Source organism: Eucalyptus grandis, chromosome 5 (genome assembly GCF_016545825.1).
Source record: "Eucalyptus grandis isolate ANBG69807.140 chromosome 5, ASM1654582v1, whole genome shotgun sequence".
NCBI classification, from domain to species: Eukaryota; Viridiplantae; Streptophyta; class Magnoliopsida; order Myrtales; family Myrtaceae; genus Eucalyptus; species Eucalyptus grandis.
In genome coordinates this window covers 8,685,766-8,757,854 of record NC_052616.1, presented here as the reverse complement: position 1 = coordinate 8,757,854, position 72,089 = coordinate 8,685,766, and the positions used below count along the sequence as shown (strand labels likewise).

At 40.3% G+C, this 72,089-nt stretch overlaps 1 protein-coding gene, 1 long non-coding RNA gene and 1 pseudogene across 2 annotated transcripts; 1 reads left to right on the top strand and 2 right to left on the bottom strand.

Moving 5' to 3' along the window:
• Positions 1 to 36,222: 36,222 nt before the first annotated feature.
• LOC104444044 lies at positions 36,223 to 38,218 on the top strand. Its single transcript, XM_039313282.1, has 6 exons — positions 36,223 to 36,330; positions 36,663 to 36,897; positions 37,043 to 37,117; positions 37,219 to 37,293; positions 37,667 to 37,764; positions 37,972 to 38,218. Exons 1-5 carry the CDS (start codon positions 36,223 to 36,225, stop codon positions 37,690 to 37,692), a joined length of 519 nt encoding a protein of 172 aa, XP_039169216.1. The 3' UTR covers positions 37,693 to 37,764; positions 37,972 to 38,218.
• A 4,306-nt stretch (positions 38,219 to 42,524) lies between these two features.
• On the bottom strand, positions 42,525 to 43,714 carry LOC120286077. Its single transcript, XR_005550835.1, has 3 exons — positions 43,593 to 43,714; positions 43,431 to 43,516; positions 42,525 to 42,599 (listed from the first exon to the last, which is right to left on the bottom strand). It is a non-coding gene; the product is annotated as an uncharacterized LOC120286077 (long non-coding RNA).
• A 113-nt stretch (positions 43,715 to 43,827) lies between these two features.
• LOC104443872 lies at positions 43,828 to 45,010 on the bottom strand (annotated as a pseudogene).
• Positions 45,011 to 72,089: the final 27,079 nt, after the last annotated feature.

Below are 72,089 nucleotides of genomic sequence, written 5' to 3'. Positions count from 1 at the left end.
GGGCTTAGCGTGCGCCCCAACCAATTGGGAAGCTCCATGTGGCACCGCGTTAGCGAGTGGTCCCCACTGCTCTTTCCGCACAAAAGATATGAATTTTTCTCTTTCTTGTTTAAAAATTCTAGATTGGAGCCAATTTTCTTTTTTCCAGAAATTACTAGTCCACTATGTTACAATTTTCCAAACAAAAGTGAAATATATCATTTTTGCAATATTTTTAGAACCATACATCGCTTTATCACTAATTTGCATTCCTTGCTCTCGCATTTTCTTTGTCTCTTCAATTTTAAACCTCATCGATCAATTACAATTTCTCTATGTAGAGAATTCAAATAACTCTTAGTGAAGATCTTTTTCTTGGAATCATGAACAAATAATCCATGGCGAAAATTTTCGGTGGGAAGTATTCTCAAGAAGGTAAAAGAAATATGTCATCCAAACAATAAAAAATAATATTACTCAAAATGGAAATCCATCTGTGATCATATCTTATATGATTCGAAGAAAGGGTCTTTCGAAACCAAAAGCATCATTTCAGTGGAACCAACAATTTTTTACTTTTAAAAAATGAAAACTACATAACATAGTGAATCACAACTTGCTGGGAATCCCCACTCTTGGCTAATAATTGCGCCATTGTGTCTCGGATGGGAGCTATCTCGGCTTGCACAAAAATATTCAGTTCATCTTTAATTCTTAGCTTTTTAGTCAAGATTATTCAATTAAAGATTTTAGTCATTAACGATTGGATATCATGAACTAACTATAGAGGAAGCATGACTTCAGTTAATCCTCCTAGCTCAATCCCAGACACTTTCAATGGGTTACTTTCCCCATTAAAATGTCGATCGGTGTTTGCGTGAACTGTCTCCCACTCGCTCTTCGTTGCTTTATCCCCAAGAAAGGGTAATCCTCCGCACTCCTTTTAGGGAGTCTATTTCCTTAGCCCCCCACGTCTTCATGAATTTCTGTACGATACTACACGACAAATTTCGAGTTAGCTGACAAGTGTAGATGATGTAACTGCCCATCGGGAAGAGGTGCAATGCCGGTAGTAGTTTTACTGCTTCAGCTAAAATTTGATCACGGACGCCATAGTTAATTGATACTTTCAAGGAATTTTCCTGATTAGCGGAAAAGAAAGGATAAACTTTCGAACTTCTGTTGTTAATGGCATTTAAAGGATAGCAGGAATCTTGCAAAATTCTTTGAATCAACTGCTTATTAATTAGTGGTTTAGTCAGCGCTTGACTGATTCAGAAATCAATTACAAATTGTGGCTAATTTTTTGCTTGGGGAGAATAAGGAAATTGTAGAATCAACTGCATTGATTATTGGAGATGTTCAAGCCGAGCAGATCTCACGTACTTTCAGCTCATGATGCAACTGCACACTTGAACTCATATTACGAGTTCTTTGAGTTTTCTTCAAACGGACCAAGATCCTGCAGCAGGACATAATCATCTATTGGTTTTTATTGATTCAACAAGATCATGTTAATGTGGGCTTCGAGTCACACATGCAAACAAAAAATAGGAAAGTTCTTTATGGAGGGTCAAGTGCCGCAACTCATTGAATTAGATCTTGCTAAGATGCTCATCTCAAGTGTTGAACTAATAGTTTGGTGCTCAAGTTAGTGGTCGGAGATGGTACAGATGGTGGCAGCTACCAAATCCCGCAAAGTGATTTTCTTGTTAAGCTTGTTGCAATGGCACTAAATATAATCGACTCTAAGTGTAGGAAAGAAAACTTACTATAGACTTGGACTTGGTTCAATCTCTACTGATGCTTGCTTAGAAATTGTTCCAAAAAAGTGGTGCCTGAGATAACCATCGTCAACATGAGGCTGTGGCTTTATCGGCAAAGCACATTGGTGGTTCTGAAACCATAACATATTATATGCACCGACCAAAATTTGAAGTTTGTTGGTGCTAATATTAGTAGTTACAGTAAACTCAAAACAGCCAAATGCCTTTTCTAGCAGTATGAGCTATGAAAATCGGCAAAAAGTTGAAGATGGGCCCGAAGCTTAGGCAGACTTGAGCATACCTATGGCTCAAGGCGTGCTCCAATCTGAGTGTGGAACTAATAGCCAGATCCCGCAGGAATTGCCTGGCGAAATATGCAATATGGGAACTTCAATAGACAAACATTGGCCTCCTCTTCCATTAGGCACTCACAAGATGGCTTATAAACATACGCATTCATCATCTACTTAAAACGAGACAACATGGAGTTTATGGTCCCGCAAAACGGTCATATATTGACTTCCACATACTTGGTGGTATATATCCAAATACAAGAAAGAAAAATTAACTTTAAATAATACTTCTTTCACGAGCACCAAACAATTCTTCACAGGATACGCGGCAATACTTAAACTTACAAGAAGTCAACATTAGTTCCATAATATAAGTGGGGACCGGCTTTATAAGGTCGATAACATTGCCAAAATACAACATGTCACGCCCCAAACCCTGAGCCCGCACACATCCCTCGGCAGTCGATCAAATTGCGATGTTCCCAGGATGCGTCGTCGACCCTTTCTTTTTATCTTTAAATTAAGCACACGCAGAAGCGAATTAAACAAATACCCAAACAACCCACAAACACAAGGATAGTAAAACTCACAATAAAAGTTGCCGAAAACAACTTATTCGTTTAATCGATGTTGCCCCTAGGAAGTTTAATAGTACAAGCCTTTCTACGGCCACTTCCCATCGATCCTCTCAAAATCCTCAGGGATCAAGGTCACCCTTAACTTCGCTAACGGCAGGGCCAGTCAAAAGGTGTCACATCTCGCGCCCACTACATCTGCACTCAGCAGATCTCCACGCTACGGCCTTGAAAAAGGTAGCCCATGATGAGGTGAGATAAAATCCCAGTGAGTCAAAACCCTAAACCCTGATTAGGACATAAATTTGCCTCAAAGGCGGTCCTAAACACACTATATAGAATTTACTTCGCATCGACGCGTACCTGCACGTTAGCTCAACATATATACCATCATCAGTGCAACAAGCAAGGTTTAATAATTGGAACACATCATTTCAATCACATAGGTCCCGATTATAAGGCTAAACCGTTATAACACGTCCCATACCGTGCCATACAATTTTATCTCATAATCAGGCACATCTATCACAACCATTCATGCGTGTTCCAATTATTACGACCCATCAGCCACGGCTAACTTAACAGTCGGCGGTCATCCAACATAACCGGGCGTCATCTCGCCCCATTGAGCACGGCATCATCTAGAACCCCCGCCTAGACGGCATTCCACATAGGAGCATCGTTTCAAAATCCATCCTCGAACGGCATCATCCAAATCGCCCGCCTAGATGGCATTCCACACAGGAGCATTGTCCCGCATATTCATACGCATCAGGATGGGTTTCACTTAGTGACCATGCAAGCACGTCATCAATCAACCCATTTCTTATATTTTGTCACTTAGCCCAAAATACCAAAATTCCTTTTAAAATAATAAACCTTGTGTCACGACCAAATTTTCGGGTGTGAACCACCTAGGGTTTGGCTAATGGATTGTTAAGCCTAAACTTAACTCGGGCTCTCCCAAGCCCATACTAATTCGCGACTTAAGTTCAAATTTCTTAACATGCAAATGAATTTTATTTACGAGTCGCTACTAATTAGTTTACGGTAGGTCGATTAAACACCTAAGTAAAATAATTGGAGGATTATTTTACTCCTACGAGCCGAGACTTTGGGTACGGGGACTTGATTACACTAGACTTCTCTTATGCCCTTTCGGTATCATTGTTTTTTTTCAAAAAAAATGTTTTGCGAGCAGCTTGAATTGATTTTAAATCTATTTCCCTAATATGTGAGGTGACCATGCGAGTACACAAACTACTAATTTAACACACACACAAAAAAAAGCAAATAAAAAACAAATGCAAGGACTTACTTTGTAGCAACGAAAGCATCTGCGTTGTTAGATCAGAATTCACATCAACAACCCTAGATATGATTTCTAATTAACACGCAATTTTTTTTCATTTATTTAATGAGAGTCATGCAATGCATGCTACTAATTTGACATGAAATGATATGACATGGCAATATGATCTACCTATATGACATAAAATGCAATCTATACTAAAGAATGAAATTGATTTCTTCTAAAGACAATTTTTTTTTTTTTTTACATGAATTTCGAAATTAGAAAAATGTGATAATTATCTTGCTAAATTAAGATTCTATCCAACTTATATTAAGGATTAGGTCAGGCTAAACCTTAATTTAAACCAAGATATTATCTTAACTTAACAATTTCTAACCTAAGATGCAATTTATCTAAACTTATATTAAATTAGAAAATATTATCTAGAATTAAACTACGTGCAATTTTATCCTAATATGCAATGATGTGCAAAAAATGTCATAATTCTAATTTTTTTCCTTCTTTTGTTTTTTTTTTTGTTTTTTAAAATTCGAAATTAAAATTGGCAAATAATTAAACATGCAATTTAATTTAGTGAAACAAAAATCTAACATCCTAAATTTATGTTTTTCATTTTTTTTTTTTTTTAAAATTCGAAATAATAAATTTCCTATCCTAAATATGCAAAAATCCTAAAACAATAAACAAACCTAATTCAACTCACATTTTTGGATTTTTTTTTAATGGAAGCAAAATTAACTTAAACGACACGTCGGCAAATCAAAGCCAGATAAGATTGATATCCAAAGAAATTGATGAACCATATCTCGCGCATGAGATCGGGTTGGTGATTTTTAAATAAAATCGCGAATCGAGTCTTGAGCGTGAGATTGTATTGGTAATTTTTCAAGCGATTACGAGTTGGATTTCGGGCACGAAAATCGGACTATCAATCCCAAATTTCAGAGGCTATTTCGTGTTGGGCAATCTCAATCTTACATTAAGGAATAATTATACTAAAAAAAGTAAGTAAAATAAAATAAATAGAAATCTACCTAATGTGATTTTCTTTTTTTTTTTTTCTTTTTTTTTTCACCCACGACTTGGTAGCTCGTGGTGGTGGGTCACCCAAGGGCAGCTGGTCGCCGTTGTTCCGGTGTGGGGCGGCGGCAGGCAGACCAGCGGCGAGAGGACTAGTAGCGAGCAGGGGCACGGCCGGCGTGAGCGTCGCTCGGAGGGGGAGCTCGAGCGGCGTGCAGAGACAGCGGCCAGCGACGCGGGCTTGCTGGCGTCGAGTCGCTGGTCGGAGCGGCATGGGCGGAGGGCTGAAGATGCGAACAACGCAAGGACAGCAGCGGCGTCGTCGGGGCGGAAGGGCAAGCGCGGGTGTTAGCGCTCAGAGGTGCTCGGGCAGCAACGCGGCGGTGTCTGACGGAGCTGCGAGCGCTGCGGACAGGCGGCGGTAGCGCAACGTTGGTGGCTGGTCGCTCTAGCATGGTGGTACGAATCGGGTTGTAGCTCCGGTGCAGCAGATCAGGCAGTGGCGGAGCAGGGACGTTGTTGCTGGTGCAGTGGGTAGGGCCGGCAGGCGTCGCGGCTAGGGGCAGAGCAGAACTGTGACCGAGATAGAGCAGCGGCGTGCAGGCGTTGGGTCGACGCGGATCGGGACGGCGGCGGCTTCGTCGGGCTGCTGGTGTCGCGGCTGGCGCAGGCGGCAGGGATCGGCGCGGCTTCAGCAGACGACGGCGAAGGAGATCGGCAGAGGCGCGGAAAAACAGGGCACAGGCCGGCAGAAGGAAACTCGGCAGCAAGGGGCTCGGCAAGGGGCGGAACTTCGTCGGGTACTGCGGCTTCTGACATCAGATCGTAGCAACGGTGGCAGCGAGCTGCTGCAAGAGCTGCTCGGAGGTGCTGCAGCGGCGAATTGCGAACGCGAGCAACAGGCGAATGACGTACCGTCGTGGGGGTTCGGCAGGCGAAGCAGCGAGGGGCTCTGGCGAAGGCTGGCAGAGCGGCGAAAGGTGGGCGGCGCTCTGGTGCGGTGGTGTGGCGGTGGTGTTGCGGTGGTGCTGGCGCGGCAGCAGCGTCGAAGAAGGGGGAAACGAGCAGTAGCGAAGAAGAAGACTTGTTCCCTTTTTATTTTTCTTACTTTTTCTCTCTCACGTCACTTCTCTCTGCTGTAGGTGCTGTCCTTTTTCAGCAGAAGGAAAAGCTCCTGCTGAATTTGACCTCTCCCCAACGAAAGAGAAAAAAGGTTTTCTCTTCTTTCGTCTTGAATTTTGACCTAGAAATCGAGAAAAGCCCCCTCAACGTGATAAAAAATAAAACCTCTTTGTGTGTGGATGCATATTCAATGTGTGGCCCCTCAAAATCCCTACGCGAACAACATTTTTATAGGCCAAGAATTTTGGTTTTAATTTCCTTTTCAAATCAACATCCGTGAATATTTCTTTTCGCATGTAATATTACTTTTTATTTTCCACATCTCTTCTAGATTTCCTTTGTAAAAATTAATATTCCCTATTGATTTTTTCTAAATTACGATAGGATTTTTCAAATTTGAAATCTCGCAAAAAATGAGTCTATAATACGGGCTTGGGCCAATTTGCTTTCGTCGTGGGCTTAGTCTGACCTATCCATTTAAAGCTCAGAACCACCGAATCTAACCCTTCTGTCATCAATCCAATGCAAATGCAAATTAAAAATAAAAGCACCTAGCATTATATGTTATGTAATTTAATTTAATTTATTTATTTTTAGGGATTAAAAATTAATCCTTAATTTTTTTAATGCAATAAATAATTGGGCCGCCAAATTTAGGTGTCAACAATGGGTCCTTCTTTAAAGGTGAGCTCGTAGAGGTGGCCTTTAAAAACAAATTGAGACCTAAATTTTAACCATGCACATGCATTGAATAATTAATTTTTGTTGGAAATTGAATCCCATTTTAAAATGCAATTTATATTATGCATGGAAATGCTAATGCAAATGCATGATGCGAAAGGAAAGAACATACCTATAATTACTTACCAATTAGTGCGGTAGAGCATCTTGAGGTACATGATAAATCCCCATTTACTCCACAAGTACCAGTTTTCACTCAGGTTCTTTGAAGAGTCTAATAGGTAATAAATTGAGACATTGAGACTGAGAAGAACATTCACATCCAAAGTGAAATGTTCAACGAAAAGAATCGAGACATCCAGATCCAGACTGAGATGTTAAGATTTTTTAAAACTCGAAATACCTAGATCCACACTAAGATATAATGAGAAAGATCGAAAAGCATTCACATCCAGAGTGAAATGTTCAACGAAAAAAATTAAGACATCCAGAGTCAAACTGAGATGTCAAGATTTTGTACTCGAAATACCTAGATCCAGACTAAGGTATAACGAGAAAGGTCGAAAAAACATTCACATCCAGAGTAAAATATTTAGACGAAAATAATTAAGACATCCAGATCCAGACTAAGATGTCAAAATTTTTAAACTTGAAATACCTAGATCCAGACTAAGGTATAACGAGATAGATTGAAAAACATTCACATCCAGAGTGAAATGTTTAAATGAAAAATAATCAAGACATCCAGATTCAGATTGAGATGTCAAGATTTTTGAACTCAAAATACCTAGATCCAGACTAAGGTATAACGAGACGAATCGAAAAACAACATTCACATCCAGAGTGAAATGTTTAGACGAAAAGAATTAAGACATCCAGATCCGGACTAAGATGTCAAAAGAACCTACCTGGAATATCTTACCTTCAAAGAGGGTAGAGTAATTCAAGATAGTTGGTGTTACATGTCCAGGACCCGTACCTTTCTATGGTCACCCAGAATAGCAAAAAGACTTTGTAAGGAGGCTGCTTTCCTAGGACCCGTACCTTTCTACGATTGCCCAATATGGCAACAAGATTTTATAAGGAAACTACTTTCCTAGGACCCGTACCATTCTACGGTCGCCTTGACGAAAAAATGATTTTCAGGACCCGTCGCCTGAATGGGGAAATTGTTTTTCCAGGACTCGTACCATTCTACGGTCGCCTTGATGAAAAAAAATGATTTTCTAGGACCCGTCGCCTGAATGTGAAATTTGTTTTTTCTAGGACCTGTACCTTTCTACGGTCGCCTGTTAGAGCAATAAATGTCATCTAGGACTTGTACCATTCTACAGTCGCCTAAATTGAGGTTTTGCTTGGCTAGGACCGAACCTTTCTTCGGTCACTCAGTCTTGCAACAGAGATCATCTGACCAGGACCCAAATCTTTTTTTGGTCGCCTTAATCAGACTGAATCTAGAGAAAAATCTTTGGGGATAACTCAATCGAGTGTCGATGTAAAGTACTCTGGGCTACGAAGGTACACCGGGTCGTTAAAAGAAAACCAGGCTACAGAAGCACGCCGATTCGATAAAAAGGAACCTGGGCTACGAAAGCACGCTAGGTCAATATAAACGGACACCGGGCTACAAAAGCACGCCAGGTCAGGAACTCCGGGCTATGGAAGCATGCCGGTTCTATTAAAAGGGACATCGGGCTACGAAAGCACGCCGAGTCGATGAAAATGACTCTGAGCTACGAAAGCACACCAAGTAAGTGAAAATGGCTTTGGGCTATGAAAGCACGCCGAATCTCAAGGTTTCAAGGAGCAACTTGTATTACTCAATCTTCAAGGAAATATTACCTGTCAAACATGATTAGAGCAAAAACTGATATGCATTCATTAAAGAGGTAAACTATTTGAGCTACTTTAGAATGCACATTTCAAAGTTCAGTGGGTTTTCATCAATTCAATCAAGGTTTATGCATAACGACTTTACCATATTTGCATCACCTAAATTTCCACAAGAGAGAATTGTCGTTCAAGACAATGACATGGATTTCTTAAGAATACTAAATGAGAGACTTTCAGTTAGAAAGGACTTTCATTCACTCTCATTTAGAATGGCTATTTTATGAGAATCACTCCATCTCATCATATCGACAAGGGTTCGAGTATTCTCGCAAGCAGTACAACCTTACCAATCTGAGAGGTTTTTAATAGGGACCGTAATGTGGGCTTGGTCAATGGCTTAACAAAGGAACTCTTTAAGTCAAAGCTATTGAAAGAACAATTCCGCAATCATCTTCGGGTTTACAAGTCAAGATCCCTGCAAAATGAGAAAGAAATAATCTTGCTCGCACTTCTTCGAGCGATGCTTAAAAACATATGAACTCCTACGTTAATTCAAGTGCCCTAATCATAAAAGACTTTGCAAGGGATGTAACGTAGGCTGGGCTTTTGGGTTGAGAAACGAAAGGGTCAGTAGGCTCAAAATATGTGTAAAGGGTGAGAGTTGGTGATCATCTTGGCATTGCCACCAGTTTTCTTTTTCACCACCGGGGATTGTCTTCATAAGGCACCCCACTGATTGTAAAAACTCAGCATTTGAGTTCTTTGAGTATTGCTCGATTGGAGATTCAACCGATAATACTTATATTGACTCTCTTTTTCATCTATGGGCATTGGCTTTACTTTTACCAGGTACATCGCTTTTTCATGCCCCTAGTTCTCATTCACTTTCACTTCATTTTTATGGGCATTGGCATTGCTTTTACTAGGCATACTGTTTTTTCATGCCCCTTAATTCTATTTTGATTTCAATGCATACGTCAAGCAATTACACTTTGAATGACACTCGAACTTTCAAGGGTCTTCATCTGCTTTTTGCCTTGCCCTAGTGTAGGGGATGATCACCAACTGGGTTTAAAGAAATGAAATTACAGGCTCAAGTGGGCTATGCAAAAGATATAAGTGTATATGATAGAGAAAGAAATGCTCTTCATCATCCTAAGGCACTTAAATTACCACATGAATTCAATGCAAAAGTACTACTTGAAGATTAATGCAAGTGAAAGCAATAAAATTTATTTCCATTTTCTCACCTCATGATGCCACCTTACCTCTCATTTGCCTCGATGTGGGGTGGTTCTTGACAGGGATAATTTGAAAAGACTTTTCATAAGTGTATGGAGCTCAAAAGGGTTAAGCAATGGACCACTTGTAGTGTTTATGATATAGAAATAAATTGCCCCTCATTATTTTGGTCATCGTACCTTTTGCGAGAGAACTTTTTACCTTATGAATATGGAACTTTCTACACTCATCTTACAAGTGTATAAGTAGGAGACTGTGTATAGGATAAGGCTTGCATTTCATCATCCTGACACATCTCATTTAGCATGCTTAATCCATTCCACACCATTCATTAAATTGGTATGTGCTGACAATCTTTAATGGAATTGGTGAATTAGTCAGGTAAATCTGTCATGCAAAAATTCTTCTTTTGAAAGATTACAAGCATTTTATGAACTTGTCAATAACGTCATTCAAGATGTGTTAGGATATCAAGTGCAAATGGTTGTCCATGAATTGCTTCTTATTAACTGATATCGAAACTTCGATGTTTGATTTGAAGAACACTCCATTTTGCCCCTGCATAAAAGAACGTGCATGAATAGGATTCTATGTGATGAGAAATGAAACTTGATTAATTTTCGTTATACACCAAAGAACCAGCTTAGTCAGTCCGCTATCACCATTGGAATTTGACATGCTCCTAAGTTCGTCATCTGCAAGGAAAAATGGAGAGAATGACATTTCTAAAATTGATTAAATTCAAGAATGAGATACACCTTTTTTGGCATCAAGCATGGAGTTGAGAAGGGTTGAGCGCTCCTTTTGCTTCTTTGCAGTTAATATCTCACACAAGTAGTAATGAGAGTTGCCCCACATCCATTTTTCCTTTGGATGTATGTACGCAAATCAACGAGCCCACTATCACCGAAAATTGACGCGTTATTTTCAAACGCCTCTCTGTTATGCTCTGAGACATGAAGTAAATGAGTTAAAAATAAAAAAAGAAGAACAAACAAACAAAGGGTAACCTAATGCATGTTTTTTGGAAATGACTTAAAAATGATTTTTTTATTCTTTTTTTTTTTGGGAATTTTTTGGACGAGGAGGCATGAAGAAACCCAGTCCTCAGAATTTCTCCATGGATGATATTTCTTTTCATTGTCGGATATCATCACCGGGCTGGTTTGGTGTACCCCATCATGTCCTCAAAACAAAATTTGTAATTTTATTAATATTCATCAATCGAATTACATTTATCGGAATGTGATGTTCAAGCACAGAAGAAATTGAAATCAATCCCTAAAAAGCGATAAAAATTCCTACACAAGGGAAAGTGCATGCCCCTAATTAAATGAGGAAATCGAACAACTTAGGACCATGAATCATGTGTAGTTGAATTCTTCACCCTCCTTGATCTTGTGATGCGAACCCTTCAGGTTAGATATTCTTCCCTCTAGATATGTCACTAGTCTCTTCATGGTGGCATCGAATTCGGCTACCTTAGAAAAATGAGATGCTTCAAAAAGTTTTCTTGGCTCTCTCATTGGAGTCGTAATTTCTCATTGAAGATAGATCGCGGCACTTTTGCTTGACGAGATTAGCTCTTTTTGATCCGTCATTTTAGCTCTCGATCGTGAACGGATGGGTGAGCGGGATCACTCCATAATCACCTAATTCAAATGAACGGGAACATGTAAGCATGGGGTGTAAATAGAAAGTCAATCCATGACAATGATCTAATCGATTTTTCCATCTTTTTTCATGAAAAGTTCGTACAAGAAGGGCATTTCATAAAAATGGACTAGGAAAATAAAGATAGACACCCTAACAAGACCAAATTTCCTAGACATGAATTGAAAATAAATTCTCCAAAGTTTTTTTTTTGCAAATGATTCATTACATGGCAATTTCCTCAAGGAGAATCAATAGCAATCACATAGACATGCGCATGGTAAGTGGCTCGATTTCTAATCTATAAGACTTATGAAAGTGGAGCCACAAGGATGATCGGACTAGCCACGGGCATGTGGACTACGTCGGGTCCTCATGACTCCGGCTTGGTTAAAGAGACGATCCAGGTCGCGGGCATGTGGATTGAGGTGGGTACTCTTGACACCATAAAAAAACTTTGGGATTGAGATGGACGACTCATACCGCAAGCATGCGGTCGAAGTGGTATCCATCTCAATACCATCCTAGATGATCCTATGTGGCCCAAGTCCGGTGACAGGTTGTGTGTGCAATAGTGTAGTGTAAATGCAAGGCATACACAATAGTTTATATCAAGCAACACTTCATATGTGAAAGTAAACCATGCATTCATACACATCCCTGCAAAATAAAGGTTCGCAAAAACATTTAACACCTTAATGTTAAGGACGCACTTGGAATCCTTGCTGCCAAACAAAAACATTTTTCAAAAGAAAAGAAAAATTGGTCTAAGTCCACTAAGAGTTTTAACTCAAGTCCCCAGCGGAGTCGCTACGCTATTGCGACCAAATTTTCGGATATGAACCACCTATGGTTTGGCTAATGGATTATTAAGCCTAAACTTAACTCGGGCTCTCCCAAGCCCATACAAATTCGCGACTTAAGTTCAAATTTCTTAACATGCAAATGGATTTTATCTAAGAGTCGCAACTAATCAATTTACGATAGGTCGATTAGACACCTAAGTAAAATAATTGGAGAATTATTTTACTCTTACGAACTAGAGACTTTAGGTACGGGGACTTGGTTACACTAGACTTCTCTAATGCCCGTTCGGTACCATTTTTTTATTTAAAAAAAAATGTTTTGCGCAACTTGAATTGATTTTAAATCTATTTCCCTAACATGTGAAGTGACCATGCGAGTGCACAAACCACCAATTTAATACCAAAAAAAGTAAATAAAAAAAAATGTAGGGACTTACCTTGTAGCAACGAAGCATCTGCGTTAGATCGAAATTCACATCAACAACCCTAGATATGATTTCTAATTAACACACAATTTTTTTTTTGTTTTCATTTATTTAATGAGAGTCATGCAATGCATGCTACTAATTTAACATGAAATGATATGACATGGCAATATGATCTACCTATATGACATAAAATGCAATCTATACTAAAGAATGAAATTGATTTCTTCTAAAGACAATTTTTATTTTTTTATTTTTACATGAATTTCGAAATTAGAAAAATGTGATAATTATCTTGCTAAATTAAGATTCTATCCAACTTATATTAAGGATTAGGTCAGGCTAAACCCTAATTTAAACCAAGATATTATCTTAACTTAACAATCTCTAACCTAAGATGCAATTTATCCAAACTTATAATAAATTAGAAAATATTATCTAGAATTAAACTACGTGCAATTTTATCCTAATATGCAATGACGTGCAAAGAATGACCTAATTCTAATTTTTCCTTCTTTTTGTTTTTTTTTTTTTTTTAAAATTCGAAATTAAAATTGGCAAATAATTAAACATGCAATTTAATTTAGTGAAACGAAAATCTAACATCCTAAATTTATGTTTTTCGTATTTTTTTATTTTTAAAAATTCGAAATAATAAATTTCTTATCCTAAATATGCAAAAACCCTAAAACAAGAAATAAACCTAATTTAACTCACATTTTTTGGATTTTTTTAATGGAAGCGAAATTAACTTAAACGACACGTCGGCAAATCAGAGCTAGATAAGATTGATATCCAAAGAAATTGTGAACCATATCTCGCGCATGAGATCGGGTTGGTCAATTTTTAAATAAAATCACGAATTGAATCTCGAGTGTAAGATCGGATTGGCGATTTTTCAAGCGATTGCGAGTCAAATTTTGGGCACGAAAATCGGACTATCAATCCCAAATTTCAGAGGTAATTTCATGTTGGGCAATCTCAATCTTACATTAAGGAATAATTATACTAAAAAAAGTAAGTAAAATAAAATAAAATAATAAAGAAAACTACCTAATGTGATTTTCTTTTTTTCCTTTTTTTTTTTTTCACCCACGACTTGGCAGCTCGTGGTGGTGGGTCACCCAAGCGCAGCTGGTTGTCGGTGTTCCGGTGAGGGGCAGCGGCGGGCAGATCGGCGGCAAGCGGACTAGCAGCGAGCAGGGGCGCGGTCAGCGTGAGCGTCGCTCGGAGGGGGAGCTCGAGCGGCGTGCAGAGACGGCGGCTAGCGATCGCGGGCCTGCTAGCGTCGGGTCGCTGGTTGGAGTGGCACGGGCGGAGGGTTGCAGACGCAAACAACGCAGGGACAGCAGCAGCGTCATCGGGGCGGAAGGGCAAGCACGGTGTCAGCGCTCAGAGGTGCTCGGGCAGCAACGCGACGGTGTCTGGCGGAGATGCGAGCGCTGTGGACAGGCGGCGGTAGCGCGACGTTGGGTGGCTGGTCGCTCTAGTACGGTGGTACAAATCAGGTTGCAGCTCCGGTGCAGCAGATCGGGCAGTGGCGGAGCAGGGACGTCGTTCCTGGTGCAATGGGTAGGGCCGGCAGGCGTCGCGGCTAGGGGCAGAGCAGAATTGTGACCGAGACAGAGCAGCGGTGTGCAGGTGTTGGGTCGACGCGGATCGGCACGGCGGCGACTTCGTCGGGCTGCTGGTGTCCCGGCTGGCGCAGGCGGCAGGGATCGGCGCGGCTTCAGCAGACGATGGCGAAGGAGATCGGCAGAGGCGCGAAAAAAATAGGGCACGGGCCGGCAGAAGGAAACTCGGCAGCAGGGGGCTCGGCAAGGGGCGGAACTTCATCGAGTACTACGGCTTCTGGTGTCAGATCGCAGCAGCGGTGGCGGCGAGCTGCTGCAGGAGCCGCTCGGAGGTGCTGCAGCGGCGGATTACGGACGCGAGCGACAGGCGGATCACGTATCGTTGTGGGGTTCGGCAGGCAAAGCAGCAAGGGGCTCTGGCGAAGGCTGGCAAAGCGGTGAAAGGTGGGCAGCGCTCTGGTGCGGTGGTGCGGCGGTGGTGTTGCGGTGGTGCTGGCGCGGCAACAGCGTCGAAGAAGCTCGCATACGCGGGGGAAACGAGCAGCAGCGAAAAAGAAGACTTATTCCTTTTTTTTTTTTTTTTCTTACTTTTTCTCTCTCACGTCACTTCTCTCTGCCGTAGGTGCCGTCCCTTTTCAGCAGAAGGAAAAGCTCCTGCTGAATTTGACCTCTCCCCAACGAAAGAGAAAAAAGGTTTTCTCTTCTTTCCTCTTGAATTTTGACCTAGAAATCGAGAAAAGCCCCCTCGACATGATAAAAAATAAAACCTGCGACCATATATTCAATGTGTGGTCCCTCAAAATCCCTACGTGAACAACGTTTTTATAGACCAATGATTAGGATTTTAATTTCCTTTTCAAATCAACATCCGTGAAGATTTTTTTTTCCGCATGCAATATTACTTATTATTTTCCACATCTCTTCTAGATTTCCTTTGAAAAAATGAATATTCCCTACTGATTTTTCAAAATTGCAATAGAATTTTTCAAATTTGAAATCTCGCAAAGATGAGCCCGTATACGGCAGCCACCCTGCTCGTGTCGTGGGCTTAGTCGACTCCGTCCATTTAAAGCTCGTAACCACCGAATCGACCCACTGTCATCGTCTAATACAAATTTAATTTAATTTAATTAATTAATTTTTTAGGGGTTAAAAATTAATCCATAATTTTTAATGCAATAAATAACTCCTGGGTCACCAAAATTTAGGTTAACACCTTGCAATTTTTTTTTTTGTTCAAAGCTTTCCAAAATAAATTCGTACGGGGTCACGTATTTAAAATTAACCTGTTAAACTTTGCACGCATCTAGTATAAAATCTCATCGTTTTATTGAGCACATAATATTTAGCGTCCAAACCCGACACCTCATTTATTTTCTATTTTCTTTTCCAACCACCTCTTTTTGGAACAATCTTTAGTAACCTTTTTTTTTTTGTTCAAAACTTTTAGAAATAAATTCATAGGTGTTCACATACTCAAAATTAATCCGTCAAACTTTAAACGCACCTAGTTTAAAATTTCATTGTTTTATTGGGCAAATAAGTTTTGGTGTCCAACTTGACACCTAATTGTTTTTCTAATTAAAAGCTCATAAGGTCATCTTTGGCAATAATAATTAACAACCAACATAGAGCAATCAACCTCATGATATCACACATGAGTTCTTAGCATGCCAAATATCAACCAAATCACGACATATTCATTTCCCAGCAAGTAAGATACCAAAAACAATTACAAAACTACAATCGGTCTTAACCGCAGAAACTGGGCCACTTGCGTGCCTACAAGTTTAAATCCAGAAACCTAACCAAACAAGTTCGGAAAATTCTCAAATTTGAATATGTTCTAAAGGAGACGTAAAAAAATATTTTTTATGCGGACACCTTGACCCAAATTCTTCTAGAATGAGAGCAGTAAATCGCCCAAACCGTTACAAAAACTGTGTCCGTTTACAGAAATTACGTTTTCCAAAACCAGCTTAGTTCGAGATCTAAAACTTGTCCGTTTGATCTGAAATTTGATTATATTAAACTAAAAGATGTGAAAAACAATTTTTGTGAGGAAACTATTTCAAAAATAGAACCCTAAGAGTTGATAAAAATCCATCAAACACCAAAAGGTCACAAGTTCCAGCACAAACTGAGATTCTGTTTTGCAAATAATGAGGCTGTAACCTTATCCTTTTAAATCCCTAAAATCATGAGTAAAATATATGTCATTGCTGAAGATGTTTAGAGAATTTTTCAAGAAGGAAGAAACTTCAAAATTGGAGCACATTTTTCCCCACAAAAATAGCAAACGGCGAGGGTCCAGTAACTAGATCCGAGGGCAATTCACTAAATTAGACTAAACCACCATCATTAGTGCTAATCTAACCAATTAGATTAACAGATTAGCAAATCTGAGCTAGCCGAATTTCACTCTCCTTTTCTTGGAGCTTTTCTCTACCGAGTGTATAGCAATGGAAACCCCCATCCTCACCCCCTAAAACCCTAATCACCCACCATAAGATCATTCTCGTTCCCATATTACAAATGGTTCTCAACTGTTTCATTCAAGTGGTGTTAACCCAGAAGGCATTTCATTGAACCCAAGCGATGCCTTCATCCCACATCTCTCCATTTCGCCTCCCAGGGGTTCGCTTTTGGATTGGGGAATTTCTTCAGTCAACAAACCCTAGTGACAGGTCCCACCGAAATCCAGGCGTTCGTCTTTGAGAGAGCATCGCTCGCGTTCTTCTTCTCGCATTCCAGGGGGTCTTTTTCTAGATCCGGGGTAGTGATCGTGAGTTTCAAATAAACCCTACTGGAGTTCTTCTTTCAGATCGGGGGTAGTGAACCGGATCTTCAGAGGCCATGGCGGGGGAGGAAGAAGCAGTGGATCGGCTCACCCATATCTGCAATAAATTGGGTAAGCTCATGTATGAAAATGATATGAATATTCTGGATGAGGAAATATCGGCGGAAAAAATCAAAGAGTGTCGTTTCTCCCTTGTTGGGCAACTGTATAAGAAACCTAGCGTTAACTTTCAAGCGCTTACAACAGCAATGAAAAAGTCCTGGAAAATAGAGAATGTGGAGATTAAACCCTTAGAAAATGAGAAAATTAGCTTTAGTTTTTTTAATGAAGGGGACAAAAACAGAGTGCTTGCGGGAGGTCCTTGGTCTTTCTCAAACAATTTATTGCTGTTAAAAGCTTGGGAGCCGGATACCCCACCACATTGTTATGAATTTAAGACCTGTGCATTCTGGGTTAGAATCTTTGGTCTTCCTCTGGAATGGAACTCTGAAAATATGATAAAGAAAATAGCAAGCTCAATGGGGAAGGTGTTGGAGGTTAAAACAGATGCTAGAGGCCCTGCTTTTCAGAAAATAGGGAAAGCAAAAGTGGAGATACGGGTGGAGGCCGAGTTACGAGTTGGCCAATTAATGCGACATGGGGATAAGAAGTTTGGCTGGACTTTAAATACGAACGATTGCCCTTCTTTTGTTACTCATGTGGCAAAATTGGGCATTATGCTACTTACTGCAAAGACATACCTTATGATGAAGGAAAATTCAACACCGAGCTGGGGAGGGTGCTTTGGAGGCTGGTTGAAAGCGAAACTTCGATCATAGCCCATTCGGAAGGTGTTTTACAATGAAGTGACAATAAAGCAAATACGAAGAGGTGGTTCCTGAAACTCCTGAACAGCAAAGACAAACGGAAGTTATGGAAGTTGGCCAACCTATCACTCCAATCAATCAGCATTTCAAGCAGGCAGAACCTACCCAAATAAGAACACGCGAGGAGACCATGCACAACTCAGGGAAAAGAGTACTAATGCTCACAGGTCCGGAAGATTTCAACTATAAAAAGTCCCAGCCAGCAACTTCCTCAGATTATAACAAAAAGAAAATCAGCTCTCAACTCAAACCTCACTCCTTCAAAAAACAAAGAAAAGGCAGCACTCAAATTACATCACCTCTGGCAAAAAATTGGTTAGATGAGACTCAACTTCTGGATACTCCCATTCAGATGACTGAAGATGTGGCAACACGGGCTGTGGTGGCTAGCCCTAATAAGCCACCGGGTGACCCATGAATATATTAAGTTGGCTGTCAAGGGTTGGGCACACCCTTGACGGTTCGAGAGTTGAGAGCCTTAATGGCTCAATTCAAGCCCTCTTTGGTTTTTCTAATGGAAACAAAAAATAAGGCTGAGTTTGTGCAGAGAGTAAGGAGAAGACTTCAATTTCAGAACTGTGTAGTAGTTGATCCAGTGGGTACGGCGGGAGGTTTGGCTCTTATGTGGGATGATCGGATTTTAGTGGAGATTGACTCAATGACTGATAGCTTAGTGAATTTAAAGTGTGAAGAGGGGGTCCAGGGTAAGAAAATGAGAATTACTTTCGTCCATGCGCCATATACATACCCGAAGAGGTTACAACTTTGGGAAAGCTTGCGACATATAAGCTCAACCAATACTCTACCTTGGGTGTGCTTGGGAGATTTTAATGAAGTGCGTTTCTTTTGGGAAAAAGTGGGGAAGAGACCAGCGGCAAATTTCAGAATGACAGCCTTTCGTGAATGCTTGGATGCATGCTCTCTAATGGACATTGACAGTAAGGGTTGTGCATTTACTTGGGTAAATAACAGGGAGGGGGAAGAATATGTGAAAGAAAGACTTGATAGAGTGGTAAGTACTATTGAATGGCGGTTGATGTACCCTGAAGCTGAAGTGTTTGCTCTTCCTGCGGTAGGATCAGATCACAGCCCTCTTATCTTGTCTCTTCAAACAAGTCATAAAAGAAGGAAACGACTTTTTCGATTCGAGGCCTTTTGGCTAGAGAGTGAAGAATGCAGGGAAGTGGTGTTGAAAGCCTGGGAAACTACAAATCAGCACCAGAACACTTTAGTCGGGAAACTTTATGCTGTCCGAATGCGCTTTCTCAATGGAGCAAAAGGAACTTTGTGAATGGAAAGAAGAGAATCAGTTTTTTAAAGCAGGAACTAGAGGGGCTTACAAATAATGTTTCATATGTCTTCAACAAGGCATATTTTAAAAGATTACAAGGGGAAATTGATGAGCTTGGGAGACAAGAAGAAATGTATTGGGGGTTACGATCTAGAATTAATTGGCTGAGATGGGGAGACAAGAACACAAAATACTTTCATGCAACAACCATACAAAGAAGACAGAGGAACATGATTTCTATGTTACAAAATGCAGAAAATACATGGGTGGTGGAGCAGAATCAACTGAGAGAACATACCGTGAAATTCTTCAAAGAGTTGTATCAGTCCCAAGGCCCTAGAAATTTTGAGCCGGTGATAGATCAACTTCCTAAAATGGTAACGAGAAGATATGAACAGAGATTACTTGCTGAAGTTACCATAGAGGAAGTCACGTAAAAAGCATTTCAGCTTGGAGCTACTAAAGCACCCGGCTCGGATGGTCTAAATGGTTTATTCTATCATCATCACTGGGAAGATATTAAATGGGACATTTTTACAGAGGTGGAAATTTTTTTCAGAACTAGTTCCATTTCATCAGCCCTAAATCAAACACATATTTCTCTTATCCCGAAAGTTCCTAACCCTGAGAGATTGGACCAATATCGTCCAATTAGTTTGTGTAACTTTGGATACAAAATTCTCTCGAAAGTGCTGGCTAATAGACTCAAACCTCTCCTACCAGAAATTATAGCACCAGAACAAAGTGCCTTCGTGGGTGGGAGGCAAATTCAGGACAACATTCTCATAGTCCAGGAAGTTCTACATCAAATTAGAACAAGAAACCGAAAAAAGATGTTCCAGGCAGTTCTGAAATTAGATATGAAGAAGGCATATGATAGAGTGGAATGGGACTTTTTGGAGGCATGCTTACTAAGGATTGGTTTTGATGAGACATGGGTGAAATGGGTTATGCAATGTGTCACTACGGTCACATTTAGTATTAAATTCAACGGAGAACCTCTTCAGTTCTTTCAACCTTCAAGAGGACTCAGGCAAGGGGACCCCTTATCGCCTTATCTCTTTATTATTGTTGCAAACGTCTTATCCTCATTGATGAAGCAAGCTGTGGAGAATGGAAGTATTAAGGGCATTCAGCTTAATCGAAGATGCCCTATGCTTTCTCACTTATTATTTGCCGATGATTCCATTTTTTTCATGAAGGGTTCTATTCTAGAATGCCAAAATCTGGCCATGATTCTAAATCAGTATTGTCTAGGGGCTGGATAGGAGATTAACTTGAATAAATCTGGCATATTCTTCAGCAAGGGTTGCCCTCAATCTTTGAAAGAAAATATGGCAAGGGAATTGAGGGTTCCTATAATTGACAAAACTGGTAAATACCTAGGCATACCCTCGGACCGGGAGAGTCGAAAAAACAAATGTTCGCATGGATTATTGGGCGCATCGGTTCCAAATTAGAAAGCTGGAAGGAGAAACTGCTCTCAAAAAGCTGGAAAAGAAGTCTTGTTGAAAACGGTGGTTCAAGCGCTTCCTCGTATGCCATGTCTGTTTTTAAAATACCGATTTCCATTTGCGGGGCTATTGAACAGAAAATTGCTTCATTTTGGTGGAAGACTAATGAAAAAAAAAAAAACAGGCATTCATTGGAAGAAATGGGATATATTGAAAACAAGAAAAGATCGAGGCGGAATGGGTTTTAGAGATCTTATATCTTTTAATAAAGCGATGTTGGGGAAGCAGGCTTGGCGGCTGGTACAACAACCAAATTCTCTATGGGGCAGACTATTTAAGGGATTATATTATCCACACACAGACTTTTGGCATGCAGCATCGGGCCTACGACCTTCATGGGGATGGAGAAGCATCGTCTTAGGGAGGGATTCTATAGCTCCCAAAGTCCAGTGGAAGGTAGGGGATGGATCTATGATTAAAATTAGGGAAGATAAATGGTTGCTACGGGGTATTATTGAGGGTCCAAAGTGAATATCAATGAACCTTCCTTTGTCTACGAACTTATAAATAAAGAACAGGGGAGGTGGGACCTCAGGAAAATAGCAGCACACTTTGATGAACAACTAGTGGAAGAAATTCTGACCATCCCTATTAAGCCCCAAACAAAACTGATCAGCTGGTATGGATTGGGACACAGGCAGGCAACTACACAGTGAAAAGTGCATACAACTTCATCAAAGAGGGTACAGAACAGGGTCAAGTGAATCGGGCCACATCTTCGTTTCAACCTCCCCCCTCACTTTGGAAAGACATATGGAATTTGCACACCCCACCCAAGATAAGAATTTTTTTGTGGAATCTATGTCAAAATGCTCTCCCAACAAAAGATAACCTGTTTCGACGAAAAGTATTACCTGATCCAATGTGCCCATTATGCCATTATGAGAGAGAAACGGTTGAACATCTCTTCCTGCTGTGCTCGTGGACAAGACAAATATGGGATAATACAGAGCTGAAAATAAAAATATCAAGTCAGGGAATGACAAGGATAGAGGAATGGTTTAGCAACCTCAAACAAACACCAAAACCTACAAACCTGCACTTGGTGGCTGTTACGCTGTGGAATATGTGGAAGGCCCGTAATCAGGCTATCTTCAGGGGCAGACAACCAGAGGCGTCGGCTATCATCGACTCAGCACTAGCGATGTTGAAAAGCTATAACAAGTGGAATCCGAGGAAGGGTGGTCCAAGAGATTGTGTGGACGAAGGATCTGCAAATCAAGAAGCCCAAACAGGGGTTAGAGAGACAATCGAAGAACTGAGACAGGGGAATGGAGAACTAGGGGAAGTGTTGCAACCGGTCAATAAACACAGATTTGATGCGGGGAGAGGCAAAAGGCCATCACAGCTGAGTGATGAGTGGAGCCCGAGGAGGAGAGAGCCGAGAGAAGGAGAGGAAGAAAGCAGAGCAAGAAGATGAGACAAACAATCTTGGCACAGAACCCCGGAAATCCGAAATACCGGTGAAGATGGGAGGGCAGTGAGTGGATCTGGGATGCGGACGCCATTTGGTGAACTGAGAAATAGACCCTGAACAGAGGGGACCACCGAAGAGAGCAGCGTGGGTGAGTCAAACGAAGTGTCCCTTAGATTGAGAGGCGGCTTCGCGGGTTCGGGAAACGAGCAAGTAGAGGAGAGATGAGATCCGAGACTCCCGAAGCTGCTGGACAGAGAATTCAAGACATTAGAAGACCTGCTGAGACCCACGAAGCTGATGGACAGAAAACCCACGCAATCAACAAACCTGAAACTCAAGAAGTTGTAATGGGAGAACAGAGACCAAACGACACCAGCAGATCTGAAAGAATAGAAGCAGAGAGGGCGGATCCGGGACCGAAGACCGCACGGTGAGTGGCAAACTCCAACTACAGCAGAGGAACAGGGTGAAGAAGATACTCCAGGAAGGAGAGTAGGCAAGCCGAACCGAAAATCATGTCTTCGAACGGATGCTGAGCGGAGGCCGAGGAATCGTGAGCCGGATGAAGAAAGCTCCGCTCATTTACAGAGCCGAGCACGAAGAGGCCCGCTGCGAACCCAGATCCAACACCACCCAGAGACACGAGCAGATGAGGTATGGAGAACTCACGCAAAAAGTAGATCTGCAAACCCAGAGATTGCACTTCCTCAGACATGGATTCCACCGAAAGCAGGAGTGTTGAAGATAAATATAGATGGCACATATGTACCTGGTTCGGTGAAGAACTCCATTGCTTGCATTAGCCGTGATTCGGAGGGGAGGTTGTTGGGAGGAGTTGCGAAGGAAATAAGAGCCTCTTCCCTTTAATGGCGAAACCCTAGCTCGTGGGAAGCCCTCAATTTTCTCTTCCCTATACGACACGAAGTGCTACTGTTGGAGTCAGATAGTTCGCAACTAGTCAAAGCCATGAATAGTTCACAGCAGTTAAGTTGGGAAGTTCAGCCTATCATCAGCAAGTGCAAGGAAATATTGAAGGCCTTTTCAACAGTTCAAATAGCCCATTGTTCAAGACAGCCAATTTTGTTGAAGACTGGGTAGTTAAAACCCACAAAACAATTACTTATCTCTAAATTGGGTCTTATTCCCTCCACAAACTTTGTTGGACCTCTTATGTAATGATGCCCATTTACCGGGCCTCTTATCTTTGAGTACTTAATGGAATGTTTCCGTTTTCGACCAAAAAAAAAAAAAAAACCAATTAGATTAACACTAATCCATCTTAAGGCTAATATAACCAAACTAGATTAACATTAATCCAACTTAAGGCTAATATAACTTAACACTAATCTAATCAAGCTAATTAACACTAATCTAACCCCATAAGCGCAATTAACAACATAATCAATGATTAGGGAGTTAACTCACCGGATTAGGATGGCGGCGGGCTCACGGCGACGGCGATGCGAAGTCGGTGAAGACCCGAGACAACCATGTCTCCAACGGAGGCTCACGACGGAGGAAAAAGGCCCAACAAGCCTTCAGCCAAGGCTGAGATGCGGTTATGGTTCTGTGGTTGCTGCTGGTCTCGGTTTGGGGCTGAGCTTGCTGCAAAGTTGGTGGCCGGTGGTGCTGGAGTTGCAGCATGTGGTGGCGGGGCTGCTGCACACGGTGATGGGGGAGCTGCGGCTGTGTTGGCATTGGTGGGGGCTGAGGTTGAAGGGGAGGGCTGCTATTGGAGTTGGCGTGGAAGATGGTGGTGTTGTGCGATTGCTGGTGGGTGGGGATAGCGCTGATGTGGGCGGCTGGTGGGCGTGAAAGGTGGGATGGTTGCTGGGTTGGGTGATTGATGTGGTGGTGGCATCAATGGAGAAAGGAAACTAGAGGAGTTATAAAAGAACGTGGGGAGGGAGAAGTAACGTGAGGGGAGGGGGAATGAAAGAAGAAATGAAGAAAAGGAGATGGAGGGGAAATGGGCGGCTGCTGCAGGGGTTCATGCGTAGGAGAGGGAGGAGAGAGGGAAGAGAGAGAGAGAGGGAAACCAATAAGTCAAATGTTTGGCCAATTAGAAGTTTTGGAAAATATCAAAACGATGATGAATATGCCTCAAAGTCTTCAACCCATAGTCAAGTGTCCCTCCAATGATAAATTAGCTTCAATTTCTCATATATCATCCATTTTGGCAGCCAATTAAGTCCTTTAATCTGCCCATCCGAATTTCATTTAATTTCTTTTGTCCGAAATTGATTTTTCCGCAAAATTCCGGGCTCGACGAAAATTCTCTGAAAGATGAGACGATGTCTTAAAAAATGAATCATGACACACTCGAATATCTGATTGCCAAAATTGAATTCAATTTCGTGGTTAAAATCGATTGAACGCGATTTTTGTACAACCTAACTTATCGGGTAGCTTTTAAGAATTTTAGTGCGTTCGACCCATGGTCGATAATTTTTTATCCACATTTGTGCATCTCCGACTTGTAGGCGACTCTCGCTTGTCATAAAAATCGCAAGGTTTCAATTACATGTACCGAGTATAAAATCGACATAAAATTGGGTTAATGCCGTTCGACGCGAATTTTGCAACCATGTGGAATCACCCGCAATTCAATTGCATATTTCCGTTGAATTGACCTATATCTGATCACAATTCAATTATTAGCGATTATTATGGTCGAGCAGTCGATTTCCGATTGAATTATCTAGTCTGTCGCGTTTATTTCCCTTAACGGCTTCACCTAATAGATTAGTTATCTCGTGAGTGGCCAACTCAGAGAAAAAGGACCATAGGTACGTCGACGAAATGCCCATTTCATATATTCGAGACGGGTTCGAAATTCAAGATGTCACACAACAACAGACATTACTCGACAAACATTACTCAACCGCTGTTTGGACAGAGCTTTGGAATACTAAATACGATGCATGTATAGGCATAGACACGAGTAGCAAACCATTAATAGGTAAGTTTGATGCCTTTGGATTTCTCTGTCATCCCACGAATTCACTAGCAAATTTAGTATAACATTCCATAAGAGATATGGTTTCACAAAAAATGACGATTAAACCATGCCGTATCTGTTGAGGACTACTTAGAAGCTTCGAGTAACGAAACTTCATTATTAGAGAGTTCTCCCTAATAAGAAGTCTCATGTTCTTCACCTCCTGTTCTTCCGCTGAATGGAAACAAGACTAGATCAATCATGCTACGTATTGAAAGAAGTGTTTAATTAGAAAGGAATACAAATTATGTAAACAATCTCAAGAGAAATCAAGTCAAAAGAAATAGAGACATTAAGTTATAATATTGTTTGGATGCTAGAGAGAGAAAGGAATATAAAATAATTTATTATGATTTTAATGTCTTTTTTACGTAGCTAAAATTTGATCTAAGATAAGGGTATTTGGAGAAAAGAAGAAAGAATTGTTATATAATAAAAGAGTGTGTCCATGAGATGGTGGGGAGCGCTTAAACACTACTAGGTACCACTGAGATTTAAAATATCATTCAAATTTCACTTATTCACTTTTGTTAGATAGTTACCTTTTTCTATCAATTAATGTCTTTTTAACAGTTGATGATAGAAGATGTACGGTACATTCTTACACTATATAAATGTCTTTCAAAAAGACTCGACTTACAATGTTCGGGTTGTCAAGGGAAAAAGATGGACTAAGATAATATTTAGATGATTTCTGTATTTGAGGGATCATTTTCTTCCTAATTGCTCGAGTTATGTGTTTCTGCTATCATTGACGTATTCTTTTTCGCTTTTTTTTTTTTTTCTCAACACCCTTCTCGATGTGATCATTCTTCTTCTCACCATTCTAAGTTCAAAGGACCAAATCCTTTTAGCCCAAATTACCCTATCCATGAGCTAGCTCAAATTAAAGAGGACCCAGCTTAATATTTTAACTTGTTGAGCCTGAATTAAAAGATATTTTAGCCCAATCATGATATTGAAATTCTATAAAAGAGAAAGCTTGGAGTATATAAAACTTATTACTAGACCACGATTTAAGTAATTATCGAACGAAACTGCATTATTAGAGAGTCCTTCCTAATACGGAGTCTAGCGCTCTTCCTCTTCTTCTCCATTGCATGAGAAAAAGTTAGATGGAATTTCTTACAAAGTGAAATGCTAAGACATTTATTTATTGATTGCTGAGACATCCTCGAAAAATGCTAATTACTCAGTAATTTATTCTTTAGCTCTAGGCAACCTCCAAGATCCTCCTTGCTAATCTTCCTGCAGTCGAAAGGTTTGAATTAATTAAGGCGTGGAAAAAGATGGAGCAGTATTCATGTCCCATGCCCATGATGTAATTGACTAGATGTAAACAGTGAATTATTTGATAACTTTATGATAAAAGTGATGTGCCATGTACTTAAGCATAAAGAAAACTCAATATTAATGTATTATTAATTGATAATGATCATGATATAAACTACAACTTGAACAAATGAATTAGCGAACACAATACTATCATCAATATTTTATAGGTTTAATACCATGAAAAAATCCAAGCCGGTACATCTATGACAACTTTATCCAAAATTAATTTTTTGACCAAAAAAATTCCAAAATTTGTATACTTACGATACATTTACTAAAAACTAATTTTCGACAAAAAAATCCCTAAATTAGTACACATATGATCAATTTTAATTTTCGTTGAATTGAATTGATACCACAAAAGCCAATCTAATCCTAAAACTCCAAATTAATACATCTATGACAAATTTTTTGGGTCCAATTCTTTTAACCTGTTTTGACCCATTTTAGTATAGTACAAATTTAATGACCCAACCCATACTTAACCAAAAATCGACCTGATCCATTTATACCCGTCCACACAATTGGGAAGTCAAAGCTCTATGGTGCGATAGCAGCACGTCATTCATTTGTATATCCTTGCAACAAACATTTCTTTAAATGCAAACACTTCACATTCAATTTGGAAGCCATATGGACAGTCGAAGCTAGATTCTTTTAATAGACATTTCCCCAAACAGTTTGGATGCAACCAAACTAACCTCATCTCGCTCTCATTCTCTTCGTGCCTCAGCCGTGGTAAACAAAATCGTGGAAAATAAGTACACTACAAGCCCTGCGACTTTAGTGCAGAGCCTACTTTGATGTCAAAACTTTTCGTTAGATCACTTTATTGCCAAAATTGGAGAGAAACCGAATTTGCACATGAGAGTTGTGGGAAAGAGGAAATCCCATGTTGAATGTCTAGAGATAAATAAATAAACAATTGATAATTCCTACTTGGCACGATAATAATGAATTTAATGTCTTAGCGCACTTAAGCTTGTTGCGCTTGTTTCCCACCATTACTACTTGAGCTCCAGAAAGCGGAATCGCTCTCGCAGCAATTACTCGCAGCTCTTGAAAATCCCTAGATCTTCTTCTTGTTATTCTTCTCCTTTTTATCCATCCCCAAATGCAGAAACCACTACCATGGATGAGGCTCCGACGAAATGGAAGGTCACCTTCATGAAGCATCTCAAGCAAAAGCGCAAGGTCTATTGTGACGGCTTCCTCCCTCTCCACTCCACCAGTAAGGTGCGTTCCCCACTCTCTCCCTTACTACTGATCTCCTCTGCCATTGATGTCCAGCTCAACTCAATCGGGCGAATTTAGTCACCTCTGATTGGGCTTAGACATGATTCGATTTGATTGGCTAGTAGTCTGAGCCAGTGGCAATTGATATGCGAATGTTCTTTCTCCAAATTTAGCTCGATTGCATGAACTATATAGCGACGTCTGGATACAAAATTTAGGATTCATTCTTACATATAAAGTTCGACCCCATAAACGTGCACACTTTTGCCCCATTCAACATTTGTTGCTATAAGGCTAGCGGAATAAAGCCCAACAGAAACATCATTTTCAGTTTGTAACAAGTACCAAAACACTAAACAAAGAGAATACAACAGAGAAGGAATAAGGTCGTGAGAAGGTAGAAAGATACTGTTCTTCCTTTTATTTGGTTGCTTGTACATTGATTTTGTGACATCCCAAATTTTCAGTTATGTTTTCTATTGAATAAATTGGGCATTTCATCGACACGCCTATAGAGCTGTTCTCAGAGCTGATCACTCTCGAGATAACTAGACTATCCAGGGAAGCCATTAAGGAATTTTAATGCAATAGACTTGAGAATTCGACCAGGAATTGACTTCTCGACCGTTCTCATATTTAGAGACCATTACGGCACAGTATAAAATCGATTTGAAATCGGAGATAGGTCGATTCGACTGAGATGTATGGCTAATCGTGGGTGACACCACTAAATTAGAAAATCCTCGTCGAATGGCACTAGATTGATTTATTTATCGTTTTGATACCCCGTGTCCGTATTTGAATCATCGAGATTTTCACGATAACTGAGAGTCGCCAATATGTCGAGTGGGTTCATAGTGGCTCGAAAAAAAATCGATCATGGGTCATTTGCACTAAAAATCTCTGAAAACTATCCGGTTGCCTAGGTTATGCTAAAAACGAGTCCGAGTGAAATTAACCGCGAAATTGAGTCCGATTTCAGAAATTGAAAATTCTGTCATGTCACAATAAATTCTAAGAGCGTCGACTCGTCTCGGAAGATTTTTTGCGATCCGAGACTTTTTGGAAAAAAGTCGGCATATGACCGTTTTTGTTTAGAAAAAGCCAATGATCGCTTTTGATCACGAAATTGGGATGCCAGACGCATCCATTGGTGAGGAAAATACTAATTTGAGTATTGACTCGATAATGAAATTTATTGAGGCCAAATGAGATTAATTCAAGCAAGAACAAGAGTCCGATTGAAGAAGAAACCTTGGAAATTCATAGCTCCCCCACTCCCATCACTTATGGACCTCTTCAACCTTCTAGATGGATGCATGGTTGGCTGCCTTGTAGCCAAGGAGGTGTGTGTGGTGTAGGATAGTCAAAGAGACAAGAGATTGGAAGAAAATGACTTTGGTGGAGCCCTTGTCCCCCATCTCTCCCTCTCTCTCTCTTATCCACTGTCCAAGCCTTCTTCCTCCTCCATCCAAGCTGCTGTGTGAAGACCAGAGGTGCAGGAGAGAAGCCGGAGGAGCCGCACCACTGCCGGACAGCAAGTCGCACGCCGCCTCGCCGGTTCTGCCCCCACCTGTGTGCCATGCGCACCACCGCTCCCTCTCGCCCTCACTCGGTTCCAGCAGACTGTCCCGGCATTCCAGGAGCTGTCTGAGCATCTCAGACAGCCGTGAGTGGCTGCCAACCGTCGTTTGAGCTCCACCAAGCCCCGCCAAGGTCCGGTTTTGCTTCCTCAGGCCATCCCTGCCTCAACCGATCAACCCCCTTGCCGTTTCAGCCATTAACCAGCCAAAACAGAAGCAAAAGGAAGTGGGTTTTCAGCCACCTTCAAGGTTCGTTTTGAGGTGTTTCCGGGCCTCGAAGCTTAGGCCCGCTTTGAGAGAAACGTCCCCCGCGACGTTCCCGTCGGTTTGATCCGACCCGTTCGTTAACCAAGTGAGTTTTACTCACTAATCCCTTATTAGTATGCTAATGATGCTTAGGGGTTGATTATATTTAATTAAGTGCAATTAGGTGGATAGATTATATTAGAGTAATTAATTTAGAGACTTATTGATGTATGTTAGGCAAATGATTAGTGTAGTTAGCAAGGAAATAGGTCCTGGTATTTATTGAATGAATCTTGGAAATTTTCCGGATCCGTGTCAGCTTTCAATTAGGCATTACGTGCCTAAATTGGATTTATTGCATTTATTTAATCATTTCCGTAATAATTTAATTAATTATTTATTTTCTGAAAATTAGGTTGGGATAGTCGACGACCGAAATTTTATGCTGATTATCGTGGTGTAGTCTATTTATTTATTTGAGTTCTAAATCGTGCTGAATTGATTTAATTCGGATTTTAAGATTTTATTCCTAAATTAATCAATTTTGGTAATTGATTGGAAATTAACCGAGCGTCGGTTTACAGCGCCAAAAGTATGTTATGGCCTATTGAAAATGGTGGGACTTATGAAAAGTAAATTTGTTATATTTTGGCTATTTTATCAGATATGATAGAATGTGAGAAAGAATGCCATACTACGTCGGCTCGATGGCTAAGGATGTCATCTCGGAGAAAGACGTCATATTTTGTTGGTTCAGTGATTCGATATATCACCTTGGAGAAAGCACGTGGGCTCGGTGACTAAGTATGTTAACCTGGAGAATGCATGTGGGCTTGGTGATTAGGTAGGTCATCTTGGAGAATGCACGTGGGCTCGGTGACTAAGTACGTTAACCTGGAAAATGCACGTGGGCTCGATGACTAGATATACCATATTGAATAATGCACGTGGGTTCGATGAATAGATATACCATCTTAGAGAGTAGATAATATTGAATGTACTAACTAGGGAAGGGTCGTGGTGACATGTAATCGACTAAGTCGATTGATCGATAGTTCGATCTGATTGATGTGATGTGATATGATCGTGTATATTTGATATATATATTGACTTACAGGAAGGAACTAAGGCCAAGGTAAATCCTTTGACTCGTGTTGTGTTTAAGTAGCCTCTAAAGTGTATTGGCTTTCTAATCAAGTCTTAGGGGGTAGAACTCGCTGAGACATTATCTCACTGGTTATTGTATAACCATTTTCAGGTCCTTAGATGGCGTTGGTGAAGGATCAGAGGCCCGAAGAGTAGAAAGTGAAGCCTGAAGAAATGACAGTCTTGTTTGACTAGCTAGTCATAGGACAAGCCTCTTTTGCTGGAAATTGATTCCTTTCTGTAGACTTCGTTTTAGGAACTTGTGGCTTAGAACTTGACTTAACAAATCGACTTGTATATATTTGCACTATGATTTGCAATGTATATAAGTGTGAGTTGAAATTTGAAGTCCTACTTTCCTATCCCATTTGCTTGATTGTTTGGGGATTTTATATGCTTCCGCATGCATATTAAAATGAAAGGGTCGGCGATGTGTCTTGGGCTTCGTTATTTAATCGACCAAGGTGAGGGATGGATGCGTGCCCGAGGATTGGGGCGTGACAGATTTTGCTTGTCGTAATGACGAGTTAGCAAGATCGTTCTACCGGTCATTCCTCAACTCTTGAAGTTTTGAGCAGTAGAGGTAAACGAATTTACCAAAAAAGATCATTCTCTACAATGAACATTATGAAGAATTGACGTCTTCAGAGGGGTTGGGATCTTGACCCAATCATCTTCACTTAACCCTTAGGGGTTTCTATCCTTTGTTCCTGCTCGGTCGTCTCCAGCTCGGATGTTTTTGGGCTTCGTTTTCAGCTTTGCGCCTTTCCCCTCTCGGTTTCCCAGGCGTCCATGGAGGTCTGGTGGCTGATTCTGGTGGCTAGGCTGTGTCTGTTTTTTGCGCTCTTTCTGTCCTTGCCTCTTGAGGCTTTTGCGCGGCTCCCTTCCACTCTTTTGTTCGCATTTAGAGTGTAAGTTTTGGTGCCGTTTGTGTACATTTGTCCAAAGCTTATCAATATATTCTTACCTTTACCCAAAAAAAAAAAAAACATTATGAAGAATTGTCTACGCATGCAATTGAGGAAAGGATTGGTTGATGAACAATTTGTTTGGTTGCTTTCAATTTGAGAAAGACGTATTCGATCATATTGAAAAAATGAGACAACTAAGCAATGCATCGAAAACACGAAGAAAAGACAAGGATGATTAGAAACAGTAGGTGTCGCTTCTTTCAATATTTTTCGGAGTGTATTCTGCAATCTGTGCTCTTAAGTCACGCCCGAGAAGGTACATGTACGTTCTTGTGCGCATGCAAGTCGGCAAGATAGAAGTCTGTAGACGGATCTTTGCTTCTAGTCACACCGCGCTTGGTGCACACAAATCTTTGCATGATAGAAGTTGTGGCCGATCAATATGAATCATGTACTCTATCGGGTGATGGCGACAAGCAAATAAATCAATTGCACATGCCGATTTCAGTTTTGCGTTGGCCTGGTTGCTACTCACTAGCGCATTTCGTCAAACATCTGAGGACCACTGCCTCAGCGTCTTCGGAGAGGCGTCGGATCCGCTCTGCCTCCTCTCACACGCCCTTCGCCCTCGGCTTGTCCCCTCACCGGGCGCTCGGGAAGAACTTCGCAGTCTTCCAATGCCGCAAGTCGCAAAAGTCGCAAGTTCTCTCTCGACAGCGAGAGAAACAACAGATTTTTCCGTCGATTAAAGCCCACTAGGATGGTAGGGAGAATGAAAGTAACGAATGGGGCAAATTACAGAATGGATGAATTAGATAATGTAAGTGTGAGCTTCCAAACTGCCACGCCCAACAGCCGAAAAGAAAGAGTCCAATTTCCAATTCGTATTGTTATATTTCTAGAAATAGCCCCTGATTTTCAAATGATGATGGTACGTGGAACCGGGAAAAAACCATCAAAAAACTCTAAATTATGTTCACTCTTACATATTTACTTTAATTTTTTTTGACAAAATCCAAAACTTATACCTATATAACATATTTATCCTAAATTTATATTGGTGTAACACATTTACCCCCGGCTTTTTACTATGACACAAAAATTCAAAATTGATATATTTGTGACAAATTTACCATTTGTTAGTTTTTATTAAATTAGACTAATATTACGAGAAATTGCAAACTAGTAAAACTCTAAACCGGTTGTCATGTGTCACCAACTCAGCAATTTGATTGTAAATTTAATAAACACTAATGGGGAGTAAATTTTTCGTATGTGTAATAGTTTCCGGTTTTCTGTGATCCAAAAATTGGTTTAAGGTAAATTTATTACAAGTGTATACGTTTGGAGTTTTTGGTGGTGTAAACTCTATTTTATACGATTAAAAAATATCTATAATGAATAACAAAAATATATTTTCACATAAAGGAGTCCGTTAGATGAGTTAGTCGGATTGGTTTTTGATTAAGTTGAAAATGATCCAACGATTTTAATCCGTTTTGACCCATTTTAGTATAGTATAAATATACCAATCCAACCCATTTAAATCCGTCCACACAATTTGGGAAGTCAAAGCTCCATGCCGCGATAGTTGCACGTCCTTCATTTGAATATCCTTGCAGCAGACACTTCATTACATGCAAACACTTCACCTTCAATTTGGAAGCCACATACCGGCAATCGAAGCTAGATTTTTTTAGTAGGCATTTCAACCGGGAATAAGTATATCAGCGGTACCATGACTTTTGTATGGCGTATATTTTGATGTTGAAACTTACCAAATATGCGTGTGAGAGTCATGGGAAAGAAGAAATCTCGCATTGAATTTCTAGAGAAATATAAAAGAAAAATGAAAAAAAAAAAAAAAACAATTGATGATTCCTACTTGGCACATAACAATGAATTTAGGCTCTATTTATTAAAAATAATTTGTGTTCGTTGGAACAAAATTTTCTATTCTTTTGTTTCGGAGAACGAAAAAAGAATAAAAACGTGTTTGGTAAAACTTTTATTCCTAGGAATAAAAAATGGGTTAATATCCTAAAAAACCCCAAACCGGTACACTTGTGACAAATTTACCCCAAACTATTTTTTTGACCACCAAAAACTCCAAACTGGTATATTTTTGACAAATTTACCCCAAACTGGTACACTTGTGACAAATTTACCCTTCGTTAGTTTTCGTTAAATTTTAATTAAGTTAAATGATACATGACAATTGACTGGTATACTAATTTGAGATTTTATATTTCGTTTGTCAAAGTTTACAATTTTTGTGATTTTTTTGTGGTATTAATCCAATTTAGCGAAGGGTATAATTGTCACAAATTCACCAGTTTGGGGTTTTTTTATGATCGAATAAATTAGTTCGGGATAAATTTGTCATAAATGTACAAGTTTATGGTTTTTTATGGTCAGTCAGGGTAAATTTATCACAAGTATACCAGTTTGGGGTTTTTTATGGTAAAAAAAATAGTTTGGGGTAAATTTGTCACATGTGTACAAGTTTAGGGTTTTTCAGGGTAAAAATCTAGTTTTTTGTTCTTGGAAGTAGATTTGAAATAGAAATAAGAAGTAAAAAAAAAAGTAACTTCCTATTCCCGAGAACAATTTTTATAATCAATTTTTTCACCCTTCTTTTTTTTCTTCTCTTTCTTTTCTTCTTCTCTTCTTCTTCCTTTTGCTGGTCCACCGGTCTTCAACATGGGCCTCACGGCCACCCGCCGCCTAGGTAGCACCGACATGCGACACGACACGACACGACACGTGACACGCCATTTCTCAAAAGTAGAGAATTCCGACATGTTCCGACACGTTAAATATTAAATAAATATTTTTATATATACATGATTTACTTATTATATTTAAATTAATTTATTCAAATTCATAAATAAAAAAACAATAAAAAAGAGCCTATAATAAATCTATACTAATAACATTAATAAATTTATTCATAAAAAATTGAAAAGACTTTTTTTTTTTACTTTGACAAAAGTTATCGATGAAATAAATAACTAATGAAAGATTATAGTCAAAATAAATTTATATCTTTCTATGATGATCAAAATTTATCATTATTTAATATCTAGTGCTTTTATTTTTTGAAATAACTTTTTAACTTGTCTATTTATTTATTTTTTAGCCTTATCATGTATTAATAAAGTTATTCAATGTTTCATATTTCTTTTAGGATTTAAATGGGTCCCACCCATTTATTTCAGCACACGTTTTCTTCCCCTACCCCCACCCCCACCCCCACCCACCCTTGCGCCTGTCACTTCCCTGCAGAAGACCGACACGCGACACGCGACACGACACGACACGACACGTGACATGCCATTTCTCAAAAAGTAGAGAATTCCGACACGTTTCGACACGTTAAATATTAAATAAATATTTTTATATATACATGATTACTTATTATATTTAAATTAATTTATTCAAATTCATAAATAAAAAAACAATAAAAAAAGAGCCTATAATAAATCTATACTAATAACATTAATAAATTTATTCATAAAAAATTGAAAAGACTTTTTTTACTTTAACAAAAGTTATCGATGAAATAAATAACTAATGAAAGATTATAGCCAAAATAAATTTATATTTTTCTATGATGGTCAAAATTTATCATTATTTAATATCTAGTGCTTTTATTTTTGAAATAACTTTTTAATTTGTCTATTTATTTATTTTTTAGCCTTATCATGTATTAATAAAGTTATTCAATGTTTCATATTTCTTTTTAGGATTTAAATGGGTCCCACCCATTTATTTCAGCACACGTTTTCTTCCCCACCCCCACCCACCCCTGCGCCTGTCACTTCCCCTGCACCTGCCCCTGTCGCTTCTCCTGCACGAGGCTTGCAGGCTTTCTTTCCCTGCACGAGGCTTTCTTTCCCCAGAAGCCGTCGACGCCTCGTCTCTCTCCTTTCTCTTCTCCCTAAAAACAGCCCAAAGGGCAAAACCCTAGCAATCACCTTTGCTCGGTCTGACGTCTCCACCTCTCTCGCCGCCGCCTCGCCTCCGTTCTTCCCTTTGCCGTCGAAGCCTCGCGTCCAGCCCTCCATCGCGGTGTTGCGGTTTTTCATCTCGGCGTTGCAGTCAGCTGTCGCAGCCGATCAAGACGATCAAGAAGGCTTCTCGGCGTAGTCGACGGTCGCAGCCTTCTCCAGCGGTTGCAGTCGGTGGTCGCAGCCCTCCCTCGCGTGAGCGACGGCTCCCTCACCCTTGCCTCCACCCTCCGTCACCTTCTTCCTTCGCACCTGCAAATCCGCCATCCGGACACGCTCCGACGCGCGTGTCGGAAAGAGTTGACCACGTGTCGGAAACTCTGACAACATGTCCGAACGTGTCCGAGCGTGTCGGACACGTGTCCAACACGACACGGAGGCCTTTTGAACGTGTCCGTGCTACCTAGCCTGCCAGACGAGAACTAAAAACCTTAAAGTGCTTGGAGACCGTCTTAGCGGTCTTAAGCTCGTTTCCCGCTACAACATTTCAGCTCTCGAAAGCGGTATCACTTCACTCGCAGCTCTCCGAAATCCCTAGAAATTCTTCTTCTTCTTCATGCTGCAAATGCAGGAACCGCCATGGATGAGGCTCCGACGAAATGGAACGTCACCTTCACGAAGCACCTCAAGCAGAATCGCAAGCTCTACCGCGACGGCTTCCTCTCTCTCCACTCCTCCTCCGCCAAGGTACGTTTCCTCTCTCTCGCTCACTACTCATCTCTACCATTGATGTCCAGCTCAACTCGATCGGCGAATTTAGTTACCTTCGATTGGGCTCGGACACGATTTGGTTTTGATCGGCTAGCAGTCCGTGTCGAAACTGCAGTGGCAATCGATTCCCTGAATTCAGCTTGCTCGATCAGGCTAGATAGCAACGGCTCGATGCTGCTAAGGATTTCGATTTTGACCGTCCTCGCGGATTGTTCTGTTCTGCGGTTTTGGTCGTTGTGCTCCCCGCGATTGAGCTTGTTCTGAGTGGATTAGGCCATGCCGTGATTGATGATCGGATTTTTTGATAGGTAATGCTGTATGACGACGGCGACCAGCTGTTGGAATGCAAGATCTTGAAGAATGACGAAGTTGTTTGCTCCGGTGAGACGCTGACGTTCAATGCTTATTTGGTTGATGTTGGAGAGCCTGAAGGAGGGCAAAAGCCTCTTGATGATACTTATGCTCGCAGCCGAGAAAATAAAGTTCCTAAGCGAACAAATCTACTTCACAGAAACAAGTTCTTCAACGTATCTGATTGTGCTGGTACTGTCTGTTCTTACATATTTGTCTTTCTTAATGCTGGTGTTTCCATTGGTTTGAAAATCGATGACTTGTGCCCGTATGTTTGCAATGTTGTGCCCATCATCTACCTGTATTATCGTATAATCGACTTGGCTTTCTTTTCAAGGAGATGAGAAGACCATAGTGGAGAAGCATAAACAGCAGACGATCAGCCTAAGCCCATCGCAGAAGATTATTAGAGGTTGGCGATGAATTTCTACATAATCTAATTCTCTCTTAATTGCAAGTAAATGCTGGGTACAAAACTTAGCACGCTTGTTCTTTTGCTTTTTTGATTTTCAGAATTCAAGAAGAATGAAATGAACAAGTACGGCATATTGCAGGTGAGTCCGAACTCAAGGACATCAAGTACGACAGGTGAGTTTGGACTTTTACTGACTCCTCTATGCCCATGCCAGGCCGTGTCTTTCTCTTGATGTATCTCCTGGATTGTGAATCTGTTCTTGATTTTCTCTGGGTGTATAATTTCTGCATGTTGTTACACTACATGCGGCATCCATTCAAAAAATATTTACTCAAATTTGATGCTTTGTATATCAAATCTTCTCAGTCACAGTGGTATTATGTTCACATATTTAAAATGCTTCTCTTGAAGAACATTGGGGCTTCCTAGCATATTTCCAGGCTTTCCCTCAGAAAACTGGTCTCTATATTCTCTATGTAGTTACATTCATAAGTTTGTTATTGTTGTCTTAGCACTGCAGTTGACGTGATATTCTTTTTGATATAGATTGGCATGTCTTGTATACAACATAATTAACTCAAAAGTCGAAGAAATATCATGATGGCTTCTTGCATTGTACAAGCAGTGGATCTATCACTCGGCAGGTCAAGCTCTACAGTCTACATCTCTACTGATCATTAACCTTAGATAATACCAGCTATCTTGTTGCTGAATCATATTTCAGGTCTTCCTTCCTTAATTAGTTAGTTTTCTTCTTCATGGTGTATACCTTTCTCCACAGATTAGTGAAATTTTTTTTATCAGGATAAACATGGCTCAGATCATTGAAACCCTTTTGGGACCTTTATCAGGTTTTCTTGTATGATATGAGCTGGAAACTTTTAGATAGTAGGTTCCTGAACAAAGCTGAAGAAGTAAGCCCTGGGGAGATGATGGAATTTCCTGGTCATTTCGTTGAAGTTGGCAATCGAGAAGCAAACCATGAATCTTTGAGGGAACTAAATCTAAATGCAAGTGGAAACAGCTTCAGTTCTCTTCACAAATTATATATGCAAAAGCAGCAGCGTAATGTTACTACCGTTAAATCTGCCGTAAAAGGTACCCTGGAATAGAGTTCAATTTGATTTGTTAGCTGGTGTTCTATAAATAGCTGTTTTTCTCCTGTTGATTCTTTCTTTGGAGGTAATTTGCCTTACCTCCTCTCCTAAAGTCTTGAACTGTCAATTGATTGTCAACATTTTCTCCCTGATTGTTTATGTTCCCATCGATCCTATCATTCAGCTGCTCTGCAAATTTATGTAACTAAGGGATGCTCCATACTCACCAAACTGATATTTTAACACAATGTTATTCGGAGCTTTACAGACACAAATTCATGGGATGTTTATGATCGTGGGACGATTTCCACAAATTGTGGAACTTGCAGATGCCAAGAGTCAGTTCATTGTTTTTATAAGTAGTTAACACTTTCTTCATTGACCAAATATAGAGAGATCACAATTGAAAATCATCTCTGTTATTTATATCATCTCCTCCTTTTCTGTTAAGGAGTGAGATTCCCTTCTCTTCATGTTTTGCATGATCTACGATAATGACCTGATTCTGATTGTGATGCACTGAAACATGTATTCATTAGTACTCTTTCAGAAGAAAAAAATGGCCAGATGCATCAGAATGGGGCAAAGGGGAGTATATTAGATGCTGGAAAATCAGGCGTAACAGGTCAGATTTTGCTTGGATGCGTATTCAGTTTGCTAGGAGTGTTTGCTGGTTGCCTTGTATCTACCTCTGTTGCATGTTCTTATGTGATTATGAACTCACATTTTTTATCTTGGTGAAATCAAAGTTGCCCGTTAGGAAACTTTCGCACTTGTCATAGGCAAAACTCTATACTGCTTAATGAGATGGATTTTTGAAATTCCTTAGATATGACAGATAACTCACTTGAGTTAAAATGGAAAAAATGTAGAGTAGATAGAAGTTTTTCCAAATTGAAAACCATGTATAAAGGTTCCGGTTTTGTGCTTCAGAGGTGGTCTAAGGTTGTCCTTTCACTTGGAAAATTCACAATTTACCTTGTCAGGTTATGTCCTTGATATTTTCCTAGCTCTAGCATCATGCTCTAAGTATTGAAAAATGAGTCCCATTTAAGAGAACCCCATGCAAAAGAGGAGGGCATATGGGCTAAGTTACATGGATTCCTCAGTGTATTCCTTCATGGTTTTTACATTTTCTATTGAAGTTTTCATTAACGAGCTGGTTGCTCGTTCTACTTCCCGATAGATTTTCTAATAAAGTTTTCATTAACGAGCTGGTAGCCAGTTATGGTCTTGATATTACTTTGTATTTACTGCCTCCTTTTAGCTTGAGGTTACTGAAATAATGAAATCAATAACAGGTCCACTATTGTCCTTCAGCCATTTTTGACACCCATGAGCATGTGAATGTTCTTTTGTGGGCTATGTGCTCCCACTGTTTTGTATTATTCTGAGCATGTCCTCCTTGGAGATTGACATTTTCCTGTCATGTAGAATGGCAGGTTTTGTAGACAACACAAGTAACTCAAAAGGCCAAGAAATACTATGATGGTTTTCTGCAGCTTGAAATTCACGGATCCCTAAGGAGGCAGGTCATTTCGAGGCACTTTCACGGATGTTTCCATTAAGCCACTGTTTTTACACTAATTCAAGTGCATTTCATTACCCAAAAAAGTTCAAAGGCCTTTTTATAGGTCCTGGAATCACTTTTCTGCTAATTGTTTTCTTCCCCTTGGATCATTCAGGTCACACTGTATGATGCTAGTAGGAAAATCTTGGTGAATAAATTTCTTAAAAGAGATGAAGTGTTGGGAACTGGGAAATCTCTGATATTCGATTCTCACTTGGTTGATATTGGGGTATTGGGGAGCATGTGGTAAAAGAAAAGGGGCCAATGGGTTTGAATGATCGTGAACCATGTCGCGCTGCCAGAGAAATGAGGACAGACCATGGGGAGGTGGATGGTGCTAAAGTTGATCAATCAATCTTGGGAGGTTTGCAGCATTATTGATTCATCCAATGCTATTTAGATGTTTCAATAACTTCATTGTAGATGTAGTTTCCCTTGATGCATCCTGTTTGACTAGCTATGTCCTAGTGAAGTACTAAGGAGGTTATTTGGGTGGATCTGTGGGTGCTAAGATACAATTGGAAATAAATATGTTGAAAGAACATGTTAAAAGAAAGTTGCTACCTCCCTAACCAAGTAAGGGCACTTATATGAGGAGGATTGTACACCTGATATGGTCACCTCAAGATGATTCAGAATTGGAACATCTAATTCTTTCTTTCATAGATATTAATTCTATGTGCCTCAATTCTTTGATGCCTAATGCTTGACCTTTGGATATTACAGTACCCTGGCATAAACATGGAGACAAAACTTCGGGGAAGGTTCATCCAGCGAGAGATTCGGATTCAAACAGTGGAATGTCTGGTATGAAAAGCACAGATTCCATCAGAAGAGTTTCTGAGACCAAGCCTCTACGTGATGGTGATTACTCTATGGAGAAATTTCTATATGTTAGAATTATCTTCTGCCTTTTGATGTTACCATCTTTCGCATGTGTAGTTAGATTTAGGCACAATGAAAATAATTTTATATTATTCAGGTGCGTCAAGTAATTTACAGCAAGCTTTGTAAAGCCCGCAAATCGATAGATTGTTTCATGGACCTGCTCTAGAAAGAGAATGTCATCAATTAAGCTTGGGATTGGTTCTATTGATTTTGATGCATCACTCACTTCATTTTGCATAACTTTGAAAGTTAATTCTCACGTTTATTGGAGGAACCTATGTGTGTTACTACAGCATGCAAATGATCTCTTGTAATCAAATCGATGCAGCCTGTCAAATACTATCTGTACTCTGAAAACCATTAGATCAAGTTGCCATTGCTGAAAATTCATATGAAAGGAAGGCAACTTTTGCTTCCCTAACGAAGGAGCTTCAGGATCCAGATAAGTTTTGTGATGGAGCTCAAAGACAAAGAGCGCCAGCTGCTGAGCTAGCTTCGGTAGAGAATGTGGACACTGGAAATCTGACTGATACTACCAACAATGAAAAGTTACCTGGTCTAAAGAAGTCTAAAGGTTGGTTTAGTGCAATCTCACCCACTTCAGCATTCTTTTATTTTTAGTGTTAGCTTTGTTGCAATATATGTTTTGTCATCTGACATTGTAAAATATCATCAGAATTAGCCTCTGAATTCAATGAATCTTACTTGACGGGGGACTTTGCAATTGGCAACTCACAGGTATTTCACAGCTACTTGTCCTGCTCTATTTTCAGTAATCGATTCTTTCAGCTCTATTTTGACCCGTCTGTGGCAAGATTGTGACTTTAAGGATCTGGAAATTCCATCAGAACTAAATGAGTTTTGATGTTTGATGTAACTCTTTTGTCCAAACTACTGGACAAGCTGAATTAAATTAACAGCAGGTAGCAACTGCTTGCAGGGAATGTTCAAACTAGATGCATGAGGACCTGCTTGAATTCTCTAATGCATCCCAGTCCAAAATCTAGTTCTTTATTTACCTTGACGACATTCTCAATTTCACTGAGCTTTGTATGACTAGCATGTACATCTGCTGCAATTAACGTTTGCAGCCTTCTCATGGGCAACTGACCCCAAGTGCTGCAGCGACAATCTTGTTTCTGAAGCATCGCTTTCATGCGGTTCTCACAGTGATGCTAGTGATAAAAGAATGGACCCTGAAGGAGACAGAGATCAATTGAAAGTGAAGGCTGAGTGTCCCAGTTTTGATCTTGGATTTTGAACCATATCCATTGCTCAATCAACAATATTTCTACTGTCAAGCATCTGGATGGAGTGCGCAAGAATCTTCTGCCTGTCACACATGAAATCTGTTCAGTGGAGCTCCTGTTTTTATGTGGAACCTTCTAGTGCCAAATTCATTTGCAGCTGTCTGATCTGAAACGTTTTTAGTTATACGACATAATCAAATGTATTTCCAGTGATCTTCAATAATATTCAGGTACACTTTTGATGCGCAGAAACTCATATATGGGTCTATCCGGTTTCCTTTATCCCCTGTTCTTAGTTCTCGTCCAGGAACTTGTACAACTTGCTGTCCTTTCTTGACTTCCGCATGCTAAGCAAGGCCTTGAAGAGACTTTTGTTTTGGCTGGAATATAGCTCAATATCGGTTCTTCTGTTCCTCTCGACATGAGTAGACATTGAAGTGGATCTTCGGGGTTCCGATGGGTACTGGATGTTCATGTGGGCATATAAGAGACTCGGCATAAGAGGTCATGTCCGCAAGACATGTCCAACAAAAAATAAAGCTTAATAGCTAAGCTGCACTGAATTTCGTTGATGCTTACTCGTTTTTTGACGTTAGAAGGGTTTGGAGATGTGGATTTCTCGGCCAGAGAACTTGAACGCGTGAGTTGAAATAGAAAGGGGGAGGTGCGTTTTTCTGGTTAGAAAAAGTGCGGCTTGCATTAGTAGCTTGTCTGACTACATGATATATGATACAATCATAGGGAATGAAATCATGATGTAAACGCTATGTATGGTAATCTGGAGCGGGTAAGAACATTAGGAGTGTCAAAAAAAAAAAAATTTCGCTCACTTGAGTGTTACATTAGAGTAAAATCAATTATTTGAGTGTCAATTCTAGCAAATCATTATACATGGAATTTATTAATTTTTTTGAATTTTTTTAAATTGTGTTTTTATTTTTTTTGTCACGAGGGTCACCATGACCCTCATTGGCTGCGAAACCCTTGCCCTCAGGTGTGAAGTCCTGGGCGAGGTCACGAGAGCCCTCGCCAGCTATGGGCAACGTCACCAGTGGCGGATGAGGACGTGATGCCCTCGCGTAGGGCCTTCACAACAAGGGTGAGGCGGCCCTCACCTAGATCTAGCCACGAAGGCCCTAGGCGAGGGCCCTCGTAGCCTCGCCAGCACAGTGGCTAGTGAGGCCTTGGCGACCTCGCCTAGGGCCTTCACGGCCAAGGGCGAGGATTTTGCAGCTAGTGACTCTTGCTTTCCCAAAATAAAAAACGCAAAATTTTTTTTTTTTTTAAAATTATCCATGTCAGCACTGGCAAAGTCACATCAGACGACCAACATCTATGTCAAATTTTTTGGGAGATAAATAGAAATTGGTACTCAAATGATTGATTTTTTTAAATTTGTGGCATTGAAGTGAGCGAAAATATAGTTTTGGCACTCAGGTAATCACGTACGAAAGTTTGGGCACTCTTAATTCTCTTACCCCCAATTTGGAGTATTCAATACCGACCTGCTTTTTTGTTGGACAAGGTACTTGCGAATGAAAAGGGGCCCGTTCGGGAGGATTGTGGAAATTGTGTTGCCAAATGCCGTCTCCTGCATCAGGGTTCCGTTGTCAGCATCAGGTCTTTCCGGAGCTAGGATGATTAGCACAAATTCAGTCAAAAGTTACCTGACGATTGATGCAGAAGTCTATATTTCTCGGATATACTTCTTTGGAAAGAAAAAAAAAGTTATTAGTACGTCAGTAGTAGCATTTGATATTCTGCTTTTTGATGGAATAAGTTGAACACTTGCAAATGATGAGCGAGAGGACAGCTACTGCTATGACTCAAGAACTTTTTACATCTAATAGGTCAATCTTGTTCCGTGCAATGTGCATAGTGGTAGCTAAACTAGAAAAAGAGTCATACATGTTCACCTGCTGATATTTGGCCATTTACCTCATTTGTCACGCAATATCGCAGATTTTTGTTGTCTCCACCATCTTTAGCTTTTGAAACAGAAAGAAAGTTCTTAAGCATGAACCAACTTCGATCTTTTCGTCTTAATAAACCAATGACAAATCTTGTGAAGGGAAGCATACCTGTTAAGATATATCGCATGAGGTGCTTCGGAGTTCTTATCGCTAGTGACTGTTGAGATAGGTTTTCATGGTCTATGAACATCTCACACATTTGTCATCTCTAAAACACAAAAATAGGGCTGAAGATTATATTTGTTATCAGTGATAAATGAGTCAACGATACGAGAGATAGTTGTTCTCTATGCCATTTTCCATATTATTGTTGAAGCAAGATATATTATGCTATTTAGAATATATTTTTCTTTGCCAATTAGTTTGTTACAATGTAATATAATCCGGCAAGTCATGTAGTTAATTTGGAGTAATTTCATGGTATCAAAAACTTAAGTTGCAATTTATTAGACCCTGCACATGGTAGATCATAGGGTGTGCGAGCCCTTCTCATTCTTAATGCTATAATACAAGGAAAACCTAATTATATGGCACACCTGTTGAACACATGAGAATCTAAACTCAATTGCAGAAGCTTCCCCAATCTTGTCATCCAAGAGACAATTGACCTTATAAGTCATGGAGCCCAAGTGATCCACAGTGTTGATGAAAGATTTAGTTGCATAATCTTTGAGCGTGTTCACCACTCTACAGTATTGACAAGGTCAACAAAGAGATGCGCAACGTAAATAAATGCTCAAGCCGGTACACTATGATGAATTGAAAACCTATGCATCTCACATTTCTTTGTGATCTTGTCCGTTGTAAGATAATTCAAAATATTCAGCTGCTGAGTATAACTGCTTCCTAAGATCCTTCAGGTCCTGATTAGAGAAAAGCTTATGATTAGCTTGCAAGACAAATCCAAACCCTTTCACCCTGAAATACGAACATGATGTAAACTAGATCATGAGGAATTTGATCATCTAATAGGCGAAAAAAAATAGAGGAACATCAATCGAATTTTAAGGTAAACCCAGAAAAAGTAACTAGTAGTTATGTACCTTCAGGCTATCCGAAAAGATCAAACTCTCTTTCATGGAGAGCTCATCATAATGCGAAGCTCCTTCCTTGAGGGGAGGAAAATGAAGGAGGTGACTGGCAAGCATCCATCATACCAAAGTTCAGAGTATTTTCACCTGTTATAATGAAGATGAAGCAATCAGATTCAACTTCACACCCTTGGGCACTGACTATCATTATCCATTTCCACGACATATTTTCTTCTTCTTGACGTTCTTTCCCTATTCTTATCTCGACCATTTCCTTCCAACAAAGCCGAGGCTAAAATCCTGAGATATTGCAATGCTCACAGAGTTCTCCATGTGCTGACGACAACAGTTATTGCCAACGGAAGCATTTCTTCTTGTTTTGTCAATTCACGGATCACACAGAGCATTGCCAAACCGCAGGTCCAAAAAGAACCAGATAAAAAATCTCAGCAGGAGAGCAAAAAGCATATGCGAAGAATATGAAGCTGACATTACCTCCTTTTTATCTACTGCAACACAGTCCCAAGCCTCCTTTAAGCTCCTTAACATTCTCTGATAAGGAAAAGCAAAAAAAGATATCCAAAAGGCCATAACTAAAATTAGTGATCTTCACCTTAGATATTGAGAGAGGGGACGAGAGAGTAGAAAAATCATCTTGCAGAAATGGGTCACCACCAAGTGTCATAGTGATTTGTGCCTTCTGCTTCTGTCACAAGGTTGTTTGAGTGTCTCTGTTGGGGAGAGCAATAATTGGGGTATGATGAAGGCTGCACCATACTAACAAGGACAAGCAAGGCGCTGAGTTTTTTGGGATTGAGTACTGAAAGCAACGCGCACCCAAACTGAACACCACAAAAGTGAGACGTCCAATAACAATAATATCCCAATAATTCTTAATCGCTATTTTGCCCATAAGCCTGTCATGTATGAGCATTTTCTTCCATCTAATAATCTAAGGTTTTACATATCTAGCATAAAGGTAGATTCTCACCAATCCAATCTCCGCTCTTGTTCATTCTGCTTACTACTTTTCTCATCTCCCGATATTTATACGCGGCATGACACGTGAGAAGGGATTTTTCAAGTTATTCTTTTGCAAAGATCAAGTGTAATATCTGTCATTTTGAATTATCTTACAACGGACAAGATCACAAAGAAAGCATTAACATTCTTGTCCATCGAAAGCATTAACATTCTTCTTGTGTGAATGATGCCGTGTCCAATTTGGCATTTGGTACTACATAGAAGTTGATCCTCTACGTAGCCAACATGCATAAGCTATCTGGTGCTGTTTTTTTATTTTTTATTATTTTGGTCGGTCTGTCTGGTGCTTTTAACTCGAGTCTTTTTATCTTTTGAGCCACACTAAATTAGTATAGGGAAAAATTTGAAAAATAGAAAAGACTTCGTTCACTTAAAATAAAAGACTAACTTGCTTTTTGCCTACATTAAAATCATGTGATGAGCTGGTAAATGATAATGGCATCGCCATTAAAGTCGTTGGGAGTTCCACCTAACTTGCTCACCGGTGAATTCAGTTTAATTCTTCACCCAAATTTGTCAGGCTTGATTTGAACTCAAGGATGGGCTTGATCTCATTCATTAGCTACACAATGTAGATCTATCACATTTAAAATGTGGATTTAGTCAAATTCCCTACTCAATTTGCATTCATCTGAAAATTTATTTGGTACCAATTATGTAAAATGGCATCGTCAATGGATAATTGTGATTAATTTAGTTGTCAATAAAGTTATTATTTTTCTTTTTTGGATATAATCAATTTGTACAAGAGACAATGGACTTTTTTAGGAAGTCGGGTGATGCAAGGCTTACACATTCAATTCAGCTACCATATGACATTTAGGCTCCGTTCATTTCACGGAAAATGAATTCCAGGAAAACGTTTTCCGGATTTTTCAGCGTTCGTTTCACGAAAAATGAATTAATCAAGGAAAATGGTTTCCATCGTTAGAAAAAACAACATTTCAAAGTGAGGAAAATGTTTTCCACTTTTCAAAAGTGGAAAACATTTTCCATAACTTCTTCCACCTTCCTTCTTTTCACCAATACATTTTCGTTTTATTTTTATGATTTCTTTTTCTTTTTTCTTTTTTTAAAAAATCGAGTTTTTAATTTTTCTATTCTTTTCCTTCTTTCCTTTTCATCTTCTTCTTTGGCTTGGCTGGTCGCCGGCCATGGTGACGGCGGCGATCGGGCTGCGAGCCGGCTCGAGCCTCGCCCTAGGCCGGCGAGGCTCCGCCTAGCCCGATTTGGTGAAGCCGAGCTCGCCCAAGCCCGACGAGCTTGGGCCTCACCGGTCTGGGCGGAGCTTGGGCCTCGCCGAGGTTCGCCGGGCTCTAGAGAGTCGTGAGCTCGCTGGATCTAGTGGCGAGCTTGGGCTCTTGATTTGGGCGAGCTCGAGCTCCGTCACCGAGATCCGGCGAGCTCGCAACTCGCTAGAGCCCGGCGAAACTCTCGCGAGCTCGAGTGAGATCGGCCGAACCTCGAGCTCGCGGATCTAGCGGACCGGGTCTTGGTCGGTCATCGGGTAGCTAGCCATCGTGAGGCATGTGGCGGCGGAGGAAGGAGGAAGGAAAGAAAAAGGAAAAAGAAAAAGAAAAAGAAAAAGAAATAAATAAATAATAAATAATAAAAATTTCGTTTTTAAAAATACAAATAATTAAAAATTCATTTTTAGAAAAAATATAAAACGTAAAACTAGTTTTTTGGTCAATTAAAAATATTAAAATTAATTTTTTTGATAATTTTCCCAAACAATTAAATTAGCTAATGAACGGTGGAAAATATTTTCAAAGTTAGGTTTTAACCGAACACCTAGGAAAATATAATCATTTTCCAAGAAAATGACTTCCTAGAAATTTTTTTCCGAAAATGTGATATTTTCCGCGAAACGAACAGACTCTTAATCTAAAAATAGGCCTACTCTAGCTGTGCATGCAAATCCAATGAAAGTGAGGTTTTCCCAAAGATCCTGTAAACGCAATCAAAAGTGAGGTGGCAAAATCTTTGCATTTGTCAACTTTTTATTAACATCGTCATCTTGAAGATCGAGCAATGGTAAAGATGGAAACGAAATGTGTGCTTTGGAGAAGAAGCGCCTACTTGAAGAGAAACAAGAAAAAGCAAGTCATTTGAGAAAATAATAGAATGAACATGACAAAAAAAGTCATGGATTTGGAACATTTTGGGTGGTTGGGAATTCCTTATCAGACTTTTATGATACGTCATCGTACTATATGATGAGATTTGTCAATGATTGTCGCAACCCAACAGCTATGAGTCAATCAATAATGACTTTCATTGTTCTTTCCCAGTAGGAGGAACATCGATTATCATAGCCGGGCAACAGCATTTAGCGACGATTTAACCACGATTTAACCACGCGGAGGCCAAATAATCTATCATGCAAGACTCAATAAAATTGCAAACCCAAGAATAATCGATTCTGCTCTGTCCTGAGGGCTTTATGCAGAAAATGTAGAAAGCAGAATCTCATGTTCACAGAGCTCAATCTGGAGTCTAGGAGAAAATATAGGGGAAAAGAAAACTCCGACACGGTTCTCCTATGCCACTCGTCCGAATCGATCTTAAAAGATGGCTTCCGAATACCAACAATCAAGAGTAAGCATGAGCCCGCGGCTGTGCAACGACTATTTCAATGCTTTCTGACTCTTTGACCAATGAAGACAATTTCCGTCACCGAGGGGCGAGGGTCCATTAGTCAATTTATGAGAGACACTTCCGAAGGTCTGAACTGATGCTGGAGAGTATATTATCCATCTGAGTAAATTAGTGAATTTAAAAACAGAATTCCGAGTAGAGAAAGCTAAAATTCCCTCATCGCAGGAGAACAGCAACATTTTGCCGTGCGTCACCGATCGACACATAATTATTTGCTTTCTCGCTACCTCCAGCAACTTCATCTCTGTGTATCCAAAGGGAAAGAATAAAGTAGGCACACATAGAAAAGAATCTTTAGATATACAAAGAAATGAATTACTCATTCCGCAAGCAACATGCCGATTTCGGCTTTTAGCCACCCCAGTTTCTACTCTCGCCCGCGCATTTCGTCAAACATCTGACCAGCGCTACGAAGCACTCGGATCTTCTGCCCTTTCCATTGCAGCTTTTATGGCGACCATTTCAACACCACGAGCGACGACTCTCGTTTCTTCAAATGCCTCCCATCCAGCGTCTTTTTGGAGAAGAATGGAATTCGCTCCACCTCCTCTCGCGTGCCCTTCGCCCTTCACCTTTTCCCCTCCCGGCGCTCGGGAGAACTTCACAATCTTCCATGAGCAAGTCGCGAGTTCCTCTCCTCTCCACAGCGAGCGAAACGACGGATTCCCCCCGAATTGAAGTCCACGAGGATGATAGGGAAAATGAAACGAAAAGAATGTTGCAAAATTGCAGAATGGATGGAATTTTGATAATAATTACGTCATGTCAGCTTCGAAACCCTATCCGACGCCCTCCTAGCGAAAGCTCATGAAAAAAAAGTACGGCACTTCAATTCCGATGGCGATTTCGAGCAAATTAATTTGATTTTTAACATATAAACTCTCTCTTTGTTCATTTTATATCACTCAAAAGGAAAAGGAAAACAAGATTATATATAAAATGCAAGGGTCCATGACTCAACAAGCGAAAGAGAAGACCGAACATGAAATAAAGAATTATATGAATTAATTTGGTGCATGTATAGCTTTTTTCTTTTATGAGCGGTTTAGTGGTGCTTGACTGAGTCGGAAATCATTATTGGGCTAATTTTTCCTTGCATGCGCTGGGAAAAATTGTACAGTCAACTGCATTAATATTTGGAGTTGTCTAAGCTTAGCAAATCTCACATACCCGTTCAAGGTGCACCTGTTCACTTGAACTTATTTTCCAAGTCCTGCCCCACTTCTATGGAGCCTTATGATTCTTTCAAGCGAGTCAAGCAAGACATAAATTTATTGAAAGCAAAAAGGGTATTGGTCAAGAAAAAAAGTGATACAAATTTATTAAGAGGAATCAAAATCCAAAATAATATAACTATCTTGAAACTAACTCGACTTGATATGTCATTTTGCTTTTAGACAGCCATTATGAGCTTCTTTTAACCAATTTGTTGCCGATTGTCGCAACCTAACCTCGGGTGCACCACTTAGGGTTTGGCTAATGGATTAGTAAGCTTTAATTTAGCTCGGGCTCTTCCAAGCCCATACTAATTCACGACTTAGGTTCAAGACTTTAACATGCAAGTTATTTTTCAATTATGAGTCGCCACTAATCTATTTTTAATGGGTCGATTAGAAACTCAAGTAAAGTAACAGGAGAACTAGAGATTGTGAGTTCGGGGACTTGATTACGCTAGATTTCTCTAACGCCTTTTCGATACATTTATCTTTTATTTCGAAAAAATGCTTTGCAGGTAACTTGAATTGATTTTAATTTACTTCCCTAACATGTGAGGTGATCATGCGGGTGCGCAAACTACCAATTTAACACTCAAATAAAGTAATACATAAATTATGGGACTTATCTCATAGTAACGAAAGCATCTGCAATGTTAGATCAGAATTCACATCAACAGTTCTAGATATGATTTCTAATTAACATGCAATCACTTAATTTTTATTTTCACTTGTTTAATGAGAATCACGCTTTATGCAGTACATGCCACTAATGTCATGCCACGATCCTCCGAGCACGTGCCCATCCCTCCTTGGTCGATTAATAGCGACATCTTAGGACGCATCGCCGACTCTTTCATTTTAATGCACATGCGGAAGTAGATAAATAATCCCTATACAATAAAATAATGTGATAGGAAAGTAGGATCAATTTTTCACAAAAGATCTTTTTATAAATACACAGGTTTATACACTGAAGCTGACAAAAAGGAATCGACTTTCATCACAAGAGCCTGAAGTAAAGTGTGTGCATTATGAAAAACTTCTCTATGGCTTTCTAAACTCCTCTTCTTCTCCAGCCTGATAGGATCCTCTGAGAAATGTAGCTCGGGTAGATTAGAAACGTTTTCATCCTAGCATCTCTGAGTGTCTCTAAGCTCTGAACTAAAGGGCTGAGTGGTTTTCTGCTAAAAGGCTGTCCCTGAAGGGCTTGAACGGGAGTTGTTCGCCCACTGTGGGAAGGCATACCTGCAGAAAATTGACTTCGTCTTCCCTGGTTTTAAGTCTAGGTCCATTCATGGTATCAAAGCCATGGTTTTGTTTGTAATATTATCCGTTCCATGCGCTTGATAGGTGAATCCAGTGCTGAGAAGATTTCTTTCCATCATGTCTACAGAACCAGAAATCCTCGAAGCACCCGTTTCTCTTGCTCCATCTCCTTCATCTTCAACCCCTCCAGAATTCCGTGTTTCCAATGCTTCTAAGATAGATTATCTCTATGAAGTCTCTCTTAGTGATGAAACCAAGATCTCTGAAACCCAACTTCCTCTTATGAACCCCTACTCCGCTTTTGCTAAACCCACCTCATCATTTTCACCCATCCGCTCCATTCGCCAACTTATTCACCAAACCCCAAAGCAAGTAAAAGAGTACGTCCAGTCCTCTAAATTCGACCAGCACCCCATTCCTGCTGCTGAAAAATGAGTATTTTGTTATTCTTCAGATCCCTCTAGAATTCCCCAGACAATGGGCTCAACAGGGATATACTCATGTTCATTATGGCGCTGTTCGTCTTGCTCTTACCTTTCATGGTCGCAAAGGTTTACTAGTTGTTGCCAGAATAGCATTATTGGACACTCGATTCTTACAATACCAACATGCTTGTATTGGCACTGTCCAAACTACCCTGAATGCTGTCACAGTTTTTGTGACTCTGTATCCTAACTTCAATATCGCTATTTTAGATCCACAATTACTCTCCTTTATGAAGGTACAGGTCCAGCTCACTGGAGCTCCTCAAACTGCTGATTCTGTTGCTGCAACACTTCACTACCAGATGGTTTATCGAGTGCAGAACCATGCCCTTGATCTAAACTTCAACAATGGCAATGAAGATGATTTGTTCATCTCCATGCAAAATGATCAAGCTTCTTGTATCCATGTTCCCAGACAGATCCCGAAAGACACGTTGGCCAAGCTCCTTCCAGAGACTTGGATCACCAACTATGAAAAGCTACACCAGCATAACAAGCCTTTCCAGTCTACGGACTTTGAATTCGTTCGAAAGAAAGATGGAACTGTTTCCATCAAATTTGGCAAGGAAAAGGAAGAAAGTTCTTCTATTTTCCAAACCCTTTTCATGATTGAACCTTGTGTTCCTGAATCAATTTCCGAGCCAAATCCAAAAAAGCTTGTTCAACATTTCGATGGTAATGGACATCCTGTTCATTACTACAAGGACCAGTATGGTCATTGTTTTTGGGATCCCTTTTGCCAGTGGTCTTATTGCATAAATTCCCCTGACGAGGTAAATCCGTTTGACAAACCTCCACCTCGGCCAAAAAAAAAAAAAAAGATCCCATATTTCAAAGGTATTTGAACGGAGACCCATCCGTTGATACTCTTGGTGAATGTGATAAATACCAGTTTATGGTTTCCTATGCACCACCCCCACCACCAGAATTCATTACCATACCCCAAGCTTCACCAGATCCACCAAAATCACCTCCACCATCTCCTCCTCATAAAAAACCAGCTCTCTCCCCGTTTTATAAGCCAATCCTAAAGTGGGCCAAGAAACACTCCTACCCACTTGAAGTTCCAACAAAAACACCATCCACTTCTTCTATTGCCATGTTTCATGATACAGACTTTCCTCCTCTGGTTCGAGAAAGTTTCAAACTCTCGTTTCCTGCTCCAGAAGAATTCATTGATCCACAAGGCATATATTGTCATGTTCCTAAGATACCTACCCCCACTGATGTGGATGAACATGAGAGACAGAGAAGAACTCCTGCTGCTGAAGCTGTCCTAAATTGGCAATCGGAGACTATGTTAGCACAAAACAATGCCTTCAAAGCAATTGATTTCAAGATTGGGAATGTGCAACAAGATCTTCGAAAGTATGATGAGACCACCAAGAAAATGGTTTCTGAATTCCAAAAAAGGCTAAATGCCTTGGAATCAAGACAACATCTAGGGTATCATCATCTTGAGAGCCCAAAGCCAGAAATAGAAAAGCTCAAAAGGCAAATCCAACTCCTTGAAGAAGGAAGGTTCAGACCTTTTGATCCTTTTGCAACTACTGTCAGAACTGGGTACTTGCCTCCTCCACCCCAGAAGTCCATCTTTGCTGCCATTCTAGAAGACTCTTTCAGAAAAGAGCCAGATATGGCAGAAGTACGAAACCGTCTCAAAGAAATACAACAGGTGCGAAAAGAGAGAGGTAAAGAGAAGGAAGAAATTCCTTCACCTTCAATTGTTATAAGAAAAAAAACTAGACCAGATGATATTATCCAATCCATTAGAATCTTTTCTAAAGGATCTGGGTACCCAGGAACAACAAACTGGTCCTGCCTCTCCAAATGAGCAGATTCTATTCCCGACTGAACAAACTTTTCCTAACACCTCTGATACTGAATCAGATTCAGTATCCCTTTCCCTTTCGTCCTCTTCATCTTTTTCAATTCCTGCTGTTGATTCCCTCCCTATTGAGCCAATAACTTCATCAATATTCATGGCTGATCCTCCAGATGTTGAAATGGAATCAAACTATTATGAGCCAGAGATTGTTCAGAACAATCCTGGACATAATGTGACCATGACATCAAAACAATTCTTCACCATCGATGATATCCCCTATCACAAATGGCTAGAAAGACTCGAAGAATTTCATACTTGGTTGAATACTCAGTCCATTACCAATCATGATATGAATGATGTCCTTTACAACTTTGTCACAAGATTCACGGGAAGCCTCCAACTTTGGTGGAAATCAGTGTCAGAACAAGACCAGATTCAATTTCTAATGTCACCCGATTTTCAGCCATACCATCACTCTCTTATATCATTTCTTTGTGGGAAAACCCACTGATCTCATAGAGATGAAAAGAAGAGAATTTTTCGAAAGAAAATGTTGCTCCCTCAAGAAGAAATATCTTGATAAGCATTATCGAGAAATGCTTAAGCTTTTTTACCAGATTGGAGCTGATCCAAATTTGAAGCATGTGTTCCTAACTTCCATCCCTAAAGAACTATCCCAGATGGTTGAAAGATCTTTTTTTTTGGAAGACAAAGGAGAGTACAAGATATTCCCTTGGGAGAAATATAACAAGAAATCCATCTATGTCTTGAAGAGTTGTGCCTAAAGCGCCAGATGATCCGCACTTACATCATAAATGACAAAGGCCTCGAGACAGCCTGCTCTCGCCAGAAGTTAAAAATCAAATGTTCCAAGAAAGACTACGATGGTACTTGTGGAAAAGCTTCCCAAAAAAAGAAGCACTTCAAGAAGTTCTGGATAAAAAAATCATCCAAACATGGCCACAAGAACTTCCGAAGAAAGAAGAAATGGAGATACCTATGCAAAAGGAAAGATCGCATAGGCCATAAGAAGTCAAACCGATGCTTCATTTGCAATCAGAAAGGACATTTTGCCAAAAACTGTCCCCAAGCCAGAAAAGGTCAGCATCATTTGATACATCAAATTGAGAATAAAACAGGTATTTCTCTTGAAAACGACGATATCGAATCACTATTCTCAGGCTGATGAAGAACCATCCGAACAAACTCTTTGTGTTATTCCATGTTATCACACTTCTAGTGCGAGTCGGATTCGAATCGAAGACATTTTCACATATCACCCACATCTTGGAACCAAGCCTTGACATATTTTCAAGTCAAACTCACTGTCTCCATTTCCTTGTAAAAATCCTCACCTCAAAGTTTGCCAAGTCTATCATTGTTATTGCTCTCATTGATACCGGAGCAAGTTGTTCGATTTTGGATACCAAAGTCCTCCCTGAAGAATACTGGGCTCCTTATACTCGATATTTCAACTCAGCCTCAGGAGATACTTTCTCCACAAATGTTAGAACCACTCCTATGACTGTTCAGTTCTTCCCCCAGTGTTCCATAACCACAAAAATCTTTGGATCCAGTCTTCCCAACAAAGACTTAATCATTGGTTGGGACATCATGACTCAAATCTCTCAGCTTCGTATCATTCCTGGAAAAGGTCTTAAGTATAAAGACCAATTCTCTGAATTCGTTAATATCCAGAGACTCTTTTCCATCTAGATGAGTCTATTAGATCCAATCATGTAAAAATTGTTGGAATCTTGTTCGGGATCCCATTCTGAATTCGCTCAAAAGTGTTCTCATCCTTTATGGGAAAATCCAGAGTTCTTTGTCCGCCTTCCATTAAAAAAGAATGAAGACATCAATCCTACAAAGGCGAGTCATATGGGAATGAAGCCGGAACACTTGGCTTTAGCTCAAAGGGGATGCTCAAAACTATTGCAGCAAGGCTTTATTGAAATCTCTAACTTTCAATGGGCTTGTGAAGCCTTCTATGTCAATAAGCATGCTGAGCAGAACAGAGGAAGAATGAGACTGGTAATCAATTACCAACCCCTTAACCTTTTCCTTCAAGATGATAAATTCCCTTTTTATTGGACTATCCAAAGCCCACATCTATTCCAAATTCGACCTCAAAGCTGGATTTTGGCAATTGGGCATTCATCTTGAAGACAGACCCAAAACAGGGTTCTGTATCCAGAACTAGCACTTCCAGTGGAAAGTTCTTCCTTTTGGCCTAAAGGTAGCACCATCCCTTTTCCAAAAGGTCATGTGTCGTATTTTCCAACCAATCTTGTCTAGTGCAATAATATACATTGACGATATTTTGCTCTACAGCCCTGATGAGTAGTCTCATTGCCAACTTCTCGAGCAGTTCGCAGAAATCGTGAAAAAGCATGGCATCATGCTTTCTCAAAGAAAGATGAATATTGCCCAGACAGAAATTGAATTTCTTGGCATGCACCTCAACAAAGGTACATACTACCCAGGGCCACATATTACTCAAGAATTATTGAAGTTTCCCAAAGATAACTTCACAACAAAGCAAGTTCAGCAATTTCTTGGGATAATCAATTATCTCAGGGATTTTGTCCAAAATATTGCAAAACTTCTGATTCCTTTGCAATTTATGCTAAAGAAGAATCCCCCGCTTTGGGGAAAAACTCATATTAAAGCAGTAGCTGAACTTAAGGAGATTATGCAGAATCTCCCACCATTGCAAATACCATCAACAGGAAAAAAATCCTTCAAACTGATGCCAGTGATAAATACTGGGCAGCCATCCTGTTTGAAGAAATTGATGGTAAGAGACATCTCTGTGCTTACAAAAGTGGAAATTTTTCTCAAGTTGAAATGCACTACCATTCCACTTTTAAAGAAATCTTGGTAGTAAAAAATGGAATAAAAAAGTTTGAATTCCATCTCATCAGCCATCACTTCCTGATAGAATTAGACATGGCATCTTTCCCTCAGATGACCAAGTTTAAACAGAAGTAGATCCTAAATTCTCAACTGCTTCGATGGGCTGAATGGTTTTCAAAATATTCTTTTGAAACCAAACACATTCCCGGGAAGAAGAATGTGCTTGCTGATTTCTTGTCAAGACCAAAGGCACCAGCCGAAATCAACATGTACATCAAGAGACATGCTTTCCATATACTCAATCATGGCGTAAAATACAAGATTGAGAAGATCAAAGATTTGCCAAGCTGGAAATATCCCCAGGAGATTATTCAACAAATCCAGAATGACAGTCTCATGGAGAACCTTGGAAATCTCATGTGGCAATGCCACACAAACCTGTTCAGAGACAATGGAGGTTCGATTCTTTATCCTTTTGGGCTAAATTCGGATTATCCATTCATACATCCTCTTATCTGGAAGGAAGATGATTTTCCTGATCAACTCAAAATGTTATTATGGTACTTAACCAATAAGTACTTAATAGCTATTGAAATTCCAACCAGAAGATTCATTGCCAACCTCACCAAGATATTCTTACTTGGAAGAAACATCGAAAGAGAAAGTGATAAGAATCTCTTAGACTTTCTCAATTGGTTCTATCCTCCTACTCACTGGAAACACCTCTTGGAAAAAGAACTGAGAACCATGACACCAAATCTGAAGTCCATACCATCTTGTTTTTCAGACGACCATGGCATTTTTTCAGAAATAATGGCAACATTATCAATGCCCCACAGGATATAGGAACCACATCCTATAAACCTCACTTAGACAGCCGAGAAGCTCGGATTCACAAATCTTATCCAGGACCTGTTGAATGTTGTGAACACCGCATCGAGAACTCCAGAGAATTTTGTGCCAAGAAAACAAGACCATTCCTGAAGATGCATGGAATTATAATGTACCAACTTCATTGGATCATTATGACCTAGCACCAAAAGCTAAGGAAGCACTCAGGCAAAACAGACAAGCTGCATCATCCCAAGATCATGAAATGACAAGTGCAGATGATATTGTCCAATCTACTCAAGACCCCTATGCACGTTGGGGAGGTCCTCTTTCCCAAGATCCCTATGACCCAGGACCTTCGTCCTTATCTCAAAGCATGGACATGTCCTTTTATGTACAGCCGTCCAATTGGCCTCAGCTAAGCATTCCTGCCGACACTACAAGAGAAGACACAAATTGGGCTGAAGAAGAAGCATCCCACTGGGCTCACGAAGAAGCATTCTCATCACATCAGCTGAATCAAATCCTCTCACCAGAAGACCTTGAAGCCCTTGAACAAAAATATGATGAACATTGCCTAGCGACAACACACAGCTTGAATGACTCCGACTATGACTACAATGCTCGTGACGGACGAGACCGCTAAGTCTGTACAATTTCACTGTAGCAAGTCACTGTTCACGGTTACTGTAGCACTAGGCTAGGGAAAGTACTGTTCACAGTCACTGTTCATAGCGTGCGAATAATTCCCTCCCGGAAGTTTCCGGTGCCTTTGTTTGTTCCAGGACCCATGTGCTTGGTCCTTGTACGTTTGTGACCTCTTATTGTCTATATAAGGCAAGAAGGGTGTAATGTGTTGGGCAGAGTCCCCTAAAGTAAAGTGTGTGCATTATGAAAAACTTCTCTATGGCTTTCTAAACTCCTCTTTTTCTCCAGCCTGGTAGGATCCTCTGAGAAATGTAGCTTGGGTAGATTAGAAACGTTTCCATCCTGGCATCTCTGAGTGTCTCTAGGCTCTAAACTAAAGGGCTGAGTGGTTTTATGCTAAAAGGCTGTCCCTGAAGGGCTTGAACGGGAGTTGTTTGCCCACTGTGGGAAGGCATACTTGCAAAAAATTGACTTCGTCTTCCCTGGTTCTAAGTCTAGGTCCATTCATGGCTCTATTACTAACTAGTTAGGCAAGAACGTCGATTCTTCGGGCTTCACCTTCTAAACTTCGGGCCTCAGGTACTCCACCGCTGTCAACTAGGGACCTAAATTAGTTAAACAATAACCGGTGAGACACTTTGTTTCAGCAAGTTCAACCCCTAAGACTCGTTTAGGAAGAAAATACGCCCTAAGGGCTGCCTAAGCACAACACGAGTCGAGAGGACTTACCTTTGCCTCTATTTCTTCCGCAAGTCGGTATAGAGGTTGTGACACTTGAAGTGCCAAAACTTGGTACGGAGTGACACTTAAATGCCAAAACTTTGGAAATGTACACTTAAGTGCTAAAATCGGAGTAAAATTGATCACTTAAGTACCACTTCGACTAAAATCCGACCAAATTGCTGACGTGGCAATTTTCCGGCGAGGTGAGTGCAAAATGGCCTCGTTTTGCATGCTGACGTGGCGAGAAAATGCAAAAATGACGTCGTTTTGTGTCTTATGTGTAAATAATTAATATAAAAATTAATTAAATCAAATTTAAACTTAAATTTATTTAAAATATTCTAAAAAATAAAAAACTTAAAATAAAATTAAAAAAAAAAGGGGGAGGGGCCGAAGGAGGCGGCGAGGGCCGAGCCATCGTCGTCGCCGCCGGGAAGGGCCAGCGACGGAGGGGGAAGGTCGGCCGGGGTGGCCGGCCCTTGGCCGATCGACGGCGAGGGCGCGAGCACTCGTCGAATGGGGCGGGCCCGAGCCCTCGTCGCCTCCCCGCCGTCGCCGGGGTGGGGGAGCATCGGTGGGGTTGTCGGGCCCGGCCGGGGGTCGACGGGGTCCGATGCTCCCCATTGTCGCCGCCCCTTCCCGGCGACGGGGAGGCGGCGAGGGCTTGGGTCCTCGCCCAGATCTAGGGTGAGGGTCGCGGCCCTTGCCGGATCCCGCATTCGGCAAAGGCTACAAACCCCGGCCGCCGGTCGCCGGCCAAGGGCCGGCCATCCCCGACCCTCCCCCTCCATCGCCAGCCCTTCCCGGCGGCGGCGGGAGGCAGGTGGTGGCGAGGGCTCGGCCCTCAACCACCTCCTTCGGCCCCCTTCCCCCGCCTTTTTTTTTTTTTTTTTTTTTTAATTTTAAGTTTTTTAGAATATTTTAAATAAATTTAAGTTTAAATTTAATTTAATTAATTTTTATATTAATTATTTACACATTTTTATTTTTTAGAATATTTTAGCTGGTTTAATTTTTATTTTACAGACGACATCGTTTCAAGTGATTTTGAGCCGAGTCAGCTCTTCGGCGAGCCACATAAGCAAGTAAAAATAATAAAATATTGCCACATAGGATTTTCGGTAAGGTTTGCTAGATGTGGCACTTAAGTGTACATTTTCAAAGTTTTGGCAGTTAAGTGTCCTATCGTGCCAAGTTTTGGCACTTGGGCTATTCTTCTGCCAGTTAGTATATATATCACATATACACAAATCACATCAAATCACCCAATTAGATCGAACTATCGATCAATCGACTCAGTCGATTACATGTCATCACGACCTTCCCCTGGTCGGTACATTAACCTATCAAATCAGTACTGCTCACCCAAAGCTGATAAATAGATAGTATAACTCGCCAAAAGCTGATAATATAGTATACTGTTTATATGCTTGCCCAAAACTGATAGATTAGGGCCCCTAGGCCATCATAGTATACTATATATGCTCACATAAAGCTGATAATAATTTGCTCGCCCAAAGCTGATACTATGGTATACTATTTATATGCTCGCCCAAAGCTAATAAATTAGGGCCTCCAGGCCAATATAGTATACCACTTTCATCATACAACCAATTTATCATTTTTATCATACCCGATAAAAATAGTTATGTGTTGGTACACAGTCGGCCTTAGCCAAAATACCATAATTTCACTTTTGATCTTCCCACTACTTTCAATAGTCTAATTGTGCTATATATTGACGCCCAACAATTTCCCAATTAATTACCAAAATTAATTAATTTATGAATAAAATCCTAAAATCACAATTAAATTATTTCAGCACAAATTAAAGCTCAATTAAATAAACAAACCACACTACATCAATCAACATAAAATTTGGGTCACCGACTATCCCGGTCTAATTTCCGGAAAATAAATAAATGATTAACTAAACATGGAAAATATAAAATAAATGCCAATAAATCCAACTTAGGCCCGTAATGCCTAATTGGACGCCGAAACGGACCTGGAAAAATTTCAAGGTTCGTTAAATAAATACTAGAACATGTTTACTTACTAATTGCACTAACTAACCACCTAACATGCATCGGCAATTATCTAAATTCACTAACCTAATCTAATCTAACCACCTAATCCATCTTAGCTTAAACTAATCAACCCCTAAGCGTGATTAACTGACTAAGCGAGAATTATTGAGTTAAACTCACTTGATTTGCGATCCGCATAGACCAAAACGACGGGGACGCGATGACGGTCGATAACTTCCAAAGCGGGACCATCAATGGGGCCGGAACGGGCGAAATCGACCCCGCAAACCCATGGTTGAGCTGGGCTTTCTGCACTTGCGCTGCTGGCCTTGCTGGCCGGTCCAAGTGGGCTGACCTCGGCTTGGTTCGGGGCTGAGATGCGGCCGAACTGGATGTGGGGAGGGCTGCTTGATCGGTGCTGAGCTGGGCGGAACTTGAGGAGCACCGCAAGGGACAGATTCGGGCTGGCTTTGCTGCTGGAAAAGAAAGCGAGATGGAGCCGTTTCGTGGAGAAGCTAGTGGTCAACGATGGGGCTTCGGGCGTGGGGTGTTGACCGAGCTGGACACGAGGGCGAGCTGCAGAGAAGAAGCAGCTTCGGCGCTACTGCTGCTGGTGTCTTCGGAGGAGAATGGACGGAGAACAGGAGTTGCAGGAAAAAGGGGCAAAGTGTGGCATCCCAAAATTCAAAGCCAAGCCATAAGGTGTGTTAAAGTCTTTAATTAGGTGATAGAATTTCCATGGCTTATGCTTTAGCCATTAGTCTTTTAATTGGATGATTTGTGCATATGATTGTGAGAATTTAAATTTGATAGATCAATAATTTATGCTTGGCCATGTGCTTAATAAATTAAATTTCAATAGCCAAGATGCCCCAAGACTTTGGCCAAGATAAAATTTGAATTTGGAAATAATTATAGAAAGGAATTCAAAAAAAAAAAAAAAAAAAAGAAGAGGAAAAAGGGTTAATTTTTAGGAATGGGCCTTAGGCCCATTGGCCTAAGCTTGATGGGCCAAGCTAGTCGGCCCAGAGGGGAATTCGACCGGCCCATTTGAGGCCCAAAGAATGATGGCCGGCCCATGCATGGATCAAGACAAGTGGCACAAAGAAGGGCATGCATTGGCCTAGACTAGGATGCCATGCATTGGTCCATTTAAGTGGCAAGCAATGATTGCTAATCATGAGAAGATGGGGAAATAAAAGGGAAAGAGAGAGAGGAGTGGCCAGATTCTTTTGGCCGAGAAAGAGGGTGAGAGAGAGAGAGAGAGATTTCGAGAGAAAGGGAGAGAAGCCGAGAGGGAAAGGAGGCGGAGCCGAGGAGGAACCGCCGTGCGTCGCCGTGTCCGTCCGCCGTACGCCGTCGTTTGCTCATCTTAGAGGCAAGTGGAGTCCTCTAACTTCTCTTGCATGCCTGTGTATTGTTTTCTTGTTAGATTTTGGGTGTTTTAAGTGAGAAAAACCGAGGTAAGGTTGGCTTGTTCTTAAGTCGTGTGACTGTTCTTGTTCGGATTGTGTGAGTCCGTAACTTGTTTGAGCTTGAATGTGTGTTTGGAGTCCGATTTTGGCTTCGATGTCTTCATGAAAGTTGTAGCTAATATCTTGTAATATAACATACTGAAATTTCGTGAAAAATGATGGATATTTTAGGGGTTAAAGTCTTGTTATACGGAGACCTCAGATCTGGAGAGTTTTTACTGATCTCTTGCTGGATTCATGGTTGCATGTTGGTTTTTGTTGAGAATCTCACTTCGATGTCTTCATGAAAGTTGTAGGAGACATATTAAAATACAACATAATCAAATTTTAAGTGAAATGAACAAGTATAGCCTAGTGAATCGACTAGATCTTGAAGAAGATGATTCTGGTGATGTATTTTGAGATACCCGAGACTTCAAGGATCTAAATGATGACTCTACTCTGGTTATTTGACTTGGATCTCCTCATGAAAATTGTAGACGATACCTTGATGTATAACATATCTAAATTTCAGAGGAAACGAAAGAGAATAGCTAGGTGAAAGCTCAATATTTCGGAGATGTGTTTACTGGACGATGCGGTAATGGGTCCAGAAGCTTCGTGAGGTTGTATAAAATAATCTAAAAAGAATCTGGCTTGGAATTCTTCATGAAAGTTGTGCGAAAATGTCTTGGATATCACTCTGCAAAATTTCATAATTTTTGGAGGCCATATGGATATTTTAATCGAATTTACTCAGAAACTGTGCATTCTGGTCATTATCCGAATATTATGTGCTATTTTGTGGAAATTGTGAAATTGTGTGAAATTCAAGTTGGCCATGAATTTTGCATGAAATTGCCATTCTATTGGTTTGTTTGATGATTGCTTGAATTTTGTGATTTTGGGAAAATCATAGATATTGAATTTAATATTTATTTATGGAAATAAATAAATATGATAATAAAAATAAATAAAATAAATAAATAATAATAAAAAAATAAAATGGATTATTTTATTGGCCATAAATTCCATTGAATTTATTAATAAATAATTATGCATTGTTGCATGTATGATAAGACATTGGTGTATGTATGACCATGAATTGTGATGCATGTGTGAATCATATGCCATGTTAAAATGAGATCAAAATGATGATAAATGTGGATAATGATAAGTGAGTAAGTGGTTGTGGTGGAGGATGAGGCCGGAATGTACAGAGATGCATTGCCGGATTCCCCTGGGAGATACGGGATGCCCGAATGTGGGGGCCGGAAGCCTTGTCGGAGGTCTTTGCCCGAAAGGAATGCCTCGCGATGCCGGGATTGGGGTGCGAGATGCCCGACTAGAAGGGTAAAGGCCGGAAGCCCCTGTCGGAGATTTCTGCCCGAAGGGAATGCCTCGTGATGCTAGTTGAGATGCGAGATGCCCGGAATGTGGGGGGCCGGAAGCCCGGTGGCCATGGGATGGCTGGAATGCTGGGAACCCTGTCGGAGGTCTTTGCCCGAAGGGATGATGAAATTGATGATTTGAGAAATGAGTGATGTGGTGATCAAATTTAAAGATAAAAGATAAAAAAAATTAACCCATGATAAGATATGCATGATTATATGCATGATGATGATATGTGATGTGATATGATGATCACCCATGATATGATATGCATGATGATATGCATGATGATGATGATGATATGTGATGTGAAATAATGATGATCACCATGATATGATATGCGTGATGATATGCATGATGATGATATGTGATGTGATATGATGATCACCCATGATATGATATGCATGATGATATGCATGATGATGATGATGATGATGATGATGATATGTGATGTGAAATAATGATGATCACCATGATATGATATGCATGATGATATGCATGATGATGATATATGATATGGTACGATGACATGTGTAATGTGATGATGACATGTATGATACGATGATGATACACATGAATATGATATAAATTGATATGATGACGCATGATAGTATGTGCATGGCTTCAAGGTAAGTAACGCCTGCAATGCATGTATGAATTGCATGATGCATTGAGTTGTTATTGGATTTCCCTATCTGCTGAGTGGTTGTACTCACCCCTTTTGGGGATAACATTTCAGATTAGCCAGTATGCCGCTTCCTGCCGTCACGCGTGGTGTATTTTATGGTCTACCATCCGATGTAGAGGTCGAGTGTGCTGAGATAGACTGTCCCTCTGTTCCCGGACTGACTTTTATTCGAGTACGCTGTCTAGTGATGTACAACATAGGCCTGGCTGGGGGCCCTGTCATTCAGGAGTTCATTTATGTGCACGTTCGTTGGGATGGAGCGATGCGAGGGATGTTGCCGCCGCCACCGCCTAATGCACCGGGTTGGGTGTGAGACCCGCGCGCGCGATGAGTAGGAGCCAGATCTTTTTGATGTAGATAGCCGACACTTTTGATGGGGGGTTTATGCTCGTATGATGTTGAGGGTCGAGGGTTTCTTTTTGAGGTTTTAGGCTGGACGTGGCTGAGTCCTAGCTTTTCCTTTTTGATGTACCGACCCAAAAGAAATCCCATCTTGAAAATATATATGTAAATAAAGTGTCGTGGCTTGTTTATAAAATTATGGTGATTAGTGGTGTGTATTTGTATCATGGTTGGTAGGGAGAGAGACGGTGATGTTTTAATTTGCTTCCGCTAATGAGTCGAGTTGGGACCGATTGTTTAAAAAAAAAAAAAAATATGTGTCTGTGAATTAGGACACTTCTTCGAAAGACAGAAAGGTAATAATGAGTAACATTGGCGTGGTGACGACCTGCGAAGGGTTCGGGGTGTCACACAAAGTCTTGAAGATGGGAAACAGCCGGCAGCTTCGTTCAAGAAAAGAGAGGGGGAAAATAAAAGAAAAAGAAATGTTGGCCAATGAGGGAGAAAGATGGATAAGAGAGAGAAAAAGAAACGTGCGTAGATGGGTAGAGATAAAGGGTCAACGGCCAAAGAAGAAAAAAGCCATGGCAGAGGTGGTCGGATGGGGGAAAAGAATGAGAGAGAGAGAGAGAAAAGAAAAGAGACGTGTGCTTGAGGGGGAAACGTGAGAGAGAGGGTGACAAGCGCAAGGAAGGAAGAGAGAGAGAGAGAGAGAGTACGGCCAAATTTGGGGGGGGAAAGAAAATTAAAAGGAAACATCCTATAACCAAAATTCTTGGTCTCAATTGCTTCCATTTAATCCAATTTGGTTTCCAAAAATCCCCATGCTAAAATACATGCTAAAATACTTGATCCACATTTACTTTCTTGCATTATAATTCCCCCAAATAACAAGTCTTGGGCAACAAAAACGGCCATTTTCCCTCAATTCTGAATTCTGTTTCATTTTTCTCGGAATCCGATTTCCGAACAAACCTCTTTGATTGAGGTTCGATTTGTTGTGGAAAAAGCCCACGAAATTCCCTTTCATCAAGTAGTTCACGCTAGAGGCCAGAAATCCCTTTAAATTGACCAATTCGAATTTACATCTGTTCGTTTTCCGAATCGACTGAATCAATTTTCCGTAAAAATCCCGAACTTACCGAAAATTCCTCGAAAGGTGAGTTGACGTTCTTGAAATGACTCATGACATGGTAGAATTTTCAAATTCTGAAATCGGGTTCAAATTCGCGGTTAATTTCAATCGACGCGATTTTAGCGTGACCTAACCTACTAGGTAACTTTTAGAAATTTTTGGTGCAATTGACACGTGGTCGATTTTCTTCGAGACACATGTACCTCTTCGACACACTGACGACCCTCATTGTCGTGAAAATCTCAAGATTTCAAATACAGACATAGGGCGCTAAAACGACAGAAAAATCAGTCCAGTGCCGATCGACGAGAATTTTGTAAATTAGTGGAATCACCCACATTTATCCACACATTTCAGTCGAACCGACCCATCTCTAATCTTTTATCAATTTTTAAATTTTCCGTAATGACCCTTGCAGACTAGCATGGTCGAGCAGTCGATTTCTAGTCGAATTTTCAAGTCTATTGCATTTATAATCCTTAACGGCTTCACACGATAGGCTATTTATCTCGTGAGTGGCCATCTTAGGGAAAAGCACTATAATCGCATCGATAAAAAGCCCGACTTATCCGATCGAAATCAGAACCTGAGTTTTTAGGATGTTACAACTAATCTAACGTGAAGCGACATAACATAACAATATGACCTAAACTATATGACATAAGTATAGTATTTTTTGTGTTTTCTTAATAAGCATGCAATCTATCCTAGAGAAATAAACTAATTTATTCTAAGACAATAGGTTTTTTTTGTGTGTGGGTATTTTACGTAAAATTCGAAATCATAAAAAAATGTCTATCTAGATTAAGATATCATCCAACTTATATTTGGAACTAGATTAGGCCAAATCTTAATTTAAACTAGAATGTTATCTTAACTAGGTAATCCCTAACCTAAAATGCAATCTATCTAGGAAAAATTATCTAAACTTATTATTAATTAGAAAGATTATATAAAATTAAATTAAAAATGCAATCTTGTCCTAATATGCAATGACTAGATGACGTGCAAAAAATGCCCTAATTCTAGGCTTTTCTATTTCTTTTTTATAAAATTTGAAATTAAAATTGTCAAACAATTAAACATGCAATTTAAATTAATGAAAAGAGAATCTAACATCCTAAAGTAATGTTTTTGGTATTTTTATTTAAAAAATTCGAAATAAATTTCCTAATCTTTAACATGCAAACTACCCTAAAACAAGCGATATTCTAACATGAACCTAATCTAACTCAAATATATTTTTTTGAGTTTTCTTTTATGGAAACAAAATCGATTCAAAATATAATTGATATTCGTCTAATAAATTGATGAATCGTATCTTGCGCAAGAGATCGGATTGGCCAATTTTTAACAAAAAATCGCGAATCGTATTTCGAACATGAGATCGGATTGGCGATTTTTCCGTGCGATTGCAAGTCATATTTCGGGCGTGAAATCGGACTGTCAATCGTATGCACGTTGTGAAATTAAGAAGATTTCCCAATTTATAAGGTTATTTGAGATTGTAGACATGATAACATATTGGGAATTTCAATCATACGCATTGACGAATATTTCAAATAAGGAAACAGAATTTTCGAAAATCAAAATAGATTAGATTTTCGCCTAATTCGAATACTGGCTTCTGAATTCTGATCCTCAAACGGCTACTCGCGATGCATTGTGATGGTGCTCGGCTGCTCGATAGTCACCCGATGGGTTCCATGAGACCTGTGAAACAAAAATTTCCAAGCTCGACAAAGGGATCAAGACTCGTCGATGAATGGACGCAAGCACAGCGAATCTTTCTGTTTTTTTTTTTTTTTAAATTGGTTTGTCCTTTAGCTCCGTGGGATCCACTAGTCTTCTGATGATCCAACTAAATTTTCAAACTTTGAACACATAAATTCTCCATATGCAAAGAAAGACCAGTATGCGTCGTTGCTGGGGATTCCGTGGATGGCATAATAGGCCACACGGATGCGGCTTGCGTCGGGGATGGCAGCTCGAACTCGGAAAAACGTTGCCGCAACAACAGGATCGTCGAGGCTTCAAAAAAGCTCGTGGGGTGGAACTTGATGTCGGGGCAGTGCGGGCAGGCGATGTTGCCGTTGTGGGACACAGGCAACAGCTCCTCAACGGTGAACGCCAGTAGCGGGTCGTCACTGAAGGGTCGAGGCGCGGTGCAACAAATGACGGTGCAGCGATGGCATGGAATCAGCAGGGCGGTGCGTTGGGGCAGCAATCTTGGTCGTCTCTAGCCAGGGAGGTGGATCACGAGCGGCGGCGATTCGGGCTTGTGGCAGCGGCACAAGTTGTGGATCGGCAGCAAGACTCAACAGCGTCCGTGCAAAGCTCGCAGCAAGAACACAACGCCTGTGGAGATGGAGGAGTTCAGTCGCGGTCCTCTGGGGAAGAAGACGACCCACTTCTCCTCCCTTTCTCTCTCTCTCAATGTGCCGTGTTTTCAATGTATTGTCACCACCTCCCCCGATCGAAAGAGAGCGCCCCTTTTATATGCAAAGGAAGGAGCCCACCAAGGAAAGAAACAAAATCACATATTGGACGGTCAAGACACGATTTCTTTTTCAATTTCCTTCCACCTTTGACCATGCAAAAATATTCTCCTTTTTGGCCTTACATGCTCGGGCCATATGTAACCCATCCGCATCCTTTTCTTTCCTTTATTTCTTTTCTTTCCTACGAACAAAAGAATCGGTCGCCACTATATTCGAAGAATTATGGCCATATGAAATATTCTGCTGATGATAGCCTAATTAATTCCTAAGTTGAGCACAATGTAATTTTCGGTTATGGACTCAGTTCAATTAATTTCATTTCATTGACTCAAACATGGTAATTGGGCTCCAAACCATACCTGCACCGATCCAATTATTTCAATAAGCTCAGAACTATTCGCTCAAGCTCATCTACCTAAATCCATCTTTCGCCAGTTCAATTTATATTCATAATGCAATTAATGCTCCTAAAAATTATATGTTGTGACCTAAATTTCAAATGGACCACCTATGATTTAGGCTAATGGACTACTAAATCTTAAATTTAGCTCGGGCTCTCCCAAGTCCATACCAATTCGCGACTTAGGTTCAAGTTTTTTTTAATGGATTTTATTTAGGAGTCGCCATTAATCAGTTTATAGTAGGCCGATTAGACACCTAAATAAAATAACGAGATAATTATTTTACTCCAATGAACCGAGACTTTGGGTACGGGGATTTGGTTACAAGAGATTTCTCTAATGCCATTTCGGTACCATTCTTTTTATTTTCAAAAATGTTTTTGCAGGTAGTTTGGATTGATTTTAACTTAAATCACTATCATGCAATGGGGTGATCACACGGATGCTTAACCATTATTAAACATTGAATAAATTGCACCAAAGGAAATCAACACACTAAAGTAAGTAATTATTTTTTTTTTTTTTTTTGGGATTTTTTTCTTATCTTGAAATTAGAACTTTACCATAAAACATGTACTTTAACTACATGACCTAATTTTACTAACAAGCTATTTCTAATTAAATGAACCTAACATGCAAACTAATTGACATGCACCTAATATTTTTATATTTTTTTATTAAAATTCGTAATAAAAAAATAATTAAATTGTCTATAAAGAATAATTTTCTAATATGTTTTAGTGGTTAATTTGACTTAAACCCTATCCTATATTAAAAACTATTTTTTTTAAGAAAAATGAGATTATTAAAATGTGCAAACATTATCTAAGACCTTAAAAAAAAAAAAATTTAGATCCAATCCTAATCTATTCCAAAAATTATCTGAACGTGCAATCTAAAAATGCAATCCTAATTTATGAAGCCAACATATTCCGATGCAAGATTTGATTTTTGATTTTTGATTTTTTTAAATGTTTTTCAAGACAATCAGATAAACATTATATCTAAATTAATCAAGATATTCATCAAATGAAGGATTAAAATAATTGAAAAAATAATTCGTTGTCTCACGGGTTAAATTAACAATTATTTTAACCCTAAATATCACAACATAAGAGAAAGTTCAAAACAATTAAAAATTTGATCTGAAGTCTTACGGATCAAATTAACAATTATAATGATTTAATAATCAAAATTCTATAAAAATGCCCCCAAAAATCAATATAATTAAAAAATGATCCAATGTCTTACAGGTCAAATTAATAATTACAGTAATTTTGGACAAAAATCTACGGATAATGCCTAAAATATTCATAAAATAAACATCGATATCTAATGTTCCAATTTGAGCAATAATAACAAAACTTGATTAAACAAAAAAAAAACTACCTTTGACTTTTTCCTAAACTAAACCAGCACGCGGGATTTGCAACTGACGATTTGCGCCGAGGTCGGGGACGGTGGCACAGGCGTCGGGCAGTGGGAGGCACGACTACTAGTGGGCAGACCAGCAGCGACGACGGGTGAGCAGGTCATGGGCAGAGGTGTTGCTGGTGTTTGCGGTTGCAGAGGTGCTGGTGGTGGTGGTACGATAGCAGCAACGCGGCAATTAGAGGCTCGGGGGTGCAGGTTGCTGGTGCAGTGGCGAGCTACTGTAGGCGTCGGCGACGGTGGAGGCATTGCTGGCTGCTGGCGGATGCTGGTGGGCGGCGACGGTGCTGCTGGTGACTGTAGTGAGGCGACGAGCGGCGCTCGGGCAGAGGGCGCGTCGGCAGAACGGCAAGCGATGCCCACCGAAAAGAGGATGGTAGGTGGGGCTTAGCTGCTGCAAGTCGCGGGCGGAGCAGAGACGGTGGTGTCAGGGTGTCGGTAATGCGGGCTACTGGCGTCGGACGCGCAGGCAGAGGCTGGTGGGCATGACAGAGGCGAGCGAGATGTTGGGGCGGTGGCGAGCGATGATAGCAGCAGAGGCAAAGGAGTTGTCAAGCGCTGCAGGTGGAGGCGAGGCAGAGAAGAGCAGGTCATGCGTCGTCGGGTGAAGGCCGGCAACGGGTGAGTGGGGCTCCGGCGCGATGGCAAGTTGAGGAGGAACGGAGGACACTGAAGGCGGAAGGCGGGTAGAGGCGAGCTGGAGGCGGTCTGAGGCGAGGTCGCCGGACGCCGGGCGCGGCGGTGCTCACGGCCGTGGAGGCGCGGTCTACAAGGGTGTCGTCGGGCGTCGGTTTGCTGAAGAAGAAAACCTTCCCTCATTTTTCCTTTTTTTTTTTACTCTCCCTCTCTTGTCTTTTCAATAGACTTGCTTCTTTCCTTTTTCTGTAGCTTTTGTCAGAGAAGAAAAAGGAGCTGCCCCCCTTCTTGTTGACTGAGGAATGGATGAGGGAAAATGTTCCTCTTTTCTTTTCCCTTTTTTTTTTACGCTTTCTTCTCTGGTTCTTTCTCTTTTGCACGAATTTTCTCCACCCCCTTTTCATCCGTATGGGTCAACCCTTTTTATAGTGGTTCCAAATGGCCGCTTTCCATGACAATTTTGAGCTTCCATTCTCTGTTACCTTAATTCATGGACTATATATCGGAGCGTGATTTCGCAATCAGCTCAATTTTTCCTTGAATGCTTCGATTCCTTCCCTTTTATCAAACTTCTTGCATTTTTTATTCACCTAATTTCTTTGACCGAGAATTTGCTTCCACATTTACTATGATTTGAATTTTTGCCGGAGCAAGGGTGGCTAACCAAAATTTCCACATTCTATTCATAATCAATCAGATTGATCCTCCTTTTATTTCCCTTTTATTTGCTCTGATGTAATTTTTATTTTATTTCTTCTTTTAGAGCTTAAAAATTAATCCCTAATTTTTTATGAACAAATAACCGGGTCGCCAAAATTCATGTGTCAACAACTGCCCCTCTTTGAAGGTGAGCTCGTAGAGGTTGCATTCGAAGACAAATTGAGACCTAAATTTTGATTATACACATGCACTAAATGACTTTTTTTTGTGTTCTTTTTTTTTTTATGGGAAAATGAATCCCATTTTGAAATGCAATTTATATAATGCATAAAAATGCTAACGCAAATGTATGGTGCAAAAAGAGAGAGCATACCTGTAGTTACTTACCAATCAGTGCGGTATAGCATCTTGAGGTACATGATAAATCTTCATTTACTCCACAAGTACCCGGTCTTCATTTAGGTTCCTTGAAGAGTCTAATGTTTATCGAAATACCTAGATCCATACTAAGGTATAACGAGAAAGATCGGAAGGCATTCATATCCATAATGAAATGTTCAATGAAAAGAATCAAGACATCCACATCCAGACTGAGATGTCAAGATTTTGGAACTTGAAATACCTAGATCCAAACTAAGGTATAATGAGAAAGATCGAAAAGCATTCATATCCAGAATAAAATGTTCAACGAAAAAAATTAAGACATCCAGATCTAGATTGAGATGTCAAGATTTTGGAACTCGAAATACCTAGATCTAGACTGAGGTATAACCAGAAAATCGGAAAAAAAACATTCATATCAAGAATGAATGTTGAGCGAAAAGATTTAAGACATTCAGATCTAGACTGAAATGTCAAAATTTTGGGAACTCAAAATACCTAGATCCAGACTAAGGTATAACGAGAAAGATAAAAAAAAAACATTCAT

Coding starts and splice junctions, on each gene's coding strand:
- LOC104444044 (XM_039313282.1), top strand. CDS start 36,223: ATGGATGAGGCTCCGACGAAATGGAACGTCACCTTCACGAAGCACCTC. Junction 36,331..36,662: donor TCCACTCCTCCTCCGCCAAG/GTACGTTTCCTC, acceptor ATTTTTTGATAG/GTAATGCTGTATGACGACGG. Junction 36,898..37,042: donor CAACGTATCTGATTGTGCTG/GTACTGTCTGTT, acceptor TTTCTTTTCAAG/GAGATGAGAAGACCATAGTG.